Source organism: Nicotiana tabacum, chromosome 2 (assembly GCF_000715075.1).
Source record: "Nicotiana tabacum cultivar K326 chromosome 2, ASM71507v2, whole genome shotgun sequence".
In the NCBI taxonomy this organism is placed as follows: domain Eukaryota; kingdom Viridiplantae; phylum Streptophyta; class Magnoliopsida; order Solanales; family Solanaceae; genus Nicotiana; species Nicotiana tabacum.
Window position 1 is genome coordinate 1,568,045 of NC_134081.1, and position 72,089 is coordinate 1,640,133.

At 39.1% G+C, this 72,089-nt stretch overlaps 4 protein-coding genes across 4 annotated transcripts; 2 read left to right on the forward strand and 2 right to left on the reverse strand.

Annotated features, from left to right (window-relative positions):
- The first annotated feature begins 20,293 nt into the window (after positions 1 to 20,293).
- On the forward strand, positions 20,294 to 21,250 carry LOC107779912 (uncharacterized). Its single transcript, XM_016600415.2, has one exon. The coding sequence runs from the start codon at positions 20,609 to 20,611 to the stop codon at positions 21,098 to 21,100; it is 492 nt and encodes a 163-aa protein (XP_016455901.1). The 5' UTR covers positions 20,294 to 20,608; the 3' UTR covers positions 21,101 to 21,250.
- A 1,840-nt stretch (positions 21,251 to 23,090) lies between these two features.
- LOC107779914 (APO protein 3, mitochondrial-like) lies at positions 23,091 to 26,859 on the forward strand. The gene is made up of 3 exons (XM_016600416.2): positions 23,091 to 23,925; positions 24,831 to 25,261; positions 25,455 to 26,859. Exons 1-3 carry the CDS (start codon positions 23,567 to 23,569, stop codon positions 25,862 to 25,864), a joined length of 1,200 nt encoding a protein of 399 aa, XP_016455902.2. The 5' UTR covers positions 23,091 to 23,566; the 3' UTR covers positions 25,865 to 26,859.
- A 397-nt stretch (positions 26,860 to 27,256) lies between these two features.
- On the reverse strand, positions 27,257 to 31,905 carry LOC107779915 (monodehydroascorbate reductase). Its single transcript, XM_016600417.2, has 10 exons — positions 31,739 to 31,905; positions 30,922 to 30,993; positions 30,254 to 30,305; positions 29,802 to 29,882; positions 29,528 to 29,646; positions 29,222 to 29,441; positions 28,970 to 29,088; positions 28,760 to 28,885; positions 28,172 to 28,312; positions 27,257 to 27,704 (listed from the first exon to the last, which is right to left on the reverse strand). Exons 1-10 carry the CDS (start codon positions 31,787 to 31,789, stop codon positions 27,381 to 27,383), a joined length of 1,305 nt encoding a protein of 434 aa, XP_016455903.1. The 5' UTR covers positions 31,790 to 31,905; the 3' UTR covers positions 27,257 to 27,380.
- A 33,770-nt stretch (positions 31,906 to 65,675) lies between these two features.
- Positions 65,676 to 71,166, reverse strand: LOC107796748 (serine/threonine-protein kinase KIPK2). The gene is made up of 4 exons (XM_016619551.2): positions 70,955 to 71,166; positions 69,853 to 69,926; positions 67,768 to 69,763; positions 65,676 to 66,645 (listed from the first exon to the last, which is right to left on the reverse strand). The coding sequence occupies exons 2-4, from the start codon at positions 69,866 to 69,868 to the stop codon at positions 65,799 to 65,801; spliced, it is 2,859 nt and encodes a 952-aa protein (XP_016475037.1). The 5' UTR covers positions 69,869 to 69,926; positions 70,955 to 71,166; the 3' UTR covers positions 65,676 to 65,798.
- Between the last annotated feature and the right edge of the window lie 923 nt (positions 71,167 to 72,089).

Sequence of the window (72,089 nt, forward strand, 5' to 3'; positions counted from 1 at the left end):
AACCAAGTGTTCCGATTTCAACCCAAACAGTTCCAAATCCCGAACTAACCATCCCTACAAGTCATAAATCATTAAAGCACATACGGAAAGTTTTATTTAAGGGAATGAGATTCTAAAAGTTAAAACGACCGGTTGGGTCGTTACATTCTTTCCCACTTAAATATACGTTCGTCCTCGAACGTGCTAAGGAGTGTTCCGGAGTTATCCAAAATTATTGTTTAACACCTCGTGCACCTACCCGTGTTACCACACCCAGTTGAGCACATTAACTCGAGCCAATCTTAAAATTCTCCCATTTATTTAGGCAAATAAGCCTTAGAGCCCAATTCTAACATCCAGAATTCTCCACCATGCCTGTTTCCAACCTATGAATGTCATATCAATCACTACACGATGGACCAATATAGGATTGCATACCTTTGTTGAATTTAGACCATGCACCTCATTATTCACATGACTATAATAACATCCTCCGATAATAATAGCCAAATTTTCACGAATATGATTTTCACAACACACCTCATGATACATATAAGTCATATTCCAACTCTTGAAATGCTTCCACGATGGAAGAAATGTGTAGAAATTCATAATCAACTGCCGAGTCAACAATTATTGAGTTTCTCCTTCTCACAAGAACCATTGCCTCATTATAACCAAATAATGGTATTTTCTCTTTATTACACTTCATATAATCCGATCGCACTGATCCCAAATCTAATTATCTCGTCTCACCAAGTATAAGCTGCTCAGGCAATAAACCACCTCAGACATGATCAAAAAGCCTCATATGATGCCACAATTAGCTAATAAGCTACAGACTCGATTGCGATACATAAGGAAAACGAACTTTGGAAAGGATTACTCAACCCACGTGACTAATTAGACAACTGAAAAGGTGTCATGAACCTTCCTCAGAAAACGGGACACAAAACACACAAAATAGAATATAGGTGACTGTACTCGACATCACACTGTTGTGGCGTACAACCCGATCCACACATGATACCGTTGCGGCGTGCAACCCGATCCAAACAACATACCCGTGGTGGCATGCCCCCCGATCCGCACAAAAAGAATCTATAAGAAAATACTTACCGAACTAAAATGCTCATTACTACAAAATATCCGAATATCGGACACTAGCACGCTCAATACGTAATATCTGGAAGGACCGACAGCGCCATACGCTAGAAAACTCAAGCACAACTAAGGTGTGATATATAATCTGAATCTTGAGAGCCATCCTGCTCACATAACACTATCGCTACGCGGAATCTCATCACATAAGAAATTTATCAAGCCGTTTCATAACTCACACGGCACAATATAGTATTATATGAAATAACCGACAATGAAACGACATCCAACGTCCGAATACTCCTCTATAAGGAGCTTTTATGCTGAAATGAACACATCCGGCCTGATGTAGAGCTCGTATTCATATTTAAATCCATCCACATACCTCAAACAGATTCTGATCGCACCGTACTAGGATAATAACCTTTCAAGGATCCATAATAACCCTTTTCCCATAACACACAAGAATAGCCGTCATAATCAGAACAAACTTTCACAGTCCACAACCAAATGAACCGAGCGCCCTCCGGGCATAAATTCTCGAATCAGCGATATTACCACAATCTTCATACTTGATTTCAATCTTCACTCAATCAAGTGACTACATGTCACTCTTACACAATCTTTCCGTGAGACACGCTCCCACGACCTTTCGCACCAGGTAACAAGTTTGCATATACATGCTACCGGTTACACTAATGTTGTAAAGCATATCAAGAATCCACAAATCAATATACAAGGTCTCTTACACCTGACATCGACCTTAGATGATGCCAAAAATAATACCATCTTACTTTAAACATCTAAATCCCTTTCCTGCTCATCCGAGCTCATGATATCCTTGTCAACACCGAACCGAAATCTTAAATCCTCAACTTTCGAATCCCATGCCACTTAGTGCACTTAACCACGCCAATGTGCAGGAGTACAAGAATTCCATCATAACTCCCGAACCACTAATAGGGTAAACACATCATCATGTAGAAACCTTCTGCTTAACTTATTTCAAGAGAACCATTGCAACACCTGACTGAATTCCCATATCTGCAGAAAATACAGGCCTCAAGCAGTGGTCTAAACCACCATAACTCTTCCGGGATCCCTCTACACATAACATGCCATAATACTTGAATTCCTCCAAATAAAATCAATTACGGCGGCCGCCAAGCCTCGCACGTATAACCACAAATTACATGCATAACTCTTATGCGCTGAAGGAACTGATCATTGCACCATCATGCCGATTCAACCATTGTTAGCCGACCCGTCTTTTTCTCAATTTATACTCAACTTGCCTTAGAAATAATAATAACTCCATTCATTACATCACGAACTCAAATCTGCACTCAATCCTAGTGACTTTATTTCACGAGACCACGCTGTTTCAAAACCCACAAATTATCTCATATCCCTTCTTGTGCGCACTTTTTCATCTTCACCTGTTACACCCATTCTGATACTTCTTTTATGAATCCGAAGTTATTTTCTTCCGTTTCTCAAATGCTATACCACAAACTGAAGATAACGCATAGTACTCCAAGCCCTGTTTCATAATCTGCTGCAAAATCTCGATACTCAACCATACTACGAACTCGAGATCCTTAGACACCGCTCTTTAAATTTTTTGAACCCGCTAAGACCGTTATTGAGAGTCACTTGCTCTGACTTGTTCCCAAACATGATCAATTCTAAGGCCCTGCTAGCACATGGACACTTTATCAAGGAAATATCCGACTGTCTCGCTTTCCTGTGCATTACATATACACGAAGCATAAACTTTGAGTCTTCCAAAAACCTGAATATGAATTGATAAGGCCAAATATGGCACACATTCCCCAAATCTTTTGCTCAAATTACCACTGATATTTTATTTCCTTAGTTGCAATGACCTAGTAATACACCGATAACCAGAAAAGCACACAACTTGACACTACGCAATCCAATCATAGACGGTGGGGCTCTCCCACTTAGCTTGAAGCTACAATTACAAAAAAATTAGAATCCACTGAGATTCTTTCTTCATCGTTGACATAACCCTGCACACGCAACTCACCAAATTTTCTCGAAATCCTTCTATTAACCTTTAATAACCACTCCGAACCACTAGCCACACTTACATATTAAATCTCTTACCGAGTAGCCAGTAGAATTCTTCGCAGAAGCTTCGTCAATACCACGCGACCGCTAACCCGCTTACAGGAGATAACCCACCAGTGAAAATTACATGCTGACATATTCCAACATCTCTGCACTGGGTGCAATTACTACGAAATCAATAGATCATCCTGAGTCCGAGCTCATTCACCAGCTGCACCCGTCCATTCACTTCTCATGGACGTCAACTAGAGGTGCAACAATACATTCCAATTCAAAGTCATGTTGTATCCTTCTTCATATCAAGCAACTCCCTCCTGTTGTATCCAATCTTCCTCAATATAGCAGCTAATATTACAACTTAAGTTCGTAGACCTAGTCACTGTCTATTTACATCCCAAATCACTCCAAATGTTCCTCAAGACGTGTAATCATCCTACCACGTAACCCATGTGCTACCTTGCCACTCTCCAACTTTGGTCAACTATCTCCTTTAAGCAACTACTCTGCTTCTGTTTTCTTACACTTGGCCTTTTTAGAATCTAACCACCGCAATGCACCTTCCACATGTACTTCCTCATCCTTCGCTGCCCAGTTATTGTCTTAACTCAAAATCCGTCTCTGTAGCACTTGAACCAATGGCTCGTTACCGGCTTTAAACCTTTCTGACAATCATCCTTCTCGAGATATCAATACTAGGAACGCTGCTTCGATCCTAAATCACTGCACACCGCGATCTCAAACGACTGCTTCCCCTATACAAATTCCTAACACCCCATCGTGAAGGCGATTTAAAGAAAACCATAATACCGACGAACCTTAACGCATTTTACAAGGCGATGACACCACATCAAAATTGAGAACTCTACCACACTCAAAAATATCAAGCCTCGTTACTCCGTCAATCCCCAAACCTGAACATTCATAGTCCGATTGCCTTTCTTCCGCTGGAATTAAAACATGGAATATCTGAATCATGTACTGAAAAAACCTTCTTCCAAGTCGTTTACTGCCCTGACATATAGACGGGCATTTTACCATTTCATAAACACTGAACGATAACAATGCACGAATCGTCATAACAATCAATGCCAAATCTCAAAACCTTAAATAGTACTGATACTTAATTTGAAACGACAGAGCGGCCTTTCGCAAGGCGGCAACAATAGCCCAATTAATTGTGCAGGGAGAAGTATCTTGCACTACATCTGTAGTATCATTAAAAATTTTCTCGATCCCCAATTTATAACAAGCGCTTTGCGTCACATAAGATTAAATAAGAAGGAAATGAAGGCATAAGCCTCAAAGGAATCGAATAGCACGATAAGGAATCAAAAAGGGAAGTATTCCTAACAGCCCTGTAGCCTTTCAAAGATAAGTACATACATCTCTGTACCGATCCGCAAGACTGTACCAGACTTGCTCATGACTCGTGAGACCTAAGTGAACCTAGTGCTCTGAAACCATGTTGTCACGGCTCAAAATCCAAAAAGGCCGTGATGGCGCTGGACACCACTGTCAGGCAAGCCAACCATAATCAATTAACTTAATTACTCATTTTAGTATTTTTGAAATAAAAATTTCTTTAATAAAATTATAGAGATAAAACTTATAGAGTAAATGATAAATATTTTTGCAGCTAAATTTCTAAACAATTCACAACCATTCCCAAAACCTGGTGTCACAAGTGCATGAGCATTTACTAGGGAATTAAAATAAAATACAGCATCTGTCCAGAATATAAATTAGACAGAAAAATATAATAACTCTGAAGGAGATTCTGTTAGCTGCGGATCGTAATATAGAATGCAGCTCACCTATATCCCCATAATTATTAACCACACCTTTGCGCCCACAAGGCCGCTATACATACCTGCACAATAAAATGTGCAGCAAGTACAGTATGAGTACGAAAAATAACGTGTACCCAGTAAGTATCAAGCCTAATCTCGAAGAGGTAGAGACGAGATGGCCGACAATGACACTCACTATGGGTCAATAATATTAAATAATCATAAAAATAGAAATATTTATATCAACGTGATTCACAGAGTTAACAATAATTTTATTGAACCAACAGAAGTAATTAAATTCCAATAATTCTCAATATATTAATTAAATGGTGAAAACAATGATATATTTATGTATATAGACCAAATCCGAGTTGGAATCACTTACCCCAAATGTCTTTCTATTTTTCTTAAAAATTTGTCAAAAGTCGCCTCTGTTCAAGCTCAAGTTTGTCAAAAATGGCAAATGGGTTGAATGCCTATATTTTTATAACGTACAGATCTGTCCAGTTTGATCTTGGGAGCTCGATCTGTCCAGTTCGATCTTGGGAGCTCGATCTGTTCGATCTCGGGAGCTCGAACTCGGGAGCTCGATCTTGGGAGCTCGATCTTGGGAGTTCGATATTGGGAGCTCGATTTTTGGGAGCTCGATTTTGGGCCTCGATCTTGGGCTCGATCACATCCTAGAATTTCGAGCAGAAGAGAAAAATTGCAGCAGCTGTTTAAGTCTAATTTTTGATCTGTTAACCATCCGAAACTCACCCGAGGTCCTCGGGACCTCAACCAAATATACCAACAAGTCCTAAAATATCATACGAATTTAGTCGAACCTCTAAATCACATCAAACAACGCTAAAACCACGAATCATAACCCAATTCAAGCTTAATGAAACTAAGAATTTTTAACTTCTACATTCGATGCGTGAACCTATCAAATCAAGTCCGATTGACCTCAATTTTGCACACAAGTCATAAATGACATAACAGAGCTGTAAAAATTTTCAGAACTTGATTTCAACCCCGATATCAAAAAGTCAACTCCCCGGTCAAACTTCCAAACTTTAAATTCCTATTTTAGCCATTTCAAGCCTAATTTCACTACGGACTTTCAAATAAAATTGTAATCACGCTCCTAAGTCCAAAATTAACATACGGAGCTGTTGGAATCATCAAAATTCTATTCTGGTGTCGTTTGCACATAATTCGACATCCGGTCACTATTTGAACTTAAATTTTTAATTTTTCATCAAAATTCCATATCTCGGGCTAGGGACCTCGGAATTTGATTCCGGGCATACTCCCAAGTCCCAAATCACAATACGGTCCTACCGAAACTGTCAAAATACTGATCCGAGTCCGTTTGTTCAAAATATTGACCAAAGTCAAACTTGACATTTTAAAGCCAACTTAAGGAACCAAGTGTTCCGATTTCAACCCAAACACTTCCAAATTCCAAACTAACCATCCCCACAAGTCATAAATCATTAAAGCACATACGAAAAATTTTATTTAAGGGAACGAGATTCTAAAAATTAAAACGACCGGTTGAATCGTTACAGTTACCTTCCGAAGTACTAGATTGCACGGGCAATATTTTACTCCAACGAGACTTCTTTTTAGAAGGAGTGACGGTTCTTACCTTTTTGGTTGAAAAGGTAAATTTTATGAGAAGTCAAAGTGGAAAATTTATAATAGACTTTAAAACCTTAAATGTTTAGTTCATCTAATGTTTAATATACTAACGTGATTGTAATTTTATTTAACACGAATAATAGTAAAATATAATTTATCCAATACATAATTAACTTTTGAAGAAAAATTAGCTATTGAAGGCTAAATATAAATAAGATTTGCTACAACTTGATAATCAATAAAAAAGAATAATAAGAGAAAGAACATGAGAAAATATGCTAACTCGTAGGAAGAGAAACAAAAACTTTGTTAAAAATTGTGATGTGCAAATGTAACTGCTTAAATTTTTTGTAATTTGAGATCTAATCTAATGGTTATTAGTTTGCCTATTTCACCATTCACGAGCCAATTGTCGAACCAATAAAAGCTACATTAATTAATCTCATTATATAGATGATCTATAATTAATTTTGTATTATAATTAAACTTCTTTCCAACTCAATTAATATTTTATTATTGACTTCTTGTATTATATTTGAAAATCACGCTCAATAATTAGAACAAAAAACTAAAAAAAGTTAGAAGGGAGAGATAGATCAGTAGTTGATAAAAGTCAATAATACTACCGATTTTGCGAACACAAAAATTCAAAAATAAAATATTAATTATTTTTTACCATTAAAAAATAGAATATAATTGGATAAAATAGTAATTATTAAATATTTAAAATTTGATATGAGCTAGCATTAACAATTCAAATCAACAAGAAAATAAAGTATTTTCTTATGTGAGAATAAATAATTGAGAATTAACTAATTAGCAAAATAATCCAACTCAATTCTACTATGATTAATCATTCAAGTAAAATTAATTTTTTAAATTAACATAATAGGTGTCACGACCCAAATTCACCTATAGGTCGTGATGGCGCCCAACATCCAGCTAGGCAAGCCAACTAATGATTTAAACATATATTCAATTCTTTAAAAATTATCCGAGTAATAAAACTCGGAGTACTTGCAAAAATTAAGATAATGTGAGAAATTAGATAAGTTAAAACCCATGTAAAATAATTAAATCCAAAAATTCTACTAGTATGTGCCAAGACCTGGTGTCACAAGTGTATGGGCATCTAGTAGATTATACAAAATTTCAAATACTGTCTGAAATAAAATAGACAGAATACAAATACAAGAAGAGCTACTAGTTGCTGCAGAACGACTCATAAAGGGGCAGCTCACCACTAAGCCTTTCGATAACGTGGGTGCGCGCCGATGGGTCCTCCGATAGTACCTGTCTCAGGTCCTTCACAAAAAATGCAGCAAGCGTAGCATGAGTATGTAAACAACGTGTACCCAATAAGTATCAAGCCTAATCTCGAAGAAGTAGTGATGAGAGGTCGACTTTGACACTCACTATGGATCAATAATATTACAATAAAAATATTTAAATCAACATGATTTATAAAATTTACAAAACAATTTCTTTAACCAGCAGAAATAATTAAATTCCTTCAAATGCGACAATTTCCATTTATTAATTAACTTCACAAGCAACAATTAAAATATCAAGGTATCGTGTAATTATTATTATTTTTAGGTACGATTTTTGCCGAGGTTGTACGACCCGATCTAGAGTGTCGTGTACACTGTCGAGGGACGTGCTGCGCGATCTATAGATGCATCTATATTGGCGAGGCATTCGGCCCGCTCCACAAGAAATGAGGACATTTTCTTATGTACCTCCAGAATGAGGATATATATATATATATATATATATATATATATATATATATATATATATATATATATATATATATATATATATATATTATGAGATTAATACAAGAGGGTGTACAATTTCTTTTAACAATTAATTAATTTATACAAAAATTCAAGTATATGAGATTTCAATATTTTACTATTTTTCCTAACAATTCATAGTATAGTTTAAATACTTTAATTAAATAAAGGATATAATTAACACACGAAATTCATGATTTGAGTCCTAAACTACCCGGACTTTAGCATAAATAGTAGCTACGCACGGACTCTCGTCACTTAGTACGTACGCAGCCCCCACAATTAGCAACAATTATTAATTTAAATCACCTATGGGGTAATTTCCTCCTTACAAGGTTAGACAAGAGATTTACCTCGACTTGCTCCAATTTAATCCACTAGTAGGCCTTTTCCTCGATTATCCAATTCCGAATGGATCGAATCTAGCCAAAATAATTCGATACAGTCACAAAAAGTTATAGGAATCAATTTCAAAAGAAAATACTATATTTTTTAATAAAAATCCGAAATTAACTCAATAATCGTCCGTGGGCCCCACGTCTCGGAATCCGGCAAAAATTACGAAATATGAACGCCCATTCAACCACGAGTCTACCCATAGCAATATTACTAAATCCCGATAGGTCGGCCCTCAAATCCTCAAATTTATCCAAGAGGGTTTTCAAACTTTTCCAACTTAATTCACAAATTAAATTATAAAAACAGTGATGGATTCGGGAAATTTAACCAATATTGAGTTAAGAACTCTTACCCCGTTATTTTCTCTGAAAATCTCCCAAAATTCGCTTCAATCCGAGCTCCAAATCGGTAATAATGGATTTTCAGAACTTAAACTCTCTGCCCAGTCATTTGCTCTAAGCGATCGCGAACCTTCTCACGTGATCGCGAAGCATAACATTTTCAATGCCCAAATTAACCCTACGCGATCGCGGACTTGTCCACGCGATCGCGAAGCACAAACTTACAGGCCTACGCGATTGCGAACTTATCCACGCGATTGCGAAGCACAAACGCGTGACCTCCACTTCTGCTCCACTTACTCTATGCAAACGCGACCTTCTTCACGCGTTCGCGAATAACAAACTCCCACAGCTACGTGATCGTGGCCCTCTTCACGCGATCGCGAAGAACAAAAATTATCACTGCCCCAAACAAGCCTACTCGATCGCAAACTATTTCACGCGACCGCGTAGAACAAAGTCGCCTCTGCCCCAAATTATCTTACGCGATCGTGGATGAACCTATGCGATCGCGTATAAGAAAACTAGAAGAAAAATACCAGCATTTATCAGCTATCTCCCAAAGTCCAAAAATGATATGTTAGCCGTCCGAAACTCACCCGAGTCCCTTGGGACCTCAACCAAAAATACCAACAAGTCCTAAAACATCATACGAACTTAATCGAAATCTCAAATCACATCAAACAATGCTAAAACCACGAATCATACTCCAATTCAAGCTTAATAAAACTTAAAATTTCCAACTTCAACATTCTATGCCGAAACCTATCAAATCAAGTCCGATTGACCTTAAATTTTGCACACAAGTCATAAATGACATAACATAGCTACGAAAATTTTTGAAACTGGGTTCCGACTCCGATATTAAAAAGTCAACTCCCCGGTCAAACTTCCAAACTTAAATTCCTATTTTAGCCATTTCAAGCCTAATTTAACTATGGACTTCCAAATAAAATTTCGAACACACTCCTAAGTCCAAAATCACCATACAAAGCTGTTGGAATCATCAAAATTCTATTGTGAGGTCGGTTTTCTAAAAATATTGACCGAAGTCAAACTTAGCATTTTAAGGCCAACTTAAGGAACCAAGTGTTCCGATTTCAACCCAAACACTTTCAAATCCCGAGCCAACTATCCCCGCAAATCATAAATTAATAAAAGCACATACAAGCAATTTTATTTGGGGGAACAGGGTTCTAAAAGTCAAAATGACCGGTTGAGTCATTACATTCTCCACCTCTTAAATAAATATTCGTCCTCAAACGGGTTCAAAATTATACCTGGAGTGCTGAATAAGTGTGGATATCTGCTCCGCATGTCTTCCTCGGCCTCACAAGTTGCTTCCTCGACTGGTTAGCCCCTCCACTAGACTTTTACTGCAGAAATCTTCTTGGACCTCAACTGGCGAACCTGTCTATCAACAATGGCAACTGGATCCTCTTCATAACCCAAGCTTTTATCTAGCTGAACTGTACTGAAGTCTAATATATGTGACAGGTCGACATGATACTTCCGGAGTATAGATACATGAAAAATCGGATGGACTCCTGATAGACTGGGAGGCAAAGCAAACTCGTAAGCAACCTCCCCAACTCGTCTCAACACCTCAAATGGACCTATAAACCTTGGGCTCAACTTGCCCTTTTTCCCAAATCTCATGATTCCCTTCATCGACGAAATCTTCAAGAGAACTTTCTCTCCCACTATAAATGATAATTCACGCGCTTTCTGATCCGCGTAACTCTTCTGTCTGGACTATGCTGTACGAAGTCGCTCCTGAATTAACTTTACCTTTTCTAAGGCATATTTCACCAAATCAGTACCATATAACTTAGCCTCACCGGACTCAAACCATCCGATGGGCGAACAACATCGCCGACCATATAAAGCCTCAAATGGAGCCATCTCGATGCTGGATTAGTAACTGTTGTTATAAGCAAACTCGGCCAAAGGCAAGAAATGATCCCACTGAACTCCAAAGTCAATCACATACGCCCTGAGCATGTCCTCCAGAATCTGAACTGTACGCTCCGACTGCCCATCGATCTGCGGATGAAAAGTTGTGCTGAGCTCTAAGCGAGTCCCCAATTCACTCTGTACTGCTCTCCAGAAATGTGAAGTAAACTGAGGGCCTCTATCTGATATGTTGGAAATTGGCACACTGTGCAACCGAACTATCTCCTGAATATAAATCTAGGCCAACCTCTCTGAAGTATATGTAGTCACAATCGAAATGAAGTGTGCCGACTTGATCAGCCTGTCAACAATGACCCAAACTGCATCAAACTTCCGTAAGGTCCGCGAAAACCCAACTACAAAGTCCATAATAATACGTTCCCATTTCCACTCTGGTATAGTCATCCGCTGAAGTAAGCCACCTAGCCTCTGGTGCTCATATTTAACTTGCTCGCAATTTAGACACCTAGCTACATACTCAACTATGTCCTTTTTCATTTGTTGCCACCAATAATGCTGCCTGAGGTCACGATACATCTTCATAGCACCTGGATGAATAGAATACCGAGAACTGTGTGCCTCCTCTAGGATCTTTTTCCTTAGTCCATCCACATTAGGAACACATAGATGATCCTAGAGTCGCAGAACACCATCCGCGCCAATAGTAACTTCCTTGGCACCACCTCGTAGTACCGTTTCTCGAAGAACCCTTAAGTGTGGATCATCATATTGGCGAGCCTTGATCTGCTCAATTAATGAAGATTGGGCCATTACACATGCAAGAACTCGGTTGGGTTCTGAAATATCCAGCCTCACAAGTCTGTTAGCCAAGGACTGAATATCCAAAGTTAATGGCTTTTCCTCCGCTGAAATGAAAGCCAAACTACCCATACTCCTTTCTACTCAAGGCGTCTATAACTACATTTGCTTTGCCCGGATGATACAAGATAGTAATATCATAATCATTTAGTAACTCAAGCCATCTGCGCTGTCTTAAATTTAGATCCCTCTGCTTGAATAAATGCTGTAAACTGCGGCGATTAGTGTAAACTTCACAAGACACCACATAAAGATAATGCCTCCAAATCTTAAGAGCGTGAACAATTACAGCTAACTCCAAATCATGTACCGTGTAATTCTTCTCGTGGGGTTTTAGCTGACGTGAAGTATATACAATAACTCGCCCCTCCTGCATTAATACACAACCCAAACCAACGCATGAAGCGTCATTATACATTGTATACATCCCCGAACTGGAAGGCAACACTAACACTGATAATGTAGTCAATGCTGTCTTGAGCTTTTGAAAGCTCACCTCACAATTATTAGATCATCGGAACGGAGCACCCTTCTGGGTCAATTTGGTCAAAGGCGCTGCAATAGATGAAAACCTCTCGACGAACCGACGATAATAACCTACTAAACCCAGGAAACTCCTGATCTCAGTCGCCGAAATAGGACGATGCCAGTTCTAAACTGCCTCGATCTTTTTAGGATCAACTTTAATGCCCTCGCCCGATACAATATGCCCCAAGAATGCTACAGAATTTAGCCAAAACTCACATTTGGAAAACTTAGCATATAGCTTATGTTCTTGCAGTATCTGAAGCACCACTCTCATATGTTGCTCATGCTCTTCCTTACTGCGCAAGTAAATCAAAATGTCATCAATGAAGACAATAACAAATGAATCAATATATGGCATGAATACCATGTTCATCAAATCCATAAACGCCGCCGGGGCATAAGTCAAACCAAAATACATCAACAGAAATTCATAATGACTGTATCTAGTCCGGAAAGCAGTCTTCGGAATATTCGAATCCCGAATCTTCAACTGATGGTACCCCGACCTCAAGTCGATCTTAGAGAACACCCTAGCACCCTGCAACTGGTCAAATAGATCATCAATACGCGGCAACAGGTACTTGTTCTTAATAGTGACTTTGTTCAATTGGAGATAATCAATACACATTCTCATCGTTCCATCCTTCTTCTTCACAAATAACACCATGGCACCCCAAGGCGATACACTCGGTCTGACGAACCCTTTGGCTAGTAACTCCTCAAGCTGTTCTTTCAATTCTTTTAATTCTTTCGGAGCCATGCGATACAGTGGGATAGATATAGGCTGGGTATCTGGAGCCAAGTCAATACAGAAATCAATATCACGATCAGGTGGCATGCCTGGAATATCTGAAGGAAATACATCGGAGAACTCTCAAACTACATGCACTGAATCAATAGTCGGAGTCTATGCAGTAGTATCCCGAACATAGGCTAAATAAGCCAAACAACCCTTCTCAACCATGTGTTGAACCTTCATAAAAGAAATAACCCGATTAGATGCACTAACAGATGAACCCTTCCACTTCAGCCTAGGCAATGCTGGAATAGCTAAGGTAACAGACTTGGCATGGTAATCTAGGATGGCATGATATGGATATAACCAGTCCATGCCTAGGATGATTTCAAAGTCGGTCATCTCAAGCAATAGAAGATCTGCTCTAGTTTCATAACCACAAAATGTAATAATGCAGGACCGATAAATCCGATCCACAATAACCTAATCGCCCATAGGAGTGGACACATAAACAGGAGTACTCAAGGACTCACGAGAAACACCAAGGAAATGAGCAAATAGAGATGACATATATGAATACATAGATTCTGGATCAAATAATACGGAGGCATCTTTGCCGCAAATAGAAATAATACATGTAATCACGACATCTGAGGCCTCTGCATCTGGTCTGGCCAGAAAGGCATAGAACCGAGCTGGAGCGCTAACTAGCTGGCATTCGCCTGGCTGACCTCCATATCTAGGATGATCCCTACCCACATGTCCTCCATCTCTTGGTGGTTAGATGTCTGGTGGAGCAACTGGTGCAGTAATCACAGGCTACTGACCCTGCTGCATTGGTCTACCCCGAAGCCTGGGGCATAATCTCTGCATGTGACTGGGATCCCCGCACTCGTAATAACTTTTCGGTGCGATGGGCTGCTGACTAAGAGCCTGGCCCTGGTGACCTGAATACCTACTAGAAGAACCCTGAATAGCTGGTGGGCGATAAGAACTCTCTGGCATAGCATTGAAATAAGGTCACACTTGAGTACCCCGAGGAGGCGATGGTACTGGATATGGGGGCCTGCTGGACTGCCCTCTCACGAACTGACCTCTGACCCCAGACAGAGCACATCTGAATTCTACAGAATATCTAAACTGCTTATCTCTCATAACCTTCTCCCGGCTACGCTGACGCACACCCTCAATCCTCCAGGCTATCTCCATGACCAACTCATAAGAAGTCCCCATCTCAACCTCTCAGGCCATAGTGGCCTGAATGCTAGTATGTAAACCCGCAACAAACCTCTGCACTCTCTCCGCCTCAGTAGGGAGTATCATAAGTGCATGGCGAGATAACTCAGAGAACCTTGCCTCATAAGCGGTCACTGACATCTGACCCTGCTGGAGCTTCTCAAACTGAAACCGCAACTCTTCCCTCTGAGAGGGTGGAATATACCTGTCCAGGAAAATACGAGTGAACTTGTCCCAAGTCATGGGAGGAGAATCTGCTAGTCTGCCAAGAAGATATGACTTCCACCATCTACGGGCTCTGCCCTCTAGCTGAAAAGTAGCAAAGTCTACCCCATGAGTCTCCAATATCCTCATATTGTGCAGTCGGTCCCTGCACCAATCAATGAAGTCCTGGGGATACTCATGTTGCTTACCCCCAAAGATAGGAGGATGTAGTATAGTCCATCTATCCAATAGTTTCTACGGCTCGGCGATCGCAGCTGGTCTGGGCTCAGGTGTAGCTGTTGCCACTAGCTGGGCTCCACTCACGGGTAGTGCACCCTGGGTCTGATATACATCAGTTGCCTGCCCATAAGCCTGTGCGGTAGGGGTCCGTGCTCCCCCGCCTGCCTGAGATGTGGCTGGGTCTACCGAAAATAAACCGGCCTGAGTCATAGTGTCCATGAACCGCAGCATACGGCCCATGACCTCCTGGAATCCTGATGCAGACGTGAAATCCACTGGAGCTGGCTCTGCCACGGGCACCTCGCCATGTTCCTCAATAATGGGATCCTCTGCTGGACCCACTGGTGGCAAAACTGGAACAATCCTGGGATGTCCTCGTCCCCTACCACGGGCTGGATCCCTCCCTCGGCCTCTAACAACAGGGAGAGTAGCACTTCCCTGGTCTGGAACCTCATTAGAGCGCGTTCTCACCATCTGTGAGAGAATAAGAGAAAGATATTTAGTTCTACATAAATTGCACGATGGAAGATGAAGAAAGGTAGTTTCCTAATAGCCTATAGCCTCTCGAAGATAAGTACAGACGTCTTCGTACCGATCCGCAAGACTCTATTAGGTTTGCTCATAACTTGTGAGACCTACGTGAACCTAGTACTCTAATACCATGTTGTCACGACCCAAATTCACCTATAGGTCGTGATGGCGCCCAACATCCAGATAGGCAAGCCAACTAATGATTTAAACATATATTCATTTCTTTAAAAATTATTCGAGTAATAAAACTCGAAGTACTTGCAAAAATTAAGATAATGTGAGAAATAAATAAGTTAAAACCCAAGTAAAATAATTAAATCCAAAAATTCTACTAGTGTGTGTCAAGACCTGGTGTCACAAGTGTATGAGCATCTAGTAGATTATACAAAATTCCAAATACTTTCTGAAATAAAATAGACAGAATACAAATACAAGAAGAGGCATAGTTGCTTCAGAATGGCTTAGAAAGGGGCAGCTCACCACTAAGCCTCTAGATAACGTGGGTACGCACCGATGGGTCCTCCGATAGTACCTATCTCAGGTCCTGCACAAAAAATACAGCAAGTGTAGCATGAGTACGTAAACAATGTGTACCCAGTAAGTATCAAGCCTAATCTCGAAGAAGTAGTGACGAGAGGTCGACTTTGACACTCACTATGGGTCAATAATATTACAATAGAAATATTTAAATCAACATGATTTATAGAATTTATTAAAAAATTCTTTAACCAGCAGAAATAATTAAATTCCTTCAAATACAATAATTTTTAATTTATTAATTAACTTCACAAGCAGCAATTAAAATATCAAGGTATCGTGTAATTATTATTATTAGGCACGATTTCTGCCGAGGTCGTACGACCCGATCCAGAGTGTCGTGTACACTGCCGAGGGACGTGCGACGCGATCCATAGATGCATCTATACTGCCGAGGCGTTCGGCCCGCTCCAAAAGAAAGGAGGACATTTTCTTATGTACCTCCGGAAGGAGAGTATATTTATTATAGAGACATTTTCTTATGTACCTCCAGAATGAGGATATATATATATTTTGAGATTAATACAAGAGGGTGTACAATTTCTTTTAACAATTAATTAATTTATACAAAAATTCAAGTATATGATATTTCAATCTTTTACTATTTTCCCTAACAATTCACAATATAGTTCAAATACTTTAATTAAATAAAGGATATAATTAACACACGAAATTCATGATTTGAGTCCTAAACTACCCGGACTTTAGCATAAATAGTAGCTACGCACGGACTCTCGTCACTTCATACATACGTAACTCCCACAATTAGCAACAATTATTAATTTAAATCACCTATGGGATAATTTTCTCCTTACAAGGTTAGGCAAGAGACTTACCTCGACTTGCTCAAATTTAATCCACTAGTAGGCCTTTTCCTTGATTATCCAGCTCCGAATGGTTCGAATCTAGCCAAAATAATTCGATACAGTCACAAAACAATTATAGGAATCAATTTCATAAGAAAATACTATATTTTTTAATAAAAATTCGAAATTAACTCAAAAATCGTCCGTGGGGCCCACATCTCGGAATCCGACAAAAATTATGAAATATGAACGCCCATTCAACCACGAGTCTACTCATACCAATATTACTAAATCCCGATGATAATTCGGCCCTCAAATCCTCAAATTTATCCAAGAAGGTTTTCAAACTTTTTCAACTTAATTCACCAATTAAATGATAAAAACAGTGATGGATTCGGGTAATTTAACCAATATTGAGTTAAGAACTCTTACCCCATTGTTTTCTCTGAAAATCTCCCAAAAATCGCCTCAATCTGAGCTCCAAATCGGTAATAATGGAAAATGGAAACTTAAACTCTCTGCCCAGTCATTTTCTCTACGCGATCGCGAACCTTCTCACGCGATCGCGAAGCACAATTTTTTCACTGCCCAAATTAACCTTACGCGATCGCGGACTTGTCCACGCGATCACGAAGCTCAAACTTACAGGCCTACGTGATCGCGAACTTATCCACGCGATCGCGAAGCACAAACGTGTGACCTCTACTTCTGCTCCACTTACTCTACGCGAACGCGACCTTCTTCACGCGTTCGCGAATAACAAACTCCCACAGCTACGTGATCGCGACCCTTTTCACGTGATCGCGAAGAACAAAAATCATCACTGCCCCAAACAAGCCTACGCGATCGCAAACCATTTCACGCGATCGCGTAGAACAAAGTCGCCTCTGCCCCAAATTAGCTTACGCGATCGCGGATGAACCTATGCGATCGCGTATAAGAAAATCAGAAGAAAAATACCAGCAGCTATCACCTATCTCCCAAGATTCAAAAATGATCCGTTAGCCGTCCGAAACTCACCCGAGTCCCTCGGGACCTCAACCAAAAACACAACAAGTCCTAAAACATCATACGAATTTAGTCGAACCCTCAAATCACATCAAACAACGCAAAAAACACGAATCATACTCCAATTCAAGCTTAATAAAACTTAAAATTTTTAACTTCTACATTCGATGTCGAAACCTATAAAATCAAGTCCGATTGACCTCAAATTTTGCACACAAGTCATAAATGACATAACCGAGCTATAAAAATTTTTGAAACTGGGTTCCGATTACGATATCAAAAAGTCAACTCCCCGGTCAAACTTCCAAATTTTAATTTCTATTTTAGCCATTTCAAGCCTAATTTAACTACGGACTTCCAAATAAAATTTCGAACACGCTCCTAAGTCCAAAATCACCATACGGAACTGTTGGAATCATCAAAATTCTATTACGAGATCATTTTTCTAAAAATATTGACCGAAGTCAAATTTAACATTTTAAGACCAACTTAAGGAACCAAGTGTTCCGATTTCAACCCGAACACTTTCAAATCCCGAACCAACTATCCCCGCAAGTCATAACTTAATAAAAGCACATACATAAAGTTTTATTTAGGGGAACATGGTTCTAAAAGTCAAAATAACCGATTGGGTCATTACAATAGGGTACGTAAATTGTTCCCTTAAGAAGAGAATCAACAACAAAAGAAATAAAAAAATAAGAGGAATATCAATTTTAGTATAATATTACGAGTCAAATTGATAAATTGCTATTCATTTAACTGAATTAACATTCTTCACTTAGCTGACATTTTTTCTTAAATTTTATAATTTAAATATGGAGTATAAATTTTTAATATAATATTTATATAATTTTAAAAAGTTTATACTTATTGAGTTGGGTATACGCGCAACGCGCGTAGCTTAAGACTAGTATGTGTATTTATTTGTAAATTCAATGAAAAAAATTCAAATCTACAATTTAAAAGAGTGGTGAAAAGAGGTGTATGAAACTATGAACTATGAACAACCAAATTATTTCAAATTCTTTTTGGTCCTCTTTTATTTTCTAGAGCCATCAAAATATTTATTTGCTCCTCTTTCTTCTTCCTTTTTTTTTGTTGCCTTCCTTCAGGAGTTGGGGTAGGTTGTCTCATTATAACATTGAAATTGATTTGAAAGTCAATACCAAAATGGTACATACCAAAACTAACATGATTAGAATTTTGTTTTCTTGGGTACGTAATAATTATTTTCACATTCTAAATTATTAGTCGAGCAGATACAGACAAAGTAAAAACAAAAATTGCTTATCATGTTAAAAGAGGGGTTCCACATACAAATGTTATGTTAGTTATACGACTCTCAAATTAAGAGAACAGTAAATATGACGTAATAAAAAATAAAAAAATTGCATCGAATTATTGTCTTCTATTCAAATTGTACGAGATAATTTTTTCGTAAAAAGATAAAGAACAAATACAGGTTGAAATAAAGATTTCCTGTGAAACGGCCATGAGCCATATAATCATCGAACCTCTTCACTCTATTCTGTAAAATGGTATTGGAATTTGAGTAAATTTTTTATATTTATAAAAGTTACATAGAAATGTAATGAAGTTAAATATTTTGAAACATACTAAAATGGAGAGGTTGAAATTATTAAATAATTAATTAACTATATTTGTTTGCTAATCTCAAGGTTCAGATGACAAGATAAAAAAGAAATACATAAACAACAGTATTATAATATGCAATTGCGAGTGTTTGGATGTACGTATTTTGTTCATATTCTTGCTTAATTAGTTAAGAGAAAAATTATCTCCAAGATAACCATTTGTGTCTTTCTTAAATATGCTTGGTCCAACTATACATATCATATGACATGAAAACCAAGAGAATCATATGTATCCTTAATGCTCTCTTTTAGTTGGTTCAAACGAAATACATAAAACGAGATATTATATATACTGATAGTTTAAATTTTTTTCTTCGTAATTTAGTTTAATACCTACAAAAGTCCAAAACATGTAAAGGGGAGTGGTTGTTTTTGCATCAATAAAATATCTCGTCACAACCCCTTTCAAACAAGTCTCCATCTTATTAAATGATTGATACAGCTAGCTTCACAAGCAGCCCTACAATGTGAATCACAAAACCCACTATCAATTTCTATATGGTCATTGGCCAAAAAGCTTAGAAATAACTTTATTCCTGAACCAACAAGAGTTGTGGTTAAGTGATAAGTACTCATGAGGTCAGTCTCGGATTTACATCAGGTTACCTCTGGTGAGTACGCCTTTGTTAGGGAGCGTTTACCTCCCAACGAGGAACTTTCCGGTGAGAATTTGAATTTAGTCGGACTACGAAAAACCAAAAAACTCTATTTCCCCGGCCCCACCACAAACCCCTTAAAATCAACGTCAACCTCACAATCTTCCAAAAATCCACTGTATTTATTCCCCTTAGTTTTTAGAGGCCTATCTTTTTCCTTCTCTTTTTAGGTATAATTTTTCAAGATTTGAAGTAAACCACACAATTTGAGAATGAAATCTCAACATAAAGACACGTACAATTGTCACTTGCCATACAAAAGAATGCCCACTTTGTGGTCATGACGTGGTAACTATCACCCCACCATTTACAATCCTTTGCTTCTTTCTTCCCACACAAAAAATTAATAATAAAGCCCTCTTGCATTATTCCCCAACACAAGAATAGATTCTCTCTTTAGCTTAGCTCCAATACTTGATTTTGGAGAGTAGGAAAAAAAAAAAAAAAAAAAAAGAGAGAAACTATCATTTCTCCTTTCAACAACATTTTTTCTTTTGCTTCAACTTCATACAAGAACATCATCAACAACAACAACAAATCAACGATATAGCTTCCATGACTAATCAATGCGAAAATTCATCCTTTTTGATACAACACAAGAGTAGTACTCCTAACCCTAACGATGACAAGATCGAGTCACAAAGGCCGAGTTTAGGAAAGAAAAACGAGGTGAAGTGTGAAGAAAATCACGAGTCAAAATCAACTTCTGACGAAAGGAATAAATTCAACGATGCAGGAGCTGTGCTGAAAAACCCTGTTCAGGTAAGACCAGAAGTCAAGGAACATGCAAGTGGACATAACAAAGGCGAATCGTACGTGGAGGATAATGGACGTGATAGATTGAAAAGACATCGGGTTGAAGTAGCTGGTCATGTATGGATTCCAGATATATGGGGTCAAGAGGAACTACTCAAAGATTGGATTGATTGTAGTGCTTTTGATGCTTCATTAATGAATAGTAATATAATGTCAGCTCGTGCTGCTTTGGTTGAAGACAGAAGAAGAGCCAATTCTAGCTGCAGATTAAGAATAGAGAATAGCTGTTGAAAAAGCTTCCAAATTACTTCAAACTTCTCATTTTCATAAAGATGAATTTCTTTTTGGTTTTATTTTGCTTTATTATTTCATCTTAATAATTGTGTATTTCTACATGTTAATACCTAAAAGGAGTACATCGTTGAGGACGTTAATTATTTGGACACTAATACCATATACTAATAGATTGCCTATTGCTTGGTAAATCTTTTAGATTTTTAAGCTGATTATTACTCATTTTATTTTATTCCCCTTTGATCCCCTTTGTTGGAGCTATTGCTCCTCTGATAACTCGAAAGCACGGACCCCGGAATTGTAGATTGGGTGCGACTAGTGATGGCAAAATAGTTAAAAGAAAACAGTTATACACCCATATTATCCACTAAAAAATGAGATGGATAATGAACTGTTTAGAAAATGGATAACTAATGATTTTATTTTTTACATTTGTAAAGCCTTAAATTAGGGGTTCGTCAAGTTTGGGAGACTAGTAATTCTCCCAAAAGCGATTATATTCAAGAAGTCATGGATCCATATTATACGCTGGTTAACTCATTTTTTATCCGTATTAAATATCTGACCTGCCCGTTTACCACTCCTAATGCTGACCATCTGAGCAATCCCCTCTTGTCAGATGATTACTGAATATAAGATGTCAATTTTGATACTGATGTGCGGTGTAACAATGTGAAAACAAGTATTCAAGTCTATTTTGTAGTTTATGTTGAAGATCTCATCGTAATTTGTTCATTCAAGCGCCTATTCATTCTTTTTTGGGTTAAAGGCACGTAATAATATAGGTAATCCGTCTTATTGTATTGACTCAACTGAAAGATCAATATAGGCTTCCTGCCGCTTAAGCGGGATTAACTCGGACTTTAGTAAGAACAATTGTAATTTAAAAGTCATATTCGTTAATAAGTTGTGAAGAGTTTAACCAAAAGCGATCTCTAATTGAGAGTCACATCAAAGCATCAAGTAGGTTGTGAACAATTTAACCCAAAGCAGCCTCCATTAAGGGTCACATTGATGCATTAAATAGGTTGTGAATTTGGCCATAAAATTCCTTTCATTCCCTTGTTTCATCATGGCACGCCCCTTTCTCCGACCCACAAGTCGATGGCTCGGAACCAGACCCACAAGCCGATGGCTCGGGGCTAGAAAATGTTTCATGTCCTGATTTTGTAAGGGATTTTTCTTGGGTATGGGTGTCACTGTATTTCGAACCAGATGCAAAAGAAGTTCAGTAATCTAGTGATTTTTTCTAATAGAATTAGCGTTTTGAATTTGTCGCAAAATCTCTAAGAAAGGTAAAGAAAAAAAAAAAAAATTTCAATATCTAAGGAAAGAAGCTAAGAAAAAGCCAAAATAGAATTTCAACTTCTAACACAGATCACAGAATGTGGCTGCTGCAAGTTCAACTTGTTATACAATTTACATAAGAATATCATACAGAAATAAAGACCCCACGTAGAAAGATGGTCCCTGCTTAAGTTTTTGAGGAATTTTGCAGATTTATTCTTTTATTTTCTAGTACAAAAAATGTGTAGTAGTGATATTGCTACATATGAATTAGACTGCCTCAGAGAAAAATAAAAAAATAAAAGGAAAAAAAATAGTATAGCATTCAGTCTAAGGCTTTAAAAGGCTCAAAATTACTGTGAATTATATTTCTACATATTCGAAAAATAATTTGCAATACTATCGCAGGGAAGAATAAACCAATGCTTTATTTATAATTATGGATATGAAAGTCAAGAGCCATATTGGATATATAATGTTAGTTTAACATTAGAATTATATATCACAAGTGGGACATGATCTTAGAAGCCTTTTTAATTCTAAAATATGTCCAAATTTAGGTGCAATTTGAAGTCCCATCCACAATAAGATTGTGCTATATAAATTAATCTGTCATCAGACACATTAAAATTAGGTAAAATAGTCAAATTTATCTCTTATTATCGAATATTATCTATATTTTAATATGTCATCAGACACAATAAAATTCGGTAAAGAAGAAATGGCGAAAGCAAGAGATAGTATTTCGCCTCTCTCTCTTTTCTAAAATTCAGAAACAGCGGAGATAAATTTGTCCTAATAGTAATATTTGATAATAGAGGTATAAAAGATTTCTTTTAAGTATATTTATCTTTTCTTATTTACAATTTAATCATTACTGTTGCCAATTAATGCCAATTAGGAAGATTTGGAAAAGATTAACTCAAAAAAGACTTACAGTGTCTATTTGGTTTGTAGAAGTCCTCTTTAACTAATTACAGTGCTTCTTTGGTACTTGTAATTCTTCTATCTTCGTCCTTCTCTTCTTCGTTTTCTTTGAGTTACCCCTCTCCTTTCTTATTCCTGTTACAGTTTCTAACCTGAGCTGCACAATAACTGTTTGTTGTAATGCCCAGGTGATGAAATTCCAAGTAAGCTTTTAAAATTTTCAGTATTTCGAATTCGTAGCCTAACAGAATGTCTTATAGACGATTTGGGTCAATCTTAAATCTTCGTACCAATACAATAATTTCCAATGTAAAGGTGCTGAGTAGTGTTAGTCCATTGTATTATTCAACTGGCTTGGAAGTGCTACCAAGAAAACTGAAAAGGGATGAAAGAAAACCAATGGTAACTAGTGTGAATGAGCTTAAGAGGATAGCAAGACTGGACAAGCAAGAGAGAAGGGTTGCACGTGAAGTTCCATTGCGGCCACCTGAAAATGGGCTATTAAATAAAGAACTAATCCCACTTGCTCATCAGGTCTTAGCTTCCAGAGGCCTGTTATTCGCCTGTGTTTCCAGGATTTCGGAGGATATTCCTATTTATTTTTGCAGGTAACATTTCATTTTCCCTCCAACACTTGCATTTTAAGCCAACTTTCTCACAACTAATCAACTGTAAAACGGATAGAGGCGGATCCAGGATTTGAATTTTATGGGTTCCTATAGCGATATCAAGTTAATATACCATACTAAGTGGGTTCACAGTCAAATATTTAAGGTGTCTTTTGGTTACCAGGATAAGGATATTGATCCCAGTATAAAATTTGGGATTATAGTTAACTCATGTTTGGCTGTGGGTATTAGCTAATATCGTTATACCAAAATGGTGGTATTAACTCCCCTCAGGATTACTAAACCTAACGGCCCCTTATAAATATTTTATGGATTTCTTAATACATATACAGAGTTTTCTGGGGAAAAAGTTACTGGGTTCATGTCAACCCATAGGTTACACTGTAGATCGCCTCTGATAGCGGACCTATGATTTAGAACAAAAGCATGAAAAATTTGTTGAGCTATAGCTGATAAGATTATCTGGTAGAGCATATCTTTGTGGAGCATAGCCGATCTCAAGTCCCAATAAAAAGTAGGTTGTGGTAGGTTAAGGATTGGAGTAATAATGGTCAAATATGATACTCCTGTTCATTTTACTTAATTCTTGTGTAGATGTAGCTAAGAGTGTAACACAATAGGAGCAAATGATCTTTAAAGGCGATATCAACTAGTTAAGGTTAAACTAGTAATCACGGTAGGCAATTAGTGTGAGATTAAGATATTTAGTATTTAAATGAAATAGACTTGAATAAAGCATGATGGGTGTAGAAGATTCATATAGCCGACTCCTACTGATTTTGGGATTGAGGCCTAGTTAATTGATCGGAGATTATCTTGCAACTCACTGTGAATTTCAACTGTTAAAATAAAGCTTATGTTGTGATCTCTGGCCATTTGTGCAGTGTATGTAGTGAAGTTCATGTTGGTCATCCACCACATAAGATCAGAACTTGCGACGTTAGTGGCAGTCAGAAGAACAAAGAGCATACATGGCAGAGAGGGGGTGTAGAGCACGTGTTGCCTGTTGTCGAATCTTTTCATCTCTATGACAGGTTGGGAAGAGCTGTTTCACATAATGAGCGACTTGAAGTTGATTGCATCCCAGCCCTTGTGGAATTGTGCATTCAGGCTGGCGTGGATTTACCTGAGTACCCAACCCGAAGAAGGAAGTTCCCCATTTACCGGGTTGCTGGAAAACTCATAGATTTTGAGAAGAGGTTTCCCAAGGATGATTTATCCGGAAAGGACTTAGAAACTTCTAAATTTAGGGAAACTATAAAGAAGCCAGATGGAGATGGAAAATATTTGAATTTACCATACGATGACATAAAAGGTGCGTCTTTATGTTACTTTCTCAATTGTTTCTCTTCAAATTCTTTCCATTTTGCAATGTGGATTTTCCGATATTGAAAAACATTGCAAGTGATTTCCTCTCACGAGCATCAAGTATGTTAAAGAACTATTGCTTATGGTATGATGAATCCTTCTAGTTTTCATTTTCCGCAACTTATATATGCCTTCTCCAGGATTCGCAATGCGAGGAATGGAAGCTTGGGAGAGTATGCGTACCGGAGTCATACAGCTCATGCAAACGTATGCCGTACAAACATGTGGATATTGTCCTGAGGTGCAGGTTGGGCCAAAAGGTCATAGGGTTAGGCAATGCCAAGCATTCAAGCACCAGATGAGGGATGGACAACATGCTTGGCAAGAGGCAACAATAGATGATCTTCTCTCCACCGTTTATGTTTGGCATGTCCGAAACCCACATGCTGGCCATCTTTTGATTGATTCTTTAAAGAGGTATTACGGAAAGTTACCTGCAGTCGTTGAACTGTTTAGTCAAGCTGGAGCACAGGTTGGAGATGATTACTATTGCATGATGAGGGAAGATGTTGCTGTTCCCGGACCAGATGAAGAAAAGTTGGTTGTATAAAGCTCCAAGATACTGGCCTACGCATTGGTAAATTATTTGAAGCTGTGGCAAGGATGCTCGTACCTTTGGTAAAAGTTACTAATAGGCATTTAGAGTCCTCAAGATGAAGAGGAAACAGCTCAAGATTAATGCTGGCACATATTTACTCTTGATAAGACACTTTATAGAGTTGTTCATTTATCTATTAGATTACTGCCAAAAGATACATCCGAATGAACTGGGTTATGCCAAAATATACATCCGACCTCTTGAGATGCTGGGCTGGTGTGACAGGTGGAGTCAGACAGAAGAAATGGCGGCAGAAGATCCCAGCCTGCATTTGGTGGTCAGTCTGGAACGAGAGGAACTCTAGATGTTTTGAGGATGTTAGCAACTCCATTCAGAAAATCAAAATGAACTGTTTAGTGCTTTTTCTTTTTTTGGTGTAAAGAATGCCCTGTAAATGATAGTAACTCCATACTTGATATCATAGAATACATCCCCAAAAAAGAAAAGAATCCCGCCACTACAAAAACTTACAAGGATCACTTTTAGCAGCACAAACTTTGTGCTGTTTTATATTTATATAATGTTACCATTCTCAAAAAAATTACTGCCAAAGGTGAGATGAGAAAAAAACCAGAGAGGAGTTGGTGGTTTCTGTAACGTTTGAAGCTTCACTTGTGATGTGAATGCTGCATCGCTAGCTATGGAAGAGTAATACAGTTATTTCCGTGACTTTCAGAGGCAGAGAAGCAACATTAGAGTGAGGATGTTTTGTTGGTTTGGTGGCTGCTGCTGAGGATAAAACCAAGACTAAGCAGAGTCTGCAGTTAACTTCACAATGATGTTGAGAATTGAGATACCTTTAGAATTACGACAATATGTCGAAGGTGCTACTAGCCCAAAAAAATATACATATATATTTTCATGTATTAACAAGATGTCAGTTTATATCATGTCATACTTAGTTTATTACTCTCCCAATTCAAGTTATGTGGTGTAGTTTTGACTCATCTTGAAGTTTAAGAAAGAAAAAAACTTTTGAAATCATCTTAAACATGCCCATGAAGTTTCTGTGCCTATAAAACCTGCCATTAAGCAGGAAAATGAAAATTTCACAATTAAATTAGTTCTACATGTAGAAAGGTGTCTTTCTTTTTTGAACGAATTAATAAGGAAATAGTATCACATAAATATGATGGAGGGAGTAGTGCTCATTTTGAGCATAATCAAAGTGATTTTGTTTTTCATTCGATATGCATAATCAAATAAATAGATGCTCATTTTTTCTGGAAAAAAGTATTTCAGAAACCATTGTATCCAACATTCCCTTATTTACAGATGTCACTCCTTAGGTAGATATATGCCTAAATGGCTAGTCCCTTAGAGGGTGATCTTCTGCAACTAAACTCAAGATGAAGAAACATCATATTTAATCAATCAACCAGCCACGAAAAAAGTATCATTCAATTACAACATTGTACGAAGACAGAAACTTCAAATAGCCGTTTTTAATCCAATATTAAGTAAAGCTTTAGATCTTCGAGGCAAAGCTGAGGCCCTCCTGTGCCAATTGATCCAAACTGCTAACGAGGGGCTGAACTTTTGCAACTTTGGCAATTGCCTTATTCTCTTCAGGAGTCCCGCTCTCTAGGAATACGCCAACAACCTTTCCATCTTGGATCCAGTATTGTCCAAACTTGTGAGTTGCAGAGTTGGGATCAGCATCCCCAAATAGCACTGTTTCGCCCACGTTGTCACCATAGAATTGCCAAGACAAATCGAAGGCACGGGAGTAGAAGTATGGAAGGTAGTCATATTCATCAATAGATTTCCCTTGCTCATTTGCAAAAATTGCCTGCACGAGCAAAACATAGTAACATTAACATTTTTTACTTCACCATGAAAAAAATGTGAAGTTCAGGAATTGTAACTACATTTGACTGAGTTGTTCTAAGAAGTTATAGAGTGGAAGCAAAAGACGGGGAAAAGATCTGCTGAACTCAAAAATACTTGGACAACATGTACCTTGAAAACGACGGCCTGGGAGAGTGTAATTTTAACATTGTACTGTCACATATTTGTACTCGTGCTATTACAAATATACACAGGAGCCAGGACATAAACAACCAGTAGCAAGTAGAGTGGAGAGAGTTTTTCAGTATTTGAACACCCTAATCTACACGTCTAGTGTGCTTCAAATATCCAGTTTATATCATGAGAGCAAAGTCAGAGTTGACAGTAAAAGAATAACGTGTTGTAAGAAGGATGATGATATAACACTTTCACATTAACTGTGGACCACATGAGGGAGCTGTCACATACCTTGACAGCCTGCTCAGCAGATTTGCGAGAATGATCAACATGTTCAACTCTTCTAATGTCATTGTACATTTTCAAAGGAAAAGTGGCAACATCACCCACAGCATATACATCGGGTACACTTGTTTTAAAGAATGCATCTGTCTGCAAATAGAAGCTTTGGCGTAAGTATAGCAATTCAGAAAGTTCAATCGGAACATGACATAATGCATTGTCATTCTAATAGAGACAACATACATACATTTAGCTCGACAAGAACACACAGCTTTTAGTTGGACAAGAAAAATGTGTTGTTTCCTTATCAAGAAGGTCAAGGATTTCCACTATTTAATACAATTCTCATGTATAATTACTTCATTTCTTCGTCTTGCCTAAGGCAGCATCAGAATTTTTGGAATCCATTGATTTGATATTATTTAATTTGTTCCTTCAACGAATCATCTCAGTTGCTCTCATCTACTTTTGAAGCTTATACTTAAAACTTTTTAATGCTTTAACCGTGAAAGTAACAAAAATAATCCGCTTTTCAGAATAAAAGTACGAAAAATTCAGAACTTAATAGAAGGATGAGACTGAAAAGTGAGCACACACCTTAATTCCACCCTTCTCCTCTTCAACTTGCCCTTTGAATAAAGTCGTGAGTGGTCGTGCCCCAACTCCTACGACTACTATGTCAGCTTCCAGAACTCTACCATCCTTAAGTTTGACTTCCTTCACCTGCAAATTGGAAACAAGTATGCTGTGAGGTAATGTTTTGAAGCTCAACAAGATTTCTCAAAGTGGTGCGGTCTTGAGAAAAACCTCTCCATTTGGGTGTGTATCAAATCCAACAGCCACTGTACCCTTGATGATATTGACTCCCTTATTTTGATAATAACCTTCATAGAATGCAGCTATGCCCTCTGTGAAAAGCCGAGGCACTGCAAAAGCATAAGGATTACTGTAAGATTAGAATCCAATTGATCAGGATAATATATTCTCCATATCTATCATGAAACGATTTAATGTTTCATGTTATGCATACAATGGGGGGACTAGAAGCAATTTACTTACTGCACCATGGTTCTGGGTAAACCATACTGACTTCAATGTTGTTCAGTCTCATTACAGCACTAAGCTCAAGTCCAATGTACCCTCCCCCAACAATTACAGCCTTCCCATTTTTCTTAGCTTTTATTGCTTCCACAAGCTTATCAGCATCATCAATTTCCCTCAAGTAGAAGATGTTCTTGGAATCAGCACCTTGCACACCAAAATCTGACAACTTGAGAACCTGAACAGACATAGAACGAGAAGTTCATGTAATGGCCGGCGACAAAAAGTAATAACACTGAATAAAACGAATTCCATGAGACTCACAGTTGATCCAGTTGCAATAACAAGTGTTTGATACGTAAAAGATTCCCCAGCTGCACTAACGAGAGTCTTTGAAGCAAGATCAGCTTTCACTATTTCAGTACTCAAGATCAATGATATGCCTGCAAGATGAGACCATATGATGCATAAGAGATGTAGCCTAAGATTCATAATAAATGTGTCTTCAACCAGATGTACAACTGTTATGCAAAATTTGACATAAGTCCTGCATGGCCATATGTCTGCAAATAATGCATAAACACAAGGAAATTATTACCTTTCTCTGCATACCATTCAGGAAGAAGTCTTTCTCCCCCACTTCCAACGCACACATGAAACCCTGGGAGTCTTGCAGCTCCTGGTAGAGAAATGGATAATAAGGTGTCAAGAAAAACCTGATAAAGAGGTCAACTACCAAGAAAAATAGAGAGCCAGCAGTTTTTTGACATAGAATTTTATGCCAAACTACATGAGATAATATCTGTATAATATATCATGCTCAATTTGACTTTCTATTTTTTCTTTTTCTTTGCTTGTCCGGGAAGCAGTGATTAGTATACAAAAAATATGTGAGTGAAACGCATTAAGTGCTTTTGTGTGTGTGTGTAAAAACTTTTAATTCTGAAAAAATATAACATGCAGTTTCTGTAATCCCATCTAAAACAACCGCTATTCAAGTTTTACCATAGACAGAGATCAATTCACTGTCCAAGTTAAAAGAAGACTTGCCTTCGGGAAAAAGGTATGCCTTGCTAAGTGCAGGACGTTCATAAGGAGCCACCTGACAAAGAAAAAAACATTTTTAGTCTATCAGATCAGATCTAACACTAATTTCCTGAAAAAAGGAAAGATGGTTAGATACAAAGTTTAGGCAGGCTGAGCAGGAAGGAATGGTCGTAAGAGTAGATAAGTTGCAACAAAATTCATCCAAGAGATACATAGAGAGAGAGGCATAGCCTAGCGCACTGGGATAACAGAGGTGGGATCAGGAACTCCAAAAGCAAGGATGGTAGAAGTTTACAAGCAAATGGCAGAGGATAAGGAGCTTTTTCTTTCCTAGTTGACAAACATATATCAAAGGGACTTTGACAATCTTATACTTTTGCAATGAAATCATGAATGAATGCTTTTTGACAATTTACAAGCATATAAGCTGATGAAAAATTAGCTTCCAACGTCAATATAATAGAATATAGAGATTCTTATAGACAAAACTAATTGGAATATCAAGGTAAATCTAGAGACAAAATAACCTTTTATCCTAAAACCTACTCTTAAGGTTCAAGCTAAAAGCAAAAGAATGCACCCTTCTCCAAATTGAAGTCCACAGATGCAGCAGCACAACTACGACTTACAATTGAATTAGTGAACACAAGAAAGCAGTTCGAAATACTTACCGCCTCTTTGGAGATAATAGCCAGTTCACCAGGCTTAACTCCCTGTTTTGCAAATTCTCTAGCTGCGTACCCCTGCAAATGCAACCACACTTATTGAATTCATCATGACCATGCATTCTGAAATCTTAATTAATAACAACAAGATTTGTTCATACAAGAATTCAGAACAAAACTTGAATTTTTTTCAGGAGGTGGTTACAATCCTGTATTTCAGCTAGTTCCTAGTAAAACTTTTTTCCACCAAATTAGTGAAGGAGATAAGCTTACCTATAACAAAAATCTAGCTCTCACACTGGAGAATCTAACAATTGACTAACGAAAATAAACACACACGCACACACACACACACACACACGCACACTCCGGGTCTCCGTACTCAAAGCCTCTAACTCCATTTGGAAGGAAATTAACTATAGAAGCATATATCAAAACATTGAAAGGAGATAAACTTACCTACAACAACTTTCTCGCTTTCAGACTCCATAATCTAACATCCGATTATTAAGATAGAACTGAATAACTACAATATACGTATTTATGTATGTGTAAAACTGTGCGCCATGTCTATCTGTGTGTATGTGTTGTGTTTGTGTACAGATGCAGAAACCAAAGGTCACTCCACTATGCTAACTTTCAGATCTATTGCAAACTAATATATAGAATTATATCAAAAACCTCACCATTATCACAAAAACAATCCAAAAACTAGAATCCTAATTCCGAACTCAAATCATACAACATGTAAACTCAATAATTAAGCCAAGCTAAATTCAGTAATTAACAAAAAGATCGATCATAGATTGAGAAGATTACTTACAGCAGCAACGCCGCCGCCGACGATCACGTACTTGAATGACTTCTCTGCCATTGATGAATCTTCAGTGAAATTAGTTGAGCTTTTGGTGAAGATGATAATCAGCGTAAAATGAATGTGGACTGATATTTATAATGGATACAGTAGCTTTGGGCTGATGGTGATTTGTGATTGGCTATAGGTGTAAATCAATCGTGGACTTACACGTGGCACATCATTTGCCGTCCATCTTGCTGACTGTGCCGTCGCCACGAGAGAGAAGAATGAAGATAAAGTCAAATCTGGAAATGTGATTTTCTTTTCTACATAGATCATCCCTTTTTTTTTAAAATGTAAATTTTTTATTAAACTATTAGCATTAATACTATTTTTAGCAAATACAACATATATATATATATATATATATATATATATATATATATATATATATATATTTTATACTAATGTATAATTTACGTATTTTATATATAATCAGAATATAGTTTTTTTATATTTGACTAGTGAATATAGTTATTTTTAGCTTACTGGTCAAATGTATAACTTACCCTATATTTCCTTCACCCAAGAAAATTTTATCTAAAATGTGGTATTCTTGAGATATTATTATAGTACAAAATAATATTCAAAAGAAATATCTTCAATAATTTGAGAGACATGAACCATTGATTAATTTACTTCTAGATGTTGTCAAGAGTATAAAGATACCACAAATAATTAATAATTTATTTCAAACTTTCACATGACATAATATTAATGCTCTATTAGTTGCGAGTAAATATAAACAAAATTTATCTCCTAAGTTATGAAATCAAGTTTGATCAATGTCCATTTGTACTTGTAGAGTGTAAATATAAAAGATAGTATGAGCAAAAAAAAAGTAAAATAAATATTCTGCCGGATAAAAGATGATTATGCTAATGAATTACTATGTAAGTGGTCATTAGCTACGTTAACATTCAAATTTCTTGAGCCTAAAGTCCGTTGAAGATATTTTCACTACCTTCATAAGGGTAAGAGTAAGATTTGTGTATACATTATCCTCCCGAATGGAATTACACTGGTATGTTATTGTTGTTTGTACTGTTATTGGCTTCGAGGACAAAATGATTAGTCTAACCAAAAGACCAAAAGTATTCTTCTCCAAATTAATAAAGTTTTTTTCTTCTTCTTAAGTTAATGGCTTTTTGGGCTTTGTTTATTCAATTTAATGGGGTTTGACACTTGTCATTAAAAATATAGGAAAGTGGCAAACATTGACGTCATTGGTGAGACAAAGAATGCCTACAATAAAGGAAATGGTCAAGTGTGAAACGTATCTGGTCAAGTATCAACCAATCAGATATTAAAACTAAAATAATAAATGAAACTTTTTTTCGTTTGACGAAAATGAATGAGAAACCTCGGGTCCGCTTTTGCAAAATTAAAAAATAAAAAGAAAAGCTATGATCAAGTGTGAAAGGTGCCAACTACATAGCCTCCTTAAATGGCTGACCTACAATAAGATAAGTCAAAACAAAAGTTTGACCGGGAAATTTTCATAGGAATATGAATATATAGCATAAGAAATATGAATATACTCCGTATAATACAAGCATATACGTAGGTTTTGAGCCTTTCAACAATAAAACACGAAGGTCGAGGATTAGGGTAATATATTAGTAGGTAGCCGAGTTTGGGACCGTATCTGTTCTGTATTTCTCATATCAGTGTTTTTATTATCATTCTCATATTTTCCTATTCTTTGATTTCTACTTCTGCATGTTGTTCCGCGTGCTTCGATTTTCTTATTGCTTTGTTATTTCGGTGTTGTTATTGTTCTTGTCTTCAGTATTTTCAACATGGCTTTTTCATTATTGTTTTTCTTATTCAAGCCTGCTGAAAAATATTTTCTTGAGTCGAGGGTATATCGGAAACAACATCTCTATCTTCACAAAGTAGGAGTAAAATTTGCGTACACATTATCCTGCTCAGACCTCATAAATAAGAATATACCGGATATATTGTTGTTGAGCCTTTGACTTATGTAAATAAAATTGAACGGGATTATGGCACTTCACTTGTTCAAATTAGTGGCTTGCTAATTTGTCGGAGTGTTAATTAGTCTAGTTAGACTAATAGGAGGTGTTGAAATATGAGTAGAATTAATATTAAAAATAATGATTTAATCCAACCGAAATTTTCTTGAGTCAAGATCTCTTAATCTCGCAATCAGCAAAAAGATAATCACATGAAAAATCATCATAAATTGGCAATTGTTTTCATTATCATTACCGTATGTTACTGTTAAGCGTTTAAAACAAACAACACTAATAAATTGAAGAAAACATGTGTGTTTACTCGAAAAATAGATAGAGTTGAATTTATACGTAGTTCTAAGGATACGCGGTATAACTTGGTACAAATTGAAAAAGTAAGTTGAAATATATATCGAATATTAACTGCAAAAAAAGAATGAAATACAAACCAAATTGAGTAGAGAATGATTTATAAACGAGCAAGATGAATCAATGTCCAAAGCTCAAAAAAGGATAATCTCTACTATATATCAGTGTAATAATCTTTGAAATGTGAGAGTGTATTAATGTCTGAATCTTGAATATTGAATGTCCTTACAGAAATGATAGCCACTCTTCATATAGTGGAGGAATCCTACTTTGGATATAATTAAAAATACATAGTGAGGATCCCATGATAGATTAGTTAATTAGTTTTTCCTTAATTTCCGCCGAGATTCTCTCCCCTAGTGCGGCTACAACTGCTCTTTTTCTCTTAGCTCGATCTTGGTCGGTCTTGGATCTCGAGCTCGATGTTGACTCGAGCTCGATATTGGCTCGAGTTTGATATTGACTCGAGCTTGGTATTGATCGGTCTCTGGCTCTTGAGCTCGATAACATCACTTCACATCATAGCTCGATATTGACTCGAACTTGTTGTTGCCTCGAGCTCGGTAATAATCGGTCTGGATCTCGAGCTCGATAATCCGGCTTCACATTATATCTCGATATCATAATGACGACCCTCGATCCATTATGTTCCAATCTTGACTAATTATACGAAGGACAAACTCGATTTTGACCGTATACACATAGTCCCCTCGTTTCTAGGAAAGAATATAGAAACGATATGATTTTTCAACCTCTGACTAGATACACACTGACATCTGCGTCGAGCCCGATTATGACGTATGTGACAAATGTCTTATCGGTTCGATTACCAAGATATTAAATGTGCGTCAGACGATGGCCGGCAACTGCTGATTTTGAACCGTCATTGCCAAACCTATAAATAGCCCCCTCCCCCTCATTGTTTTAATCCTTTACCTTCAACTCTTCTTATTCTAATCTTCGCGGTTCTTTGCTTCCTCCAAAGTTCTCTATTTTCAGCTTTAAGAATTTCTTTGCTTGTTCTTTGTCAAACACAAAAATATTTCAGTTTCTCATCTTCTTTGTTCTTGAAAATTTAGATGGCCAAGATATCTAAAAACGTTCCTCAGAAAGAGGCTGCTTCCTCATCTCGTCCGGCCGACGAGAAACCGGTGGTGGAGGCACGCCTGGAAGAACTCGTTCCCGGGGGATGTGTTATCGATTCTGACTTTAAGATCGAGAAACCTTCATCGGTTACTGGTGAAGAAAGATTGTGGTTGGGAAAATAAAAAGGTTGTGATACCGGTACTGGAGGAAGCGATCACTACCCACGTGGAAAGGTATTCGAGTGTTTGCACTTATCCTTTCACGATGGGTCCCCTTGATCCGATCATCATCGACTTCCGCAAAAAGTACCAAGTAACCCTCGGCCAAATACATCCTTCTTTCTGGAGGATTGTAATACTGTTCCGTTTCTTTGTGAGCAAAATCGACGGGCTTCCCTTCACCCTCGACCATCTCGTAAGATTATATAGCCCTCGTCTTTACCAAGGTGGGCTGATAAAGCTTCAACACCGGTTTGTTCGAGTGAAGACCTCGGACTTAATCCCGGCTAAGAGCATGCCATTTTCGGAGAAATGGAATATGAATCGTAAGTGTGATACCATTTTTAGCTTTCGTTGTTTTTACTTCTTCATCTTTACTTATCAGTGCATTTCTTGACACAACCATTGCTTGGATGCCGGGAGCGGTTCCCCATCTCGAGAACTGGGTCAGGAGCCTGGTTTCGACGTCGACATATGCCGAGCGCGCATGGCGCGATTTGTCAAAGGGCCGGTGGGAGGCTCGTACTCATGGTAAACCTTCTTTTTTGCTTACCGATTTGCTTATTGTTCAAGTATTTTTTCAGGCATAAGTTTTACTTACTCTTCTTTCTTTGTAGGTCTCGAAAAAGATGCAGTTATGAGACCCTCATCAGGTGATGAAGAAGTTTTACCGCCTTTCTCAATACCGGAGAAGGCAATTAAGAGAAAAATGGCCTCGGACTCTGAGGGCCAAAAACCCAAACAAAGAGCGGCTCGTAAACCCAGGGTGAACGTAATCCATTTGACCATGGAGTCAGTCCTGAGTCTAAGGGATGAAGAAGAAGAAGAAGAAGAAGAAGAAGAAGAAGAAGAAGAAGAAAATGATTTCGGGTTGTTGGTCCATGCCCGGGCTAGTACCGATACTCAGAATACTTCGGTATCGGTGGGAGTTGATACTGCTCCAACCAGGCTTGATGAGGTCGATGAGGGGACTTCGACCCAAGTTCCCGAGCCGAGGGAGACCGAGGATATTATACCTTGGGTTAAAGAGACCATCGAAGAGGCGGTGAATGCCGGTGCACAAACTGAGCTTAGGGCTCCCGAAGACGGAGGCGGTGCCCCAAAAGACCTACTCGAGGCGATAGAGATCGGGGATTCCCCTTTTTTCCCTTCCTTTTCCCAATCGATGATACGTGATTCCCAAGTTGTGGAGATTTGTCACGGGGAAGGGTCCCATGGAGGGGAGGATCCTTTCCTTAGTTATTTTATCAGGGTAGAATATATCACCGGCCTGAGTGACTTGGAGGCTCCGAAGAAGAGCTCGAGCGAGGTGGGAGCGCCTTGCCTATTTAACGAAGCCCAACAGGCCCTGAATCGGGTAAGTTCATACTTTATTTTCTAATTTTAATACTTGTGTTTTCCTCTCCTAGTATATTCCCTTCTTATTTTTGTAGGATTTTGTGCTTCATCACGAGGCATTTTTCTAATCCCGAGGGGAGCTGAGCCGGTACGAGGCCGAAGTTCGAAAACTTACTGAGGAGAGAGATGCTTTAAAGCTTCTCAGTGAGCATAGAGAAGGAGAAGTAAAAGGACTTCGGGACGAGCTGGAAGCATCTCGGAAAGAGCAAGCAGAGCTGGCTGAGTAGGTACAAAGAACCTTTGAATTTAATGATATTGACTTGGGATTGATGGCTAATAATTAGGTCCCGCAGGTCAAGCAAAAGTTCGATGTGATTAGGCAGCTTCGTGCTGAAGTGGACGCAGTGAAATCGGAGGCCGAGGAGTGGAAAAAGAATATGGACTGCCTCGCCTCAGAAAAGGAGACTGCCCGAACTCAACTGGCTTCGGCCGAGGCCCAACTTCGAAGCTTAAAAGAGAAAGCCTTGGTGCAAGCCAAGAAAATCGAGGAGTTACAGACTCAGTTGAGCTCAGCAAATTACGATCGAGAGAGATTGGCTACAGAACTTGCAGCGGCCAAAACAGAGGCCGAGAAAATAATGGCCAATGTTGATGCAATGGTGGCCGTTTATCGATCTGATGCCGAAGCTGCTCAATTTCGAGCAAAGGAGGTTGTTGAGGCTCGGGAAAACTGGGTTGCCGAGCATGCTAAATGCCAGTCTCGAAGGGAGACTCTCGAAGAGATTCATGCTCGTGGTTTCGGTCTAACAGCCGAGATCAAAAAAGCTAAGGAGCTTGAAGCCGAAACCAGGGTGTTGGCCTTTCCCGATGATGATGATACCGGAAGCGCGAGCAAATCTGAAAATGAAGGGGGCCTCGAGGGCGAAGATGCTGCTCGCATAGAGGACTAAAATTCTTTTAATATTTTATGTGCTTCTTATAAGACCATTTTGGTCTTTTGTAAAGAAATTTGATCGGGCCGTCTTTCCTTTGTAAATGATTTTGACATGAATATAAAAACTTTTCTTCCTTTCATATCTTCCGAATCTTTCGCCTTTTGTTAACTTGTACAAAGGTCAAAAGTGCCTTAGCATTGAATAATTCTTCGGAGGTCCAAGATCGAGATAGTAAGGACCGATAGTGAGTACTGCACTTGACCGTTTCTTATAGGTAGTCCCCGAGTGAATGTTTGAACACGAACTGAGGTGTCCCTTAGGCTTGATAGATAGATGTCAAATGAAATGATCCACTCATACTTGAAGTAGAGTAGCCTTTTTAAGCTTGACACATAGTCCCCGGCTCGGGGTAATAGTTAGAACTTGAATTAATGTGGCCCTTGGGCTTTGTGGTTGAGTGAGAATGATTTCTCGGGCTCGAAGTAAGAGTAGCCTTTAGACTTAATGGTCGAGTGAGTATTTTCTCGAACTCGAAATAAGAGTAGCCCTTAGGCTTAATGATCGAGTAAGTGTTTGCTCGAACTCGAAGAAGGGGTAGCTCTTAGGCTAAATGGTCGAGTGAATGTTTACTCGACCTCGAAGAAAGAGTAGCCCTTAGGCTTAATAGTCGAGTAAGTGTTTACTCGAACTCGAATTAAGAATAGCCTTTAGGCTTAATGGTCAAGTGAGTGTTTGCTTGAACTCGAATTAAGAATAGCCCTTAAGCTTAATGGTCGAGTGTTTGCTCGAACTCGAACTAATGTAGCCCTTAGGCTTTTTGGTCGAGTGAGTGTTTGCTCGAACTCGAAGTAAGAGTAGCCCTTAGGCTTAATGGTCGAGTGATTGTTCGCTCGAACTCGAAATAAGAGTAGCCCTTAGGCTTAATGGTCGAGTGAGTGTTTGCTCGAACTCAAAGTAAGAGTAGCCCTTAGGCTTTATGATCGAGTGAGTGTTTGCTCGAACTCGAACTAAGAATAGCCCTTAGGCTTAATGGTCAAGTGAGTGTTTGCTCGAACTCTAAGTAAGAGTAGCCCTTAGGCTTTAATGGTCGAGTGAGTGTTTGCTCGAACTCGAGTTAATGTAGCCCTTAGGATTTATGGTCGAGTGAGTGTTTGGTCGAACTCGAAATAAGAGTAGCCCTTAGGCTTAATGGTCGAGTGAGTGTTTGATCGAACTCGAAGTAAGAGTACCCTTAGGTTTAATGGTCAAGTGAGTATTTTCTCGAACTCGAAATAAGAATAGCCCTTAGGCTAAATGGTTGAGTGAGTGTTTGCTCGAACTCAAAGTAAGAGTAGCCCTAAGGCTTTAATGGTCGAGTGAGTGTTTGCTCGAACTCGAGTTAATGTAGCTCTTAGGCTTTATGGTCGAGTGAGTATTTGCTTGAACTCGAACTAAGAATATCCCTTAGGCTTAATGGTCGAGTGAGTGTTTGCTCGAACTCGAAGTAAGAGTAGCCCTTAGGCTTAATGGCCGAGTGAGTGTTTGCTCGACCTCAAAGTAAGAGTAGCCCTTAAGCTTTAATGGTCGAGTGAGTGTTTGCTCGAACTCGAACTAATGTATCCCTTAGGCTTATGTGGAGCTCGATCTCGTTGATTTTTCGATTGGCAGTCCCCAATTTATGGGGTAATTTTTCAAACTCCGGTCATGGTCGGCCCTTAAGCCTGTTTGCATAATAGATCACGAAATAGAAGAATCTTCTTGAGATATGAGATATTCGTAAAGAAAAAATTTCTCTTTAAAAGTCATTATACATGTGTTCATGTTTTGTGCCAGGGCTCGAGCAAACTACGCGGGCATAGTTCGTTTGACCATTTGGCCATTATAAATTTTTTCTATCGAGACCCTGTTGCCATGAAGTAACGTTCTTGTATCGAACTTGATATATTCGAGGGCAATGCCCCACGGTATTCGATGTTGATTGTAAAGAGGCCTCAGATACTGTTGAATTATTATAAGTTAGCACGATCAATGGTTGCCTCATTAAAAAACTTGCCGAAAAACCCATTTGGGATAAAACCGGTCTAAGGGAAAAAGAGTGCAACGAGTGCTTTCAGACCTAAAGGCTTCGAGTTGAATAATATATCCCTGTTTCTGGTCGAATACCTGCAAGGGTTAATTTCAAAATACAAATGAACATGGGAGGGTCGTACCTTAGCAGTAGTATTGTTTTAGGTGTGATACATTCCAATTGCTCGGCAGTTGTTTGTCGTTTATCATGCCAAGTTTGTAGAATACTTTTCCGACGATTTCGAGAACCTGACATGGTCATTCCCAGTTCGGACCCAGTTTCCCTTCATTCGAATTTCGGGTGTTGAGGGTGACTTTCCTTAGTACCAAGTCCCCGATTTTGAAATGTCGAAGATTGGTTCTTCAATTGTAGTATCTTTCGATCCGCTATTTTTGGGTGGCTAATCGGATGAGAGCGGCCTCTCGTCTTTCATCCAATAATTCTAGGCTCGTGTTCATGGTCTCGTTATTCGACTCCTTTGTTGCATATTGAAACCTGATGCTAGGTACTCCAACCTCAACCGGGATTAGAGCTTCGGCGCCATAGACCAACGAGAATGGCATTGCTCCGGTACTAGATTTCGATGTTGTGTAATATGCCCATAGGACCTCGGGTAGTATTTCTCTCCATTTTCCTTTGGCGTCGGTCAATCTCTTCTTAAGATTTCGGATAATAGTTTTGTTGGTCGATTCGGCTTGTCCGTTTCTGCTGGGATGGTACGGTGTTGATAGGATCCTTTGATCTTCTGATCTTCGAGAAATTTAGTTACTTTGCTGCCGGTGAATTGTTTTTCATTATCACATACAATCTCGGATGGCATCCTGAATCAACATATGATGTGATCCCAAATAAAGTCTATTACTTCTTTTTCTCTGAATTTTTCGAAAGCATGTGCTTCAACCCATTTAGAGAAATAATAAGTCATAAACAAAATAAATTGAGCTTTACCTGGGGACGATGGGAGGGGGCCGACGATGTCCATTCCCCATTTCATGAAAGGCCATGGAGATAGGACCAAGTGGAGTAGCTCCCCGAGTTAATGAATCATGGGCACATGTCTTTGGCATTTGTCGCATTTTCAAATGAACTCCCTAGCATCCTTGCCCATATCGGTCCAATAATACCCTGCTCTGATTGCTTTGTGGATCAGCGAATCGGCACCAGAATGGTTTCCATAAGTGCCCTCGTGAATTTCCCGTATGATGTAATCGGCATCTTCTGGTCCCAAACATATTGCCAATGGTCCATCGAACGTCCTTCTAAACAGCGTTCCGTCTTCGGACAGGGTGAACCGTGCTGCCTTTATGCGCAAAGCTCTCGATTCTTTTGGATCTGAAGGAAGCTCCCCATTCTTGAAGTACTCTATATATTTGTTTCTCCAATCCCAGGTTAGACTTGTGGAGTTTATCTCGGCATGACCTTCTTCGATCATCGATCTTATGAGTTGTACGACAGTCCCCGAGTTGAGTTCGTCATCTTCGGCCAATGAACCTAAGTTTGCAAGAGCATCGGCTTCGTTGTTCTGTTCTAGGGGTACATATTTCAAAGCCCATTCTTTAAATTGATGTAGAGTCACCTGTAATTTATCCAAGTACCTCTGCATTCGATTTTCTCAAACTTCAAAAGTCCCGTTAACTTGGTTTACTATGAGGAGGGAATCACACTTAGCCTCTACGACCTCCGCTCCCAAGCTTCTAGCTAGTTCGAGACCTGCAATCATGGTCTCATACTCGGCCTCATTGTTAGTCAATTTTATAGTTTTGATAGACTGTCTAACTATATTACCTGTGGGTGATTTTAGTACAATGCCTAATCCGGACCCTTTCGTGTTCAAGGCACTGTCCTTGAAAAGGGTCCAGATTCCCGAAGAGGTACCCGATTTTATCAGTAGCTCTCTTTCAATCTCGGGTACGAGGGCCGGCGAAAAGTCAATCACGAAGTCCACCAAGATTTGAGATTTGATAGCGGTTCGGGGTCGATACTCGATATCGTACCCCCCGATTTTTATGGCCCATTTGGACAATCGACCCGAAAGTTCGAGTTTGTACAAAATGTTTCGAAGAGGATAAGTTGTTACTACATGTATCGGATGAGATTGGAAATATGGTTTTAATTTCCTAGCAGCGCTTATTAAAGCAAGCACTAATTTTTCTAAGTGTGGATATCTAGTTTCAGCCTAGCCTAAGGTCCAACTGACATATTAGATAGGGAATTGCGTACCTCGTTCTTCTCGAACCAGGACTCCACTTACCGCTATCTCCGAGACAACTAAGTACAAGTAAAGTTGTTCGTCCACTTTCTGGGTATGGAGCAGGGGCGGGGTCGATAAATACCGCTTTAGTTCTTCCAAAGCCTGTTGTCACTCCGGAGTCCATGCAAAGTTGCTTTTTTTCTTAAGCAGTGAGAAAAATCGGTGGCTCCTATCTGAGGATCTCGAAATGAATTGTCCCAGGGCGGCTATCCTCCTTGTTAACCTTTGCATAGCCTTCACATTATCTACTACCGTGATGTCCTTGATAGCTTTGATTTTATTGGGGTTGATCTCAATTCCTCGGTTGGACACCATGAAACCAAGAAACTTGCCTGAGCCAACCCTGAATGCACATTTTTTGGGGTTGATCTTCATATTGTACTTCTTTAGTACGTTGAAAGTTTCCGGCAAATGCTTTAAATGGTCATTTGCTCGCATGGACTTAACTAACATGTCATCAATATAAACTTCCATTGATTTTCCTATTTGTTTTTCGAACATTCGATTTACTAGGCATTGATAAGTTGCACCAGCATTTTTTAGACCGAATGGCATTACGTTATAACAGTAGGTACCGTACTTAGTGATAAACGAGGTCTTTTCCTGATCCTCCGGGTTCATCTGTATCTGGTTGTACCCAGAGTAGGCATCGAGAAAACTGAGAGTCTCGTGGCCGATCGTGGCATCGATCATACGATCGATGCTTGGCAAAGCAAAAGAATCCTTAGGGCATGCTTTGTTCAGGTCTTTATAATCTATACACATTCTAAGTTTGTTTCCTTTCTTAGGGACTACCACCACATTTGCTAGCCATTCGGGGTATTTTACTTCTCGAATGGATCCTATTTTAAGTAGTTTGGTTACCTCGTCCTTGATGAAGGCATGTTTGACCTTGGACTGGGCCTTCTTCTTTGCTTTACCGGATGGAATTTTGGATCGAAGCTCAGTCTATGAGTGGCTATTTCCGGTGGAATTCCTGTTATGTCAAGATGGGACCAAGCGAAACTGTTCATGTTAGCTATAAAAAATTGAATAAGTTTTTTCCTGAGCTAGGGATCTAACCCCATGCCCAGGTATACCTTTCGCTCTGGTAGATGTTCGATTAGCGTGATTTGCTCCAGTTCTTCGACTGTTAACTGGGTAGCGTTGGAATCATCAAGGACCACAAAAGATCGAGGGACTCCATAGTTATCGTCTTCGTCAGTCTTTTGATTCTCTAGTTGGGTCGAGGCTGACGTTTGTGATTGCTATTTGGTATACTACTCCTCCTTCGAATCTGATCCCTTTGTCGATGATAATGAGGATATCAAAATCAATTCATCGATGGCATACATTTCTTTTGCGGCTGGTTGCTCCCCATAGACCGTTTTGATTCCCTCCGATGTTGGGAATTTCACAACCTAGTGGAGGGTCGAGGGCACTGCTCTCATGTTGTGGATCCATGGCCTCCCGAACAGGGCGTTATATCTCATATCGCCCTCGATTAAGTGGAACTTCGTTTCCTGGAGAGTCTTGGCCACGTTTACTGGCAAGATTATCTCGCCCTTAGTAGTTTCACAAGCCATATAAATCCATTCAGTACCAGGGTAGCGGGTACGACCTGGTCTTGTAGACCGAGTTGCTCTACGACCCTTGATTGAATGATGTTGGCTGAACTACCTGGATCAATTAACACACACTTAACTTAAGTTTTATTCATAAGTACAGATATTACCAGTGCATCGTTTTGGGGTTGCATGATTCCTTCTGCGTCTTCGTCGCTAAAGGACAAGGTTCCTTTAGGTGTGTAATCCTGAGTCCGAGATCGCTTTTCTATTACAATAGACATCTTACTACGTTTAAGCACCGGACCCTGAGGATATCAATCCATCCGATGATCATGTGGATGATGTGTTGTGGCTCTTCTTGTTCGTTTTGTCTATTGTAATCTCTATTTTTGAAATGGTTTTTGGCCCGGTCACTTAAAAGTTCTCGAAGGTGCCCTTCATTGAATAAATGGGCTATCTCCTCTCTCAACTGCCTGCAGTCTTCGGTTCTGTGGCCATCAGTGCCATGATATTTGCACATTTGATTGGAATTTCTCTGGGCTGGATCAGTCTGCAGAGGTCGAGGCCACTTAGTATCTTTTATGTGTCCGATAGCTGACACGATGGCGGATGCATCGATGTTGAAATTATATTCTAATAACAATGGTGCTTTCTTAGGTCCGATATGCTTGTCAAACCTATTCTTGTTCATCAGCCCCCGAGATCCTTAGCCTCTATCACTTCTCCTTTCGCCTCGTACGGAGTTACGTGTAGGTTCTCTACCCCTATGATCTCTGTTATACGGCCGATATCAGTCCTTGTTCGACCTTGGTTCTCGGTCGACGTCCCTTTTAATAATGGACCCAGAACCCAACTGGTCGTCTTCAACTCTAATCTTCGATTGATATCGATTGTGCACATCGGCCCAGGTAACAGTCGGGTACTCGACCAAATTCTGCTTTAACTATCGTGAAGCCATCAAGCTTCATTTGTTCAGTCCTTGAGTGAAAGATTGTACAACCCAATCGTCTGTGGCCGGTGGTAGATCCATTCGTTCCGTTTGGAAACGAGATACGAACTCTCTTAGCATCTCGTTATCTTTTTGCTTTATCTTGAAGAGGTCCGACTTCCTGGTCTCTACCTTTATGGCTCCGGCGTGTGCCTTTACAAAAGAATATGCAAGCATAGCAAAAGAATCGATAGAGTTAGGCGGTAAATTATGATACCATATCATTGCCCCCTTTGACAGGGTTTCCCCGAACTTTTTCAATAGTACGGATTCGATCTCCTCGTCTTCTAGATCGTTCCCTTTAATGGCGCATGTGTGAGAGGTGATATGTTCGTTGGGGTCGGTCGTTTCATTATATTTAGGAATTTCGGGCATGCAAAACTTCTTGGGGATCGGTTTAGGAGCCGCGCTCGGGGGAAAGGCTTTAGTACAAATTTTTTGGAATCCAAGCCCTTCAATACCGATGGTGCCCCCGTGATCTGATCAACCATGGAGTTATAAGTTTTTACTTTTTTGTCGTTTGCTTCAATCCTCTTTTCTCCTGACTCAATTCGTTTTGTCAGATCCTTTAACATCTTAACAATTTCGGGATTAGTCCCCAATTCTTATTCATTTGATTTTACTACAGTTGTCCCCGTTTCGTGGGTGACTTCTCGGGGTGGACCGGGCTCGGCCCTGCTCGGTACCTGGGTTTGGATTTACAACTGAGTTATTGCAACCTGTTGAGCTTGCAACATTTCAAAAAATCATATGCAGGCTGATCCCGTCTTCTCCAACATTTTAGGTATTTCAAACTACAGGTCGAGTTCCACCATAGATGTTGTTTTCGGGGTCGGAACGTTGGTTCGCCTCGATGGCCACATGTGAATTAATGTCAATTGGATTCTGCGGCCCGAGTTCCAAAGGGATCAACGAGTGGCCTTTCATCCCCGTTCGTCAGGTTGTTGTTCTCATCTTGAAGGCCAGCTTCATTGTCAATAGATAGGGCCATTGATTGAGAGTTCGTCGTTTTTAACATGAAATCAAAGACACTTCCAAGAGCAAGTGTAAAATGGTATGTTTTGCAGAGATTCGTACCAAATAACCACTATTATCCTTGGCCCCACGGTGGGTGCCAAACTGTTTACCCGAAAAACGGATAGAGTTAAATTTATACGTAGTTCTAAGGATACGTGGTATAACTTGGTTCAAATTGAAAAAGTAAGTAGAAATATATATCGAATATTGACTGTAAAAAAGGAATGAAATACAAACCAAATTGAGTAGAGAATGATTTATAAACGAGCAAGATGAATCAATGTCCAAAGCTCAAAAAAAGATAATCTCTACTATATATGAGTGTAATAATGTTTGAAATGTGAGAGTATTAATGTCTGAATCTTGAATATTGAATGTCCTTACAGATATGATAGCCACTCTTCATATAGTGGAGGAATCCTACTTGAGATATAATTAAAAATACATAGTGGGGATCCCATGATAGATTAGTTAATTAGCTTTTTCTTAATTCCCGCCGAGATTCTCTCCCCTAGTGTGGCTACAACGGCTCTTTGTCTCTTAGCTCGATCTTGATCGGTCTTGGATCTCGAGCTCGATGTTGACTCGAGCTCGATATTGGCTCGAGTTCGATATTGACTCGAGCTTGGTATTGATCGGTCTCTGGCTCTTGAGCTCGATAACATCACTTCACATCATAGCTCGATATTGACTCGAGCTTGTTGTTGCCTCGAGCTCGCTATTAATCGGTCTGGATCTCGAGCTTGATAACCCGACTTCACATTATATCTCGATATTATAATGACGACCCTCGGTCCATTATGTTCCAATCTTGACTAATTATACGAAGGACAAAACTTGGTTTTGACCGTATACAATGTGAAAGAATAAAAATAATCAAACCATGAGTTGTAGTTTGGGGTAAATCAATATGAATAGTTTTATTTTATGGACACTTTATTTATTAAAGGAACTATAAAAACTATGAAATCCAAATTAGTACGAGCTTGGGATCTAGAAACTTCGAGAAGATGAATGTATGCAGTCAAATTATTTGTTGAAATACATTATTGGCCTTCTGTATAGTTCAATAGTTTATGTAGTGACGTCCCTTTTTCTTTTTCTTTATTTTTCCTTTCGATCTAAAAACTTATAAAATAGTTCATGTTATGGAAAAACTAATTATTTAATGAATTCGTTAGGGTCGGCTTTTACGATTTGAAGTTAGAAGAATTTGTGTTACATTATACCCATATAGTCATAATTTCCCTGCACAAAGAGATAATTGTAAAACACAATCGCGATTAAATGTGGAAGAGTGAGGTTCACAAAACATAGGTATCAAGTCCGTAAATGTCTCGGTCTCATAGTCAGGCAGGCTTATACTATATTACGCTCACGAACATAATCTTAACTTGAGCCTAACTTCGCGCACCTCCGTGATTCTTTAGGAGGCATCCGTCCTAGATAAGCTACTCACCTCTCAATGTCCGTCTCCCAGGAATGATTGGTGCAGAGATTAGGCATCTTTAGTCGAAAGAGTGGTCTTTCAGGAATGGTTGTTGTGTGTCACCACCTTCCACCCATCCTACACATTTGATTAAGATTGTTACTGTAAAACTATATTTAAAGGTGCATGTGGTCTTATCGTCTAACTGTTGGTACTCCACATCTAGAGGCGGAGTTAGGATTTGTAGTTATTGGGTTCGGTATTTTAATTCTTTTAAGTTATTAGGTTCTAAATTAAGATTTTGTACATATTCAATGCATTTCTCAAGACAAATACATAGATTAAATCAAAGTTATTGAGTTCGGCCTAATGTATACACTAGCTCGCCCCTCATTGTTGGCCTAATAGTTTAGTATTTGTCATAGTCATATTGGTGTTTGGCACTCACCATTTCCATGTTTATATAAGCGTTGCTCCAACGGCTAGTTAACGGCTAGATAACGGCTAGTAACAACTAGTTTGACTCTATTAATTATAAAATAACTTACTAAATAATAAGTAGATGTAAATAATATTTTAAAGAGAAAAGATTTTTCAAACCAGGATGGACATTACCTTTTAATATCACTAATTTTTCAATAATCCCCCACATATCTCAAAAGGGATATAAAAAATAAATAGTAAAGAAAGAAAGAAAGAGAGTAGAATTTGCTGAGTTGCGGGTATAATAAAATTCATCTGGTATCTTATAGACTATGAACCATATATAGATAAAATAAGATTTAACTTATAGAATAATTGGTGAAGTTGATAACTTCTATGAACCAAAAATCCTTGTTGTAAGCTAGGGACTTTATTCATCATATTACACCCCTACAATTTCTATTGTTATCGTGGTTTTGTGCTAATAGGGCATGCGCGTGCCTGATTTTCATGAGGGCTCTATAAACTTTGCCACAAATTTTATAGGAGCGGCCCCACTCCACACTCATATAGGTTCATCCATCAAGTGTATTCTGCCGCACAATATACCACCTACAATAGGCTATGGATTATTGGATTAAGAGTTCAACCTCACATTCCTTGCAGTCTTGTACTATATACACACACCAGAGGAAGGGACAAAATTTAATAGTGTATATTTAATCAACTAATGACTTATTAATGCCCATATGGACCTACTTCATGGGATCTCCAATCACATAGATTGGGTTACCATCATCGTTGATATAACTTAAATTGGCAACAATCCCATACCCCTCATGTTTCAGATATTAATTTTCTTCCCAAAGGTTTAGTCAGAGGATCGGCCAAATTCACTTCTGACTTCACATAATTTATGAAAATAATTCCATCTCTCAGCAGTTGTTTTATCACATTATGTCTCAATCGAATATGTCTACTCTTCCCATTGAAGGATCTATTTTTAGCAATGGCTATTGCAGCTTGGCAATCACAATGCATCGACACAGAAGGCTTCGGTTTAATTCCCAGTAGAATGCTTGCCAAGAGATATTTTAACCACTCAGCTTCATTGCCAGCCAATTCCAATGCCACAAACTTAGGTTCCATGGTACATCTCGCTATTATTGTTTGTTTAGCTAATTTTTATGCCACAACAGCCCCACCAAGGGTGAACACATAACCACTAGTGATTTTTGTCCCATCTGAATCAGAGATTCAGTTAGCATCACTATATCATTCTAGTACAATGGGAAATCCACTATATTTAATACCATAGTTCATGGTACCTCTCAAATATTTCATTACTCTTACTAATGCATTCCAATGATCATGAGTCGGGTTTTGAGTATATCTACTCAATCTACACACAACATATGCAATATTAGGTCTAGTAAAATTCATCAAATGCATTAGGCTACATATAATTTGAGCATATTTATTTTGATCTACAACATCTCCTTTATCCCTTTTTAATTGACTACTAGCATCATAAGGAGTGCTTACAGGTCATTAGACTTAAATCGATGCGCAATTCGTGTTTTTGATGTTGTTTGATGTGATTTGAGGCCTCGACTAAGTTCGTATCGTGTTTTAGGACTTGTTGGAATAATTGGTGGAGGTCTAGGGGGCCTCGGGGGCGATTCGGATCAATATCGGATCATTTTTGGACTTATGCAATTGCTGAAGCTCCCCAACTTCTGGTGTCATCGCACCTGCGGTGGGATTGGCCGCAGGTGCGGACTCGCATGTGCGAGCGATGGAGCGCGGAAGCTGAAATGGGCAGTCTAGGCAGGACTCGAAGGTGTGGAAAAGGTTCTGCAGGTGCAACACATTTTGTCACAGGCGCGCACGCGCAGGTGCGGTTGTTTGCTCGCAGAAGCAGACTCAGTAGACTTAAGTGAAGTCCTCACCTGCGATGGAAATTCTGCAGGTGCGGAGCCGCAGATGCGACTATGGGTTCGCAGATGCGAAATCGCCTAAGTTCGAGGGTTTGATTTCATTATCCATTTTTGGACCTAGAGAGCTCGGATTGAGGCGAAATTTTGAGGGATTTTCAGAGGAAGCATTTGGGCAAGGATTCTTAACTCGTTTTTGATTGATTCCAACGAATTTATTGTTTTTAATCATTTAATTAGTGTTTTTAGTTGGAAATTGGGAAAACTTCTTAGGCTAAAAATTAGGGATTTGAAAGGCGATATGAGGTCGGATTTGAGTAATTCTTGTATGGTTGGACTCGATATCGAATGGGTGTTCAGATTTTATGATTTTGTCGGGTTCCGAGACGTGGACTCGGGTCGACTTTTTAGAGCGATTTTTCAATTCTTTGCTAAAGTCATAATTTCATTATTTAAATTAGTTTCCTATAGTTATATTTATAGTATGAAATTATTTTGGCTAGATTCGAGCCGATCAGAGTTGGAAAATCGAGGGAAAGGCCTTCTTATTGATTGATTGAGCGAGGTTTGAGGTAAGTGACTTGTCTAACCTTATGTGGTGGAAATCCCCCCTTAGGATTTGGTATTGTTGTGATAATTTGTGATATGTGAGGGCCGTGTACGCGAGGTGACGAATGTGTACACAGGCTAAATGTTGAAATTCCAATTTATCTAAGTAGTTTTCTTTTTATGCCTTAACTGAGTTACTTTAGCATGTATAGTCATCTTGTTTAGCCTAATTTCACATGTTTACTTGTCTTATCTCTTATTTACAATTTGTACTACATGCTTAGTTGAATTACCTGCTTTTTTGATTCCATATTCCTTATTTAACTGTGGGATTCTTTACTTGAAATTGCTATCCTTGAAATATCGTTGTTTCAGTTGTTATGTTTTGGTTTTCGTGATTATTGTTGAGATGATTGTTTGGTTGTTACATGAGGTTTCTGTCGTGCGGTTGTTATTGTTGCACGAGGCTTCTGCCATGCGGTTGTTATTGTTTGTACGAAGTTTCTTCCATGCGGTTGTGATTATTGATACGCATGCGGTGGTACAAGGTCTGGGTGTTGAAACACATGCGGTGAGATAAGTTGGGTTTGATACGCGTGGCTAGTAAGGAAACTACTAGAAGTCATGCAGTGTGATAACGTTGGCTAAAACGCGGGATGTTATTTCCAGAAAATAATTTCTTAAAACAAAATATAAAGGATCCCGCTGTGATATAAGGAAAGATTGTAAGACATTTACTTTTGGGACTACGAGGCGGTACCTAGGGAGTGCCCCTGTTGATTTCCTCTATTTGCTGTATTGTTGTTGTTGTTGTTGTTCCTTAACTTCTAAGATTTTGCTTTCCTTTCATGTTGTATTTGTCTTTCTTTGATTCCGTGTTATTACCTTCCGTAAATTCTCATTGATTCACTTCTCTGTCATTTCATTATATTATTATATTTTTTGCCTTGTTTCTTATTATTTCCAGTAGGGCCCTGATCTAACCTCGTCACTACTCTACCGAGGTTAGGTTTGGCACTTAGTGGATACCATTGTGGTGTACTTATACTATGTTTCTGCACATCTTTTTGTGCAGATCCAGGTGCTGCCTACCAGACCAGGTATCAGTGAGCTAGTCCGTACATGGAGATTTCAAGGTACATCTGCCAGCGTCCGCAGACCTCGTAGTCCCTCTCTATCTTTATTATGTTGTTTCTTTATCCTCATTAGACTCTGATGTATAGGTATATTTAGTATTTCTCTTTAGAGCTTGTGACTTATATCTACCAGGTTTTGGGAGTTGTTATACTTGAATTGCAGATTTTATTTATTACTTTTATTGACCTTTGAGTTTTAGCTTAATATTTCAGTTATTCTGCATACTTGTTAGGCTTACCTAGTCTTAGAGTCTAGGTGTCGTCACGACATCCTATGAAGAGAAATTGGGGTCGTGACAATTTTATAGCGTTCGTGGTTATGCGACATGATTTTGTGATTATATCCTTTTTTTCGTGTGTATTAGTATATGCTGATTGTGTAGAATCGTTTTGACTAATTTCGATTGGCTTAAAATTTCGTAGATCCATAGAAAACGTCCTAGTGACCAATACTTGTTGCTTCGCCATGACTTTCGGTTCATTTGATCACGTTTTGTGGTGATGCAACACGAATTGTTTATTATATCCACTTTTTAGTGTGTATTAATACATGCTAATATTGTAAAAAATATTGACGGACTCTGATTGGCCTAAAATTTTATAGATCCATAGAAAACGGTCTATTGATCAATACTCATTGCTTTGCCATAATTTTCGGATTCATTTATGATGTTTTTGGGTCATGCAACACGAATTTGTGATGATATCCACTTTTTTGTGTGTATTATTTAATGCTAATTTTGTAAAAAAAAAAAAAAATACGGATTGCGATTGGCCTGAAATTTCGTAAATCCATAGAAAATGGCCTAGTGACCAGTACTCATTATTTTGCCATAACTTTCAAGTTCATTTAATGGCATTTCAAGATCATGCAACACGGACTTAGATTACATCCACTTTTTTGTCTCTATTAGTTCATGCTAATTTTGTAGAATATTTTTTTGGCAGACTCCGACTTACCTGAATTTTTGCAGGTTCATAAGAAAATTCCTAGTGACCAGTACTTGTTTTTTCGACATGAATTTCATGTTCATTTATGGCGTTTTGTGGTCATGCGACATGAATTTATGATTATATTCACTTTTTCGTGTGTAGTACATGATGTTTACTACACACGAGGAACTCGAGGGCCGAGGTGGGGATAAGAGGTTGTTCAGGTTAGCCAAGGCGCGAGAAAGGAAGGCGCGTGACTTGGACCACGTGAAGTGCATCAAGGACGAAGAAGGTAGAGTTTTGTCGGATGAGGGGTTTATCCGTCGAAAATGGAAGACCTACTTCCATAGTCTCTTGAACGAGGAAGGGGACATGAGTCTTGTACTGGGTGATTTGGAACTCTCCGGGAGTTGTTGTGACTTTGGGTATTGTAGGTAGATTAGAGTTGATGAAGTTGAGGAGGCTATGCCTAAGATGAGCAGGGCCAAAGCGACCGGGCCGGATGAAATTCCGGTGGAGTTTTGGAAGAGTGCGGGCAAAGTAGGCTTAAGGTGGCTCACTAGGTTATTTAATGTCTTTTTTAGAACGAAGAAGATGCCTAAAGAGTGTAGGTGAAGCACGATGGTTCCTGTAAACAAGAACAAATGTGATATCCAAAATTGCAATAACTATCGGAGTATCAAGCTGCTTAGCTATACTATGAAAGTCTAGAAGAGAGTGGTAGAGCTGAGGGTGAGGAGGAGTGTGTCTATTTCTGAGAACCAGTTTGGGTTTATGCGGGGCGTTCGACTACAGAATCCATCAACCTTGTTAGTAGATTGATGGAGCAGTATAGCGAGAGAAAGAAGAACTTGCATATGGTGTTCATCGACTTAGAAAATATGTACGATAAAGTTCCGATAGAGGTTTTATGGAGATGTATGGAGGCTAGAGGTGTACATGTTACATATGTTAGGTTGATTAAGGACATGTATGATGGAGTAAAGACCCGAGTGAGGATGGTGGGTGGGGACTCAGACCATTTTTCGGTTATGATGGGGTTGCATCAAGGGTCGGCACTCAGCCCTTTTTTGTTTGCGCTGGTGATGGACGTAGTGACGCGCCACATCCAAGAGGAGGTACCGTGGTGCATGCTATTTGCACATGATATTGTATTGATTGATGAGACGCGAGACGGTGTGAACGCGCAATTAGAGGTATGGAGGGAGATTCTGGAACCTAAAGTTTTCAAGTTGAGCAGGACCAAGACAGAATACTTGGAGCGTAAGTTCAGTGGTGAGACTCAAGGAGGGGAAGGGGAGGTGAGGCTGGACTCGCAGGTCATCCCTAGGAGAGGGAGTTTTAAATACCTTGGGTCTATTATTTAGGGGGATGGGGAGATTGATGGATATGTCACACATCGTATTAGGGCGGGATGGATGAAATTGAGACTCACTTCTAGTGTTTTGTGCCACCGAAACTTAAGAGTAAGTTCTACAGAGTGGTGGTCAGATCAACGATGTTGTATGGGGTGGAGTATTAGCCAGTCAAGATTGCTCATGTCCAGAAGATGAAGGTAGCAGAGATGAGGAAGTTGTGATGGATGTGCAGGCAAACCAGGTTAGATAGGATCAAAAATGAGGTTATTCGCGACAATGTGGGTATGGGCCCTATTGAGGACAAGATGCGGGAAGCCCAGCTTAGGTGGTTTGGGCATGTGAAGAGGAGGAGCACAGACTCCCCGGTGAAGAGGTGTAAGAGGTTAACATTAGAGGGACTACGGAGAGGTAGAGGTAGGCCAAAGAAGAGGTGGGGAGAGGTGATTAGGTAAGATATGGCACAACTTCAGTTGATCGAGGACATGACCCTTGATATGAAGGTATGGAGGTCGAGGATTAGGGTTGTCATGCCCCGACCTGGAAGCGAGACTGGCACCCGGTGCCTCAACTAACCTAGTGTACCAAATTGCGACTAAGGGACTCTGAACATATAATGTCATAATTTGGCCAAGGGTCCACCTTGCAAGACAATTTGCGAAGCAAAATATAAAACTAAATGGAAACTAGCGCTGACTAAACATCAATATAAAGTTGGGCCGATAAGGCCGTCATAACTACGACAACTGACAAACCACCAAAATATACATACCAGGCCTACAAGCCCAACATAATGCACTAACTGACAGGATATGTCTACAAGCCTCTACTGATAGATATATTATGATCGGAACAGGACCCCGACCTACCCATAATATATATACATACACACAAAAGATGTACACGAAAACCTAGACCCGATAACTACGAAGGATGTGGAGCTTACCGATCAGGCTGAACTCTGGAAACACCTAATGAGGAGGTATACCCGTCTGTCTATCTGAACCTGCATACATGAAATGCAGCGTCCCCAGAAAAGGGACGTCAGTACAAAATAATGTACCGAGTATATAAGGCGATAACATAACTGAAAGTTGAAACTGAACTGATAATATAATAACTGAAAGTAATTGGGAGTCAAAGATGATCTGGAGATATACTTACCTGTTGATACTGACTCAACTCCTTCAATATAGTAAGTAAAATAATTGCCCGGCCTTATAAGGCTCGGTATATATAACTGCTCTGCCGTAGTAGGCTCGTTCATAGGCGCTCGGCCATACTAGGCTATGTATCTCGACCATGCTGGGCTCGCTCATAGGCGCTCGGCCACAGTAGGCTCTGTATATAACTTTCCATCTGATCAGAGGTTGCCCAATAGGGGCCTGCCCATCGATTATAGCTCGATGGTAATGAAAATACTGTAATACTGTATATATAGGTTTGCTGCTCTCTTGACTGGAAGAAGACAATACTAAATTGAATATAGAGTCTCGATAAGGAATAATATTATAACTTATGAGACTAGAATAATGTGAATAAATTCATGAATACGAACTTCTCTTTATGTCTCATTACTAACACATGTAGCTACGAGATCATGCCAAAATGAAGGAAGGCTTAGCCTTAACATACCTTATCACACTCTTTTCAATCACCAAGTTGAACTCGCCTCTTCTCACCTTAATCTACAACAACGATAATAATACTATCATTAAGTTATGAAACGTATAACTATTGCACAACGAACGACATGCTTATTTTGTATTAAAACGGACAACATTTCCCCTATAATTCTTACTTCCTCCAAATTCAAGATAACACCAAAAACACCAAAAACAACAATAACAACATATATACATTATTTTCCAACCTTATGCACACAACACAATACTACAAAATAGCCCAACACACCCCAATCTCTTCATACACAAAACGAGCACCGTAGTAGTGTCAACAACCCGAAAATGTTACGACGAACGACCAGCCCAACATCCTGCATTTATGTGGTGTTTCTCCACACCCTTCCTCCTCCAAAACTCCACAAAACAGTAGTAAAATATGCAGCCCAACAGCACCACAAAACAGTCCGCTACAAGTGAATAACTCGAACTCACGGCTTCCGATCACCGTCCCGTGAGTTCTTACAAATATAGAACGACTTAATATACATATACAACAGAAAAAAATGGATGAAAGAGAGCAGTAAACTTACCTTATTTGTTGGATAACTCGACTCCTATCTTGGTTCTTCAAACTCTAGGCTCTACCTCCGATAAGAACTTGAAAGGGGGAGAAAATCAATTGGGGTTTGGGGGAAATATTTGGGAGGAGTTTTGCAGAGAATGAGTCTGGTTATTTTGCCCTATTATCAGACTAATATATGAAGGGGATAGGAATTTAAAAAGGCCTCTTTGAATGACCCGAACTGGCCCATTTTTGGACGACCTGAACAGGCCCAGTTTTGGATTCTCGTTTAAGCAAGTAGGTGATAGTCTGCGCAGTCTCGCAAAACTGCCCATATCTATCTACTCAGATATCGTATTGATAAAAGGTTTAATGCGTTGGAAAGTAGACTCATATATCTTTAATTTGATGTGTGGAACACCCCATAATTCTAAGTATATTGGGAGAAAATCGCAGTTACATTTGACCCAAAGTTTCAGTAAAATTTATGAACGTAACTTGTGATGACTTTCATCGACTTTTGTTCCACCACTCATTTGACTTCAAAACATAACATACGAATAACATAACTCGTAACATAACCTCCTTATCATGTAAAACACCCTGGTCTCATCCCAAAAGTACATGCTATAACATTCCCAATTTGTCGGCTTTCGACGAAACATTATTTTCTTCAATTCCTTTAGATTCTAAACCTTCCAACCCTCTTTGTACTTGTTGTTCATGATATTCAATATTTGTAACTTCCGAGGTAACATGATTAAATTGCTTTATATATTTTCAAAGATGATCTCATTTTTTTTGGGTCCTACATTAGTTTGCTCACGACGCAGTTTTACGTACAAAAACAATATAGGGTGTAACATCATTCCCCCCTTGGGAACATTCGTCCTCGAATGTTTACTTTTAGAGACTTTGGAAAAATTTTGCCAGAGTTTCCTCCGTACACTAGACTATAACCAACTTGTATGCAGCCAGAAAACATACTATGCATGCCACACATGGCCAATGTCTATAAATAACACTTTGCTTCAAAGAGTCGTAAATCATAAATACTGAAAGTCAGAAAATAAGAGCTTACCTGATGACCTACTAGCCTAAATAGAGTTGTGCTGTAGCATCCCATCTCGAGCCATATCTTCAGTTTGAAATAGATGGGGGTATTTATACTTCATTTCTTCCTCCGCTTCCCATGTCATCTCTTCCACATTATTGCTTCTCCATAAAACCTTCACGGAGGCTACCTCCTTATTTCATAGCTTGCGAATTTGTCGGTCTAAGATGGCAACTGGAATTTCCTTGTATGACAAGTCCTCCGTAATTTGTACATCATCTGTGGATACCACTCTGGTAGGATCTCCAATGCACTTCTGTAGCATAGATACATGAAAAATCGGATGGACTAACTCCATTTCTGAGGGCAATTCTAACTCATAAGCTACTTGGCCCACTCTCTGAATAATCCTGTAAGGCCCAATATACCGTGGGCTAAGCTTGCCTTTCTTGCCAAACCTCATCACGCCCTTCATAGGGGATACCTTTAAGAATACCCAGTCATTAATTTCAAACTCTAAGTCTCGTCGCCGCATGTCAGAATATGACTTATGGCGACTCTGAGCTGTCAATAGTCGCTCCCGGATGAGCTTTACTTTCTCTACGGCCTGCTGAACTAGGTCTGGCCCATATAACCCAGATTCTCCAACATCAAACCACCCTATATGAGATCTGCACTTACGCCCATACAAAGCCTCGTACGGAGCCATCTGAATACTGGAGTGGTAACTGTTATTATATGCAAACTCGACAAGAGGTAGATGTTCATCCCAACTTCTTTTAAAATCCAACACACATGCTCGTAACATATCCTCGAGCATCTGAATTGTGCGCTCGGCTTGTCCATCAGTCTGTGGATGAAAAGTTGTGCTGAGATTCACCTGAGTCCCTAGACCTCTCTGAAATGACCTCCAAAAATGTGCTGTAAATTGAGCCCCATAGTCAGATATAATAGATACTGGTACTCCGTGTAGCCGCGCTATCTCCTTAATATATAACTTTGCATAATCTTCTGATGTATATGTAGATCTGACAGGTAGAAAATGAGCTGATTTAGTAAGCCTATCGACTATCACCCATATAGAATCGAACTTATGATGAGAACGAGGTAAACCCATAACAAAGTCCATGTTTATCGCCTCCCATTTCCATGTCGGGATCTCTATAGTCTGCATTAGCCCTCCGGGCTTCTGATGCTCTATTTTCACCTGCTGGCAACTAGGACACCTGGCGACAAACTCAGCAATGTTCTTCTTCATATCGTTCCACCAGTACACATCCTTAATGTCATGATACATCTTCGTCGACCCAGGATGAATGGAGTACCACGAATAATGTGCCTCTGACATAATCCTGTCTCGTAGCCCTGCTACATCTGGAACACACAAACGACCCCTATATCTGAGAACTCCATCTCCCTTGAGCTCTAACAATGGATTCTTCTGCTGCGGAACTCGTTCTCTCAACTCGACCAACTCTGGGTCATCGTACTACCTTTCCTTGACTTCAGCTATGAGAGATGATTTTGCAGTGTTTTGGAGTACAACTCCACCATCATCGAAATCTACTAACCGAACCCCCAAACAAGCCAATTGATGAATCTCTTTAGTTAATTATCTTTTCTCGGCCTTTACATGTGCTAAGCTACCCATAGATCGACGACTTAAGGCGTCTGCTACAACATTAGCTTTCCCTGGATGGTAGAGAATATTAACATCATAATCTTTCAATAACTCAAGCCATCACCTCTGTCGCAAATTCAACTCTTTTTGCTTGAATATATATTGTAGACTTTTATGATCGGTAAATACATCAACATGAACACCATATAAATAATGTCGCCATATCTTAAGTGCATGGACAATCGCAGCTAACTCGAGATCGTGGGTTGGATAATTCTTCTCGTGCTTCCTTAACTGCCTTGAAGCATAAGCAATTACCTTCCCATGTTGCATCAGGACACATCCTAACCCCAACACCTGAGGCATCACAATACACGACATAACCCTCTGGACCCTCTGGAAGTGTTAGAACTGGTGCTGATGTCAACCTGTTCTTAAGCTCTTGGAAACTCCACTCGCAAGCCTTCATCCACTGAAACTTAGTTGATTTCTGCGTCAACTTCGTCAATGGTGCAGAAAGGGAAGAAAAACTCTCTACGAATCTCCGGTAGTATTCTGCTAAGCCTAGAAAGCTACGAACCTCTGTCAGAGTGGTAGGTCTAGGCCAAGATTTCACGGCCTCAATCTTTTGAGTGTCTACCTTTATACCTTCATCGGATACAATATGCCCCAAGAATGCTACAGACTTCAACCAGAACTCACATTTGGAAAACTTAGCATACAACTTACGATCACGGAGGGTTTGGAGTACCGCTCGCAAGTGGTCCACATATTCATCCTCTGAACTTGAATAGACCAGAATATCATCAATAAATACTATCACGAACAGATCTAAAAATGGACGGAATAGGCTATTCATCAAGTCCATAAATATTGCGGGAGCATTCTTCAACCCGAAGGACATGACAAGGAACTCGAAGTGGCCATATAGGGTCCTGAAGGCTGTCTTCGGAATATCTTTCTCCCAAACTCTGACCTGGTGGTATCCCGATCTCAAATCTATCTTTGAAAAGAATCTAGCCCCCTGCAACTGATCAAACAAATCATCAATCCTTGGAAGTGGATACTTATTCTTAATAGTTACCTTGTTCAGCTTCCTATAATCGATACACATCCTCAACGAGCCGTCTTTCTTCCGCACAAAGAGTACCGATGCACCCCAAGGTGAGGTACTAGGCCTGATAAAACCTTTCTCCATCAAATCTTTTAACTGCTCCTTCAACTCCTTTAATTCGGCAGGTGCCATTCTATACGGAGGGATGGATATTGGTTGAGTTCCTGGAAGCAAATCGATGCTAAAATCAATCTCTCGCTCTGGAGGAATACCTAGAAGTTCATCTGGAAACACATCTGCATACTCATTAACTACGGGAATAGATTGAAGTGTAGATATCTCAGCATCTGCATCTCTAACTCGCACAATATGATAAATGCGCCCTTTTGCAATCATTTTCCTCGCCTTCAGATAGGAAATAAACCTACCTATGGGTGCCGCTGTATTACCTACCCATTCAAGGACTGCCTCACCTGGAAAATGAAATCTAGCTGCCTTTGCTCGACAATCAACTGTAGCATAGCAAGCTAACAACCAGTCCATGCCCATGATAGCATCAAAATCCATCATCTCTAACTCAACTAGGTCGGCTGAGGTCTGACGACTACAAACTGTCACCGTACAACCTCGGTAAACCCGTCTAGCAATAATCGATTCTCCGACCGGTGTAGATACCGCAAAAGGATCACTTAGTATTTCAGGCATTATATCAAATTTCCTCGCGATAAATGGGGTAATATATGATAAATTAGATCCTGGGTCTATCAAGGCATAAGCATCGTGAGAGCAAATGGTCAATATACCTGTCACAACGTCTGGTGAAGACTCCTGGTCATGTCGACCCGCTAAAGCATAAATACGATTCTGATTAACACCTGAACTGGAACCTCTACCTCTGCCTCGACCTCTACCAACCGAAGATTGAGACTCGCGCCCAGAAGGATGAACAGACATAGATGATCCTGTCACTGAACTTGCTGGTTGTGCCATACCCCCAGAATCTCAATTTGGGCAATCTCGCATCATATGCCCCGGATGCCCACATGTATAACAAGCATCGGAACCTGCTCGGCATTGGCCCAAGTGTCCTCTACCACAGATGTCACACCGCGGCGGAAATGACCATGTCTGCCTTGAACCTCATTGTCGTTGCAAAACTGACGCCCGTGAGCTCTCACCTGGTCCTGACTGAGTATAGCGGTCATACCTGTAACCCTGCAACTGAGGTGGCGGAGGCCTAGGTGGCCGTCCGAAGTACTGGGGCCTATAACTACACTGAGACTGCTCCTGAAACCTAGGAAATTGCATCCTCTTATGCTGCCCTTGCTCAGTCCTCTCTGTACCCTGCTGTCGACGCCTACCCCTTTCTATATTTTGAGCGAATGCCTGAATCCGGGAGATATCCATATTATCATGCAATGCAGCGGTGGCACATGCCTCGGTCAACTCTAGGGCTAACCCTGCTATAAACCTGTGGATCCTGTCACGCATAGTAGCAACTATGGATGGTGCATATCTGGCTAATGAGTCAAAACGGAGACTATACTCTCGAACACTCATATTTCCCTGTTTAAGGGCTAGAAACTGATCGACCCGAGCCTGTCGGATCTCCTGCGATAAGTACTGGTCAAGGAAAGCATCTGAAAAATTCTCCCAACTAGCTGGAGGTACATCACGTGCCCTGGACCTCTCCCATCCCTCATACCAAAGGATGGCTATATCTCGGAGTCGAAAAGTTGCTAGCTCAACTGCTTCTTTCTCTGTGGCATGCATAACCCGAAAGATCCTGTGAAGCTTATCTATGAAATCCTGCGGGTCCTCCCTCTGATCTGACCCCGTAAACTCTGGGGGACTCAAAGCAATAAACTCTCGGACCCTTGAACTCCCAGACCCCTCAGAAGATCCTGCACTAGCTGATGCCCTAGCTTGTTGCTGGGTAGCTACCAATTGTGTCAACAAATGCACCGCACTCCTCAAGTCCTGATCTGGTGGAAGTGGAGGGGGAACTGGATGTGCGGTATCCCTAGGAATCTCCTCAGGTGGTGGAGGAGCCGGTAATGGCTGAGTAGGGGTCTCGCCTTGGGCCTCAGACTGGGACCCATCTACTGGGGGTACCCTGCTGGTCCCCTCACCTGTTGTTGTATCTCCCCTCTGGCTAGCCGTAGTCTTCCTAGTCACCGTCATCTGTGTATGAAAACACAAACACGTAAGTTTAACTCAAATTTCCTATAACTCAGTTCTACAGCACAATTTAGATTTGAAAGAAGGGTAACCAACTCCTAAATGCCTTGTAGCTCCCTGCTTATATAATGTGGTGCACAACACATCTATAAACAAGATCCTACTAGACACGGCTTGTAGACTCCCTAGGATAGAACTGCTCTGATACCAAGCTTGTCATGCCCCGACCTGGAAGCGAGACTAGCACCCGGTGCCTCAACTAACCTAGTGTACCAAATTGCGACTAAGGGACTCTGAACATATAATGTCATAATTTGGCCAAGGGTCCACCTTGCAAGACAATTTGTGAAGCAAAATATAAAACTGAATGGAAACTAGCACTGACTAAACATCAATATAAAGTTGGGCCGATAAAGCCGTCATAACTACTACAACTAACAAACCACCAAAATATACATATCAGGCCTACAAGCCCAACATAATGCACTAACTGACAGGATATGTCTACAAGCCTCTACTGATAGATATATTGTGATCGGAATAGGGCCCCGACCTACCCATAATATATATACATACACACAGAAGATGTACACAAAAACCTAGACCCGATAACTCTGAAGGATGTGGAGCTTACCGATCAGGCTGAACTCTGGAAACACCTACTGAGGAGGTATACCCGTCTGTCTATCTGAACCTGCATGCATGAAATGCAGCGTCCCCAGAAAAGGGACGTCAGTACAAAATAATGTACCGAGTATATAAGGCGATAACATAACTGAAAGTTGAAACTGAACTGATAATATAATAACTGAAAGTAATTGGGAGTCAAAGATGATCTGGAGATATACTTACCTGTTGATACTGACTCAACTCCTTCAATATAGTAAGTAAAATAATTGTCCGGCCTTATAAGGCTCGGTATATATAACTGCTCTGCCGTAGTAGGCTCGCTCATAGGCGCTCGGCCATACTAGGCTATGTATCTCGACCATGCTGGGCTCGCTCATAGGCGCTCGGCCACAATAGGCTTGGTATATAACATTCCATCTGATCAGAGGTTGCCCAATAGGGGCCTGCCCATCGATTATAGCTCGATGGTAATGAAAATACTGTAATACTGTATATATAGGCTTGCTGCTCTCTTGACTGGAAGAAGACAATACTAAATTGAATATAGAGTCTCGATAAGGAATAATATTATAACTTATGAGACTAGAATAATGTGAATAAATTCATGAATATGAACTTCTCTTTATGTCTCATTACTAACACATGTAGCTACGAGATCATGCCAAAATGAAGGAAGGCTTAGCCTTAGCATACCTTATCACACTCTTTTCAATCACCAAGTTGAACTCGCCTCTTCTCACCTTAATCTACAACAATGATAATAATACTATCATTAAGTTATGAAACGTATAACTATCGCACAACGAACGACATGCTTATTTTGTATTAAAACGGACAATATTTCCCCTATAATTCTTACTTCCTCCAAATTCAAGATAACACCAACAACACCAAAAACAACAATAACAACATATATACATTATTTTCCAACCTTATGCACACCACACAATACTACAAAACAGCCCAACACACCCCAATCTCTTCATACACAAAACGACCACCGTAGTAGTGTCAACAACCCAAAAATATTACGACGAACGACCAGCCCAACATCCTGCATTTATGTGGTGTTTCTCCACACCCTTCCTCCTCCAAAACTCCACAAAACAGTAGTAAAACATGCAGCCCAACAGCACCACAAAACAGTCTGCTACAAGTGAATAACTCGAACTCACGGCTTCCGATCACCGTCCCGTGAGTTCTTACAAATATAGAACGACTTAATATACATCTACAACAGAAAAAAATGGATGAAAGAGAGCAGTAAACTTACCTTATTTGTTGGATAACTCGACTCCTATCTTGGTTCTTCAAACTCTAGGCTCTACCTCCGATTAGAACTTGAAAGGGGGAGAAAATCAATTGGGGTTTGGGGGAAATATTTGGGAGGAGTTTTGCAGAGAATGAGTCTGGTTATTTTGCCCTATTATCAGACTAATATATGAAGGGGATAGGACTTTAAAAAGGCCTCTTTGAACGACCCGAACTGGCCCATTTTTGGACGACCCGAACAGGCCCAGTTTTGGATTCTCGTTTAAGCAAGTAGGTGATAGTCTGCGCAGTCTCGCAAAAATGCCCATATCTATCTACTCAGATATCGTATTGATAAAAGGTTTAATGCGTTGGAAAGTAGACTCATAGATATTTAATTTGATGGGTGGAATACCCCATAATTCTAAGTATATTGGGAGAAAATCGCAGTTACATTTGACCCAAAGTTTCAGTAAAATTTATGAACGTAACTTGTGATGACTTTCATCGACTTTTGTTCTACCACTCGCTTGACTTCAAAACATAACATACGAATAACATAACCTCCTTATCATGTAAAACACCCTAGTCTCATCCCAAAAGTACATGCTATAACATTCCCAATTTTTCGGCTTTCGACGAAACATTATTTTCTTCAATTCCTTTAGCTTCTAAACCTTCCAACCCTCTTTGTACTTGTTGTTCATGATATTCAATATTTGTAACTTCCGAGGTAATATGATTAAATTGCTTTATATATTTTCAAAGATGATCTCATTTTTTTTGGGTCCTACATTAGTTTGCTCACGACGCAGTTTTACGTACAAAAACAATATAGGGTGTAACAAGGGTAGTAGAGGAGGTAGGCTTGAGTGTTCATAACAATAGTATTGGCACTCAGTCTCGCTTTCTGTTGGCAATAGGTTTTTATGACTAACCGTTATTTTCTTTCATTGTTGATCACCTTATTATCTTGTTATTTTTATTCTGCTTTTATATGGCTTTTTGGTATTGTCCCTTCTTGTCTATATTTTTATTAATATGGTGCTTATACTTTCCTGAGCCGAGGGTCTATTGGAAACAGCCTCTCTATCCTCACAAGGTAGGGGGTAAGGTCTGCGTGCACACTACCCTCCCCTGACCCCACGGTGTGGGATATTACTGGGTATGTTGTTGTTGTTGTATATGTTGTTTACATAATTTTTTGATGAACTCCTGGCCTGAAATTTCATAGGTCCATAAGAAACGTCCTAATGACCAATAGTCATTGGTTCGTCATGACTTTCTGATATATTTTATGACGTTTCGTGGTCACGCAACATGAATTTATGATTATATCTACTTTTTCGTGTGTATTAGTACGTGCTGATATTGTAGAATTTTTTGATGGACTCCCATTGGCCTAAAATTTTGTATGTCCATAGGAAATGGCCTATTAAGCAATATTGATTGCTTCGCCATGACTTTCGGGTTCATTCTATCCTATCAGTACATATACTTATCTAACTAAACGAAATTAATCATATTTTCAGGCTGAGACAATGTCAAATCATTTTGAATTCAATTATTATGTTAATTTGATAACATTTTCACAACATCTCATGACTAGGGTTGATTCTGCGTGCAGGCCGACTTAAGGCCTAAGCGAATAAAGTATTGGCTTTAGGCCCCCAAATTATTGGGCCCCCAAAATTTCTTGTAGTTAGCTTTATGGTTTAAAAATATTTAGGAAATATTGAAGTTTTTAGAGAACAAAGGTTTTTAAAAAATCCTGTAAGCTTTGTAATTGATGTGACAAAAAAAAGGAAGAAAAAACTTGAAGGAGATAACAGCATAGAGAACACTTACTCGAATAGAAAATATAGAGAACTTAATACTTTTATTATTAGTTTTTATTTTTAATGTTGGTGCAAAACGACGACGACGACGACAACAACAACAACAACAACAACAACAACAACAACAACAACAATAAACCTAGTAAATCCCACAAGTGGAATTTGGGAAGAATAGTATGCACGCAAATCTTACAGAATAGAGAGGTTGTTTCCGATAGATCTCAGCATAAGAAAATATAATCAGTGAAGATTTATATAACTTGTTTGGAGCTTAATTTTGTTTAGATTCCAGAACAGAACCAGTAATATATATATACATGTTCATGTGGCTCGGATGAGTATTCTTGTTTATATCATTACGACTATAAATACTTTTTTCTTTTCCTATCAATAAAATATCAACTTCGAGATAAAGAAAACATTTGCTTCAGGTTGCTAACACCATTCATGACATTCTTGTCTTGGCTACAATCATAAAGTGGCCTTACTTCAATTTGACAAAATTAATAAAGCATAAAATTTAGTTGCAAGACAAGAAACATTAGTCGGGATGCCATGTAACTTTCATTCTTGTAATATAGTTGAAAATTTCCATGTTTTGAGCATTTTATATGACATTTAATTACAAGGGGTGGATGCAGAGGATACATCCTAACCAAAGTGACATTGCTTTACTAGAAGAGCTCAAATTCTAAATGCTCTTTGGGACTATACTCTAAAAACATTTTGCTCTTCTCCTGAAAAGCTGGTTTTGCAAATCCAATATTGTCACAAAGATCAGGTACTTGAGGTGGAATGGCACATCTTATCAATGCCCAGTTCAGGCCGTCGAAGAAGGGGTGTCGTTTAATCTCAGCTGCTCCTGTTCCCGTTCCCAATCGATTCTCAGGCTCCTTCACAAGAAGCCCTCTGATTAGATCCCTCGCCTGAAAACTAACCATCGGACTGTCGGGAAATCTGAGGTTTTGCATGACCACATTGGCCAAAGTTTCTTCATTTCCAGCACCTTTAAATGGCGTCTTCCCATATAGAAGCTCGTAAAGAAAAACACCTAGGGTCCACCAATCAACAGCACTCCCGTGGCCCTCGCCTTTAATAATCTCAGGAGCCAAATATTCATGTGTACCAACAAATGAGTTGGACCGTGCTTCTGTTGGCTCTACCACAAGCTGAGGCAGTGATCTGCTAAAGGATGCCGCTTCTGCTTTTAGTTTTCTTGCTCGTGCGGTGGCAGGTAAAATTCTGGGGCTAAAGCAAGAAACTTGACATGACGGTCCAGAACAAAACGGATCAATGCAGTTAGAACCCGTGCATGGACCAGAGATCCGGGGAGCCTCCACCCCGAGTGAAGACGATTTTAGAAGAGTCGGATTAACTGAACATCTGAGTGAGAGATCAAAATCAGTAAGCATGATATGACCATCTTCTCGGACCAATATGTTTTCTGGTTTCAAATCCCGGTATACAACTCCTAGCATATGCAGATACTCCAGAGCAAGGAGAACTTCAGCAACATAAAACCTGCAATTACCATGAGTTAGAAAGTACTCGAAAAAAAAAAGGACCGCCTGGTGCACTGTGCTCCCGCTATGCGTGAGGTCCGGGGAATGTGGAAGCCAAAAGATTAGCAAGACAATGAATCTGTTATCCCTGTGCTTCTTTTTTTGATAATGCAAAACAATGTTGCTATGTACCACCTTTGATTATTGTCACATTTATGTCAACAATACTCCTTCCACTTTGTTTAAAGACAGCGTCATTGACGACGGGGACAGTTTTTAAAATAACAGTCCGAAAGTTCTCTCTTTCCATGTAAAATTAATATAGCATCCCCAAAAAGTTAGTGATCTAACTTCTGCAGAACCTAGATTTTGGATTTTGACACAGCATCGCTACATTAATCAATTAACTATGATTCACTACAGATAAACTAAATACACACATCTAAGAGAACTTAAATAATTACCGATCAAATGAATTCTTAATCTTCATTCTTCTTTCCTTTTTATCTTTTTTTTTTTGAAATGTGGAGTTCAACTTTTACCTTTTTCTTTCTCCTTTTTTGGTTTGGGGGTTGATCGGATAGGGTTGGGTTGAATTAGGAGGAACGGAGGAAGATATACCTAACAAAAGACACTGGCCAGCAAATAAATAATTTGCCGTGTGAATAAGCCTCTACACATTGTAAGGCTAAACCACAGAAAAATTTATAAGGTAAGTAGTTTTGTTAATGTTGGAGAAATCCCCGTATACAAGTAGTATACGAAAAGTAGAGAAACCAAGACAAAAATATGGTTCTCTACAAAAAGTCAACCAATCGCTATACGAACAAGAACCTCGCTGGTGCACCAAAAAGAAACTAGAGACATGAGGCTACTCCTCGCATGTAAATATATTATCGACCCTTCAAAAGCTCTCTTATTCCTCTTCCTCCATTTATTCCAGAAAAAAAATTCAGACTAGTTTATAGTTTATACAATTTATCACCCCTGACCAGAAATCAGAGGAGAGCAAATGCACATGTGTTATGTTTATGTTGAAAATAAACCTTTTCTACCACTTCATCAAACAATAAATTTTTTCCTACCAAAGCTTTATAATAGTAGTTTTTAGTAAAATTTATTAATTTGGAGGATATCATACCGTGCTGCTGGTTCAGGAAAATATCTGTCCGGCTGCTTTTGCCTGAGGACATGCAAATCACCACCTGGACAAAACTCCATAACTAAGCATGATAAATTGTCGGATGTAAACTGCGCATAGAGTGTTGGTAGAAAAGGGTGATCTAGCATTCTCAAAATCTCTCTTTCAGTTTGGGCTCTGGGCATCTTTTTCCTTCTTGCCAAAAATTCATTATCCATAACCTTTATTGCAAACAAGCAGTTAGTTTCCAGCAGCTCAGCTAGATACACTGTGCCGATGTCTCCACAACCAAGCTTCTTTAATAAATTGAAATGACTCAACCCTAAGAATCCGTGATGTTTCCGCACCTGATTTATAGCCGCCCACTTGCCATCTTTAGACATGTGCGGCCTATTCCCAGTACTGGACCCACTTAGATTGCTCTCATCACTGATTGTTGTGCTACAACTGTAATCACCTATACTACTCTTTGAGCTCTGTGAAAAATCCCCTTGCTCTCTACACTTTGACGGCTTATTGAGTTTATGGCCATTACTGGCGAAGCCTGGTTTAGTAGCACCACAGTCACTGCCATTTTCACTGGCTTCAGCGATTGTAGAACCGTTTCCCACATTCTTGAGAGAACACTGACATTTCTGGCAGATAAGTTGCTTCGGTGATTCCACTGGACCATTTACTTCATAGGTCAGATTAAAAGTACCAGATGTTACTGTTGTTTCCGGTTTCACTTTCTTCTTGACAAGGGCCTTGTTCTTGACTGCTGGTTTTGCTGTTGGCTTTACAGCATGAGAGTTGCTTTTGTTTGATTTAGTCTCCTTGTTGCTTCTCGTGGCACTAGATGAAGACACGTTTTGCAACCTGGCTTTCCGTCTCAGCTTAGGAGCTGCTTTGTTTGCAATCCTAAATGATGTAACAACACTTTTATTAGAATTATGTTGCAAACTTTTTGGTCCAGACCCCAACACATCATTACCAGAGGTAAATGAAGATAAGGATGCTGCTGAAGTTTCGGCTTCTTCCTCAATTAACACAGTTCGTACAGATTTAATCTCATGATGCTTCGAAGCAGATGCATTCTCCTTTTTCTGGTTAGGGGTGTTAGAACACTCAGTAATTGGTGCATCAACCATCCTCTCCTTTCGCCGCACGGTTGACTCAGCACACATAATGACCGGTTTATCAAGTGTAGTCGAAGATAAAGCAGTTTGGTTTGGTGACCTCAACTTGGCTTGTGTAAGCTGTTGAGAAACCATTTTACTGGAGTTTGGAACATTTTCTTCCGGCAATATTCTCTCGTTTTGCTTGGCAATGGACTCTGCACTTTTAATAGTCTGTTTGCTAACATATTTAGGAGAACAAAGGGTGGTTTGACCTGGTGACTGTAGCTTGGGCTCTCCAATGTACTGAGGCTTCGTCCTCTGGAAAGAGTTAGACGTGCTTTCTGCTGGCACTATTCTGTGATTTTGGCGCATTGAGATGGTTGGCTTAATGACAAGTCGCGGAGAAGAATGAGGACTATGGTTTGCTGATTTAACGTACAGTTCTTGGCGGTAATGGGCCACTTTGTCGAATATTCCTGATGTGCTTTCATCTTGTATACCCGGTGGCTTGGATAACCGCTTCGTCGCGGCCATTTCTGCCGCCTGCGAAATGCACAAACCTCGTAATGCCTGCTTTAAAGAAACTGGCTCGGAAAACCCAATTCCTGGAGAATGAGATCCGCCGCCCCTCATTGGCCTTTTTGAGGCATCTCTTCTTATTACTTGATCTGACAAATCAAGACTCTTTGATGATCTCAGATTGATAGATTCAAAAAGCTGATTAATATCATCTTCTAAGAATTTATTATGTCCTTTTCTAACCAAAGGAGGCTTCTGCTTTCTTCCCAGTTCTCGTACTCGACGAGACCTTTCAGAATGTTGAAACAAATCCAGCTCATCTTTGGCCTCAATTATTTCACAACTACCAGCAAACGAACCCATCGCTTTGAACTTATCTGGACAAACCAACGAGCACTCAGCAATCAGAAGGTAAAAGGAATAGTTTTGAAAGTCTAAACTGAACCATCATTCAACTGGCGACAACCTCTACAACCGCACATGAGCTTCAGCCTTCACTCACATGTAATCCAAATTTCTAATTTCAATCTACCATTCAACCTGTAAGATTGTTAAATTCAATTAGAAAATAAGTAAAATACCAGCTATTTGTATTCCTTAATAATCATAATCATAACCATAAAAAAATGTGAAAAATAAACACACAGAAGAGGTATAAAACATGAGGATACTTAGATGGATGAATATCAAGCATTTCATTTAACAGAGAACAGAATTATAGACGCCCGGTCAAGAACCACAATATCTAAGACTCCACTATACCAGATCTCCTTTCATTAAATAAAGTAGTGGATGTTGTTAAATACTTGCAAAGTTTTAGATTTCATCAACTTTCAAACTGTCCTTAGAAGCCTAACTCAGGCCAGGGGCGGAGCCAGAGGATAGACAGTAGCTTTTGCTTATACGTTGTATTTTATTTAAAAAATCCATAAATATGTATAAAAATTTAATTGCAAAACCAATAACTAATACAAGCTATGAGTTCGGTGGCAAATTCAGAACCCATAAACATCAAATCATGTCTCTGCCTCTTATTACTCAGCTATGAAGATACATTCAGTTAAATAGCATAAATCCAGTTTAACGGAAGTACATCAAAATCCTCAGAATAGGCACAGGATTACAACTTTCAAGAAAAATAGTTTCAATATAGTATTTATTTTTTCAACTTCCACCATTTCTGCAAGAGAAAATGAAAATAAAAAAACGACCTCAACCCCACAAAAATGAAGAAAACAACAAGAAAAGCAAATTATCAAATGAGAAGTCCAAAAGAACTAAATGCAAAACTTTAGCAAGTAAACATTACTTTCCCATTAGAAGGAACCAAAATATAAACTTACAAGTTTCAGTACAAATCTAAAAGCACATAAAGTCACACACAATAATAATAAATAATGCTTAAAAAAATAAAAAGAGAAGCTTAGAAATGAATGCAAAGAAGGTTAACTAAAGAGACCCCACTAAAGATTAAGCAAAAGGGTGTCTAAAACTATGAACAAAAAGTTGAAAGCTAAACAAAACAAGCAAATCTTGAAAATATGAAATAGAAAAGAAGACATTTTTACCTGAAAAATCAACTGAGATACAATGAAAGATCTAAAGCTCAAAACTTTGTATAAATTTACAAGTAAATAATGGCTTCAGATTCTCAAATAAGAAGAAGAAGAAGAAGAAGAAGAAGAGCATAGTATGCTGCTTATGCTATTTCGGTGAACAAAGATGTGATGAAGAAAAAAGAAAGAGAGAAAAGGGACACAAACTATTCTCAACTCTTCATATTTTTCTAATTTCTAATTTCTGTGTTTATTTTTTTCTAACATTATGTGGTCCTTCTGCAAAAAACATGGGGTCCACTCCCTGAGAGGTAGAAAGTGGGTCCCGTGTTTTGTATCTTTAGGATTTCTAAATTTTTTTTTTTTTTTTTACATATCTTGTTAATATTTTATTAAATATTTCAGCTGGATAATTAATTAATTAGCTGCCCTTCGGGTGATTGAGTTGCTTGAGCAAGGAAATTTTTCAAATGGGAGATCTAGGGTTCGAAACTCACTTGCATACTTTCTCGGTCGAGCCCGTCGCATAAAATTTACTTAGTACGATTTATTATTTTGTGTAATTTGCGGGCATAAACAGGTGCGAAGTTTATCTTACTTGCACTAAATGGTAGCGGCAGTAGCTTCCCGTGTTAACTGAAAAAATTTAATTAATTAGTTTTTGTTTACCTAGGAGATCAGTGTATAATAAATTAATGATTAAAGTGAAATTAAAAAGTTATTAGCAATCTTGTTTGGAAGGGCAGTAAGGATAAAGCACGTCGTCACAACGTGCTTGACCTCTAAAATTTTGCTTTAAAATAATAAAAAAAATCTTGCTTTCTTAGGATGCTTCAGTCTATCAATTTTTTAATACCTGTTTTCATTTTTATATTTTAGTTATCCAATCAGTTACTAGAGACATTTTTTTTGTCAAATATTTTTCTAATTTTTTTAATTCAATAATTTAATGTAAAAATAAAAATATTTTACTACCTGATAATTCCTGCGCTTTCCTTTATATGATATTATTCCAATTTACAAAGTTGGACAATCTTTTCTTTTAGTACAATTTTTTTATCATTGTTTAGATACTTTGAATTATAAATAGTTTAATTTATAATACTTTTTATGTATTTTTATTTTTTATTTTATTTTTAAAATAAAA

What these genes read in the sequence shown, in the direction of transcription:
- LOC107779912 (XM_016600415.2), top strand. Translation starts at nt 20,609, where the DNA reads ATGACTAATCAATGCGAAAATTCATCCTTTTTGATACAACACAAGAGT.
- LOC107779915 (XM_016600417.2), bottom strand. Translation starts at nt 31,789, where the DNA reads ATGGCAGAGAAGTCATTCAAGTACGTGATCGTCGGCGGCGGCGTTGCT. An exon ending in TCGGCGGCGGCGTTGCTGCT is followed by an intron (nt 30,994 to 31,738) that starts GTAAGTAATCTT and finishes TTGCATTTGCAG; the next exon opens with GGGTACGCAGCTAGAGAATT. An exon ending in GGCATACCTTTTTCCCGAAG is followed by an intron (nt 29,883 to 30,253) that starts GCAAGTCTTCTT and finishes TTTCTCTACCAG; the next exon opens with GAGCTGCAAGACTCCCAGGG.
- LOC107796748 (XM_016619551.2), bottom strand. An exon ending in TTTCCTGAACCAGCAGCACG is followed by an intron (nt 66,646 to 67,767) that starts GTATGATATCCT and finishes TGGTAATTGCAG; the next exon opens with GTTTTATGTTGCTGAAGTTC.
- LOC107779914 (XM_016600416.2), top strand. Translation starts at nt 23,567, where the DNA reads ATGTCTTATAGACGATTTGGGTCAATCTTAAATCTTCGTACCAATACA. An exon ending in ATTCCTATTTATTTTTGCAG is followed by an intron (nt 23,926 to 24,830) that starts GTAACATTTCAT and finishes CCATTTGTGCAG; the next exon opens with TGTATGTAGTGAAGTTCATG. An exon ending in ACCATACGATGACATAAAAG is followed by an intron (nt 25,262 to 25,454) that starts GTGCGTCTTTAT and finishes TGCCTTCTCCAG; the next exon opens with GATTCGCAATGCGAGGAATG.